General features: G+C 36.5%; 1 long non-coding RNA gene across 1 annotated transcript; it reads right to left on the minus strand.

The window, feature by feature from the left end:
- Positions 1-9,823: 9,823 nt before the first annotated feature.
- LOC144244147 (uncharacterized) lies at positions 9,824-57,346 on the minus strand. Its single transcript, XR_013338848.1, has 5 exons — positions 57,292-57,346; positions 56,359-56,447; positions 51,469-51,585; positions 37,503-37,583; positions 9,824-10,003 (listed from the first exon to the last, which is right to left on the minus strand). It is a non-coding gene; the product is annotated as an uncharacterized LOC144244147 (long non-coding RNA).
- Positions 57,347-66,553: the final 9,207 nt, after the last annotated feature.

The raw sequence follows: 66,553 nt of genomic DNA on the forward strand, positions 1-66,553 counted from the left end.
TAGATAATACCCAGGGAAGGAGAGAAGGTTTATTACTCAAAATCACATAGCTATTTAATAGTTTCGCTAGCATTCAAATCTAGTCGAACTCCAAGTCCAATGCTCTTTCCACTGTTCCAGGATGTTTATTTTCTTTTAATTTTTTAAATGTCTATTTATTTATTTTTGAGGGATACAGAGTGAGGGGAGGGAGGGAAGAGAGAGAGAGAGAGAGAGAGAGAGAATCCCAAGCAGTCTCTGTGCTGTCAGCACAGAGCCTCACATGGGGCTCCATCCCACAAATCTGAGCTGAAATCAAGTGTCAGACGCTTAACTGACTAAGCCACCCAGGTGCCCCTCTTTTCATTTTATTCAAAAAAATTGTTTAATGTTTATTTAGTTTTAAAAGAGACAGACAGACAGAGCAGGGGAGGGGTAGTGAGAGAGAAGGAGATACAGAATCTGAAGCAGATTCCAGGATCCTAGCTGTCAGCACAGAGCCCATTACATAGCGCCCAATGCAAGGCTCAAACTCATGAGCTGTAAGACCATGACCTGAGCCCAAGTTGAATGCTTAACCAACTGAACCACCCAGGTGCCCCTCTACTTATTTTAAACGAAGTATAGTTGATATATAATATCCTATTAGTTTCAGACACATACCCTTAATACTAATATTATATATATCGCATTAATATAGCACTTTGTATATAACAATTCTCAATAAATGTTAGTGATTATTAATATTAATCCTGCCCAACTGAGAAAGAATATTCACAGTGTTAGTGAGAATAGAATCTGTGATTACAAATCACTCTTTATATATAGACCCATTATTCAAGTATAAGTTTTATGAGAAGGAAAAAATATTAATACATTAATCTTATTAGTAGTGTTTTCTCAATGTGGTGATATAAGATACACATTAGGCTTTAAAATTATGTCAATGGGTTTTGAAATTATAAACTATTTTTTATTTCTTCTTCATGCTGTTATATTTCCAAATTGTCTACAATGATTAAATATTTTTAAAGCAAAAAAAAAAAGGAAAGAATATGCAATATGAGGGGCGCCTGGGTGGCTTAGTCGGTTAAGCGTCCGACTTTCGCTTGGGTCATGATCTCACGGTTCGTGGGTTCGAGCCCCGCGTCGGGCTCTGTGCTGACTGCCAGTTCAGAGCCTGGAGCCTGTTTCAGTCTGTGACTCCCTCTCTCTCTGACCCTCCCCTGCTCACGCTGTCTCTCTCTCTCTCTCCTAAAAATAAATAAAACATTTAAAAAAAAAAAAAGAATATGCAATATGAATTAGCCAGTGGTCAATAACTATCTATTGATCATCTACTTTGTATCAGGCACTGGGTTAAATGACATTCATTTCAATAGGACTCTCTTCCTGGAACCAGTATAAATGGTTATGGGAAATGCATTTTTACAACAACATAAAAACAACAGGCTGCTGATATTTTATTCATAATTATGAAGACTGCCTCTTTTCTCTCATTTTTGAGGTTTTCTTACTCAAGAATATAGCCACAGCCAACATTTTCGATTGTTTATGAATGGATATATACCTCAAAATAGGAACTTTCACAAAATAATCAAACGCGTTATTTATTAAGCATCTACAAGATCTGAGGGGCTTTGAGCATAATTTATTGACATTATCTCTAATCTTCACAACAGAGCTGTACAACAGAATAATGTAGGCATCATTATTACATTTTGTGAAGAAGGCAACTGAGGTCCAGAGAGGTTCTGACTCTCCCAGGATTCTTTGAATATCAAGCACCGCAGGTGTACTGTGAGGTGTATTTCCATCCACACAAACAAATATTAAGACACCCATCTATTTCATAAAGCAAGGTATACCTATTAAAACCATACATGCTGTTTGGTAGACCACAAGGTTTTTTAACAGCATCCCATATTTCTGTTTTGAGTCTCTTGCCACTTGGGTAAACATTGTACTTTTCATTGGATATACTGTAAGTCATTAAAGTCAGTAAATAGCAGAAATGAATAAAACAGCAACTTAGATATTTTTAACACCTCTGAGTTAAAACCACTTTGCAGTGGGGAAGAAGAACAGATGCCCGATTCTAAATGTGAGAGCCACCAACTGGGAATTTGCTAGTTGTAACTGCTGCCATCTGTTTTCCACTGTTCTTTTTACCTGCCTCTCTTAGATTTAGTATTTGAATTCTGGGCCATGGATTCTTAGTGTAAGCAGGGCAGGAGTGGGAGGGACTCCAATTTGAAATTTTCCCAGGTGCTCTCTCCTGCATTAAATCAAAGGTAACTTCTGGGGGAAAAAAAATATCATGAGGGCGATTATTTAACAACTGCATTTTTATTCTTCTATGCATACTTTGTACTCCTATTTCCATGTGCATTTTTTCTATTTAATCAACTTCCTGCTTTTCCTAAGGGCATTACGGAAATGCCTCTCTGATGCCAATTAGGGCACTGCTGTGTGAATTAGTTTCTTCCCTGACTGAATAAATAATTTTAGTCAAGCCATACATACATTCAGAACTCACTTAATCAGCACTTAACTAGCATTCGACACTAGCATAGTGGGCTTTTCTCCCTAAAGTCAACATGTTGAGGGAGATACTCTCTGTGCCAAAGGAAAGCAGATGAAATAGATGGGTTAATAGGACTATAAAGGATAATAAGAGATTGTTCCAGTCCATCCTGCTGCCTTCAAGTAGAATTGCTTCTAAACCATACTAGAAAGAGAAAATTTGCTCTTTTCTTTTAGGAACATCTTTAGGGGAGGTTTCTCAACATTTGATTGTAATTCTGAATGACATATGTGCATGTGCATATAACTTCTGGCTACCAGCCAACAAAGAACAAGAAATCATCCAACTTGTAAATGAGCTTTCTCTTTAAACCTGCACAATAAAGGTGTACTTCCCATTTTTACAAAAGAGAAATATGTTCAGAGAAGTTATGTATATTGGCTGGAGTAACACATCTAGTTAGTGACACAATTGATTTAGTGCCAACTCTGCCTAATTCTTTCACCCGAAATAAGAGAAGAATGCTCCAGAAGGCGGGGCCATAACTTCAGTTAGGATTTTCTTCTGCTGCTTTCTTTTCACACCCTGACTTAATTCGGAATTATGTAGGAAACAGAGAAGATGCAAGGATCTCTCAAGCTATATGCTCACAGAAATAACACATCAAAGGTCAGGCCTAACCAAGTCTCTCCAAACCAAAACAGGATACTAATCCCCATACTCCATTATTACAGACAGAGAAACCTATTTAGGATAAGCCACTCCTACTAAACAGCAAACAGTCAAAAACACAACTTTGGTTTATTTGGAACATTCTTTAACAACTGTATAATATACATACCATAATATCTCTAGAAAAATAAGGGAGGACAACAATGATAAAAAGGTCAGGGATTACCTGCTTGAGATAGTCTGAGGTTTACAGGGATGGGTCACCTGATTCCCAAAACAGACCAGGGAAGTTCATGTCTTACCACACACGGCTCACTGAGAGACTTCGGTGGGTGGTGCAGAGTATTTGTTTTCAACAAATATTCATTGTTTTACATGTTTGTGCTAATGTGATCCATCAGGCCCCATGGTGGCTGGGCTAGCATTCAGGATTGGATGGTCAAATCAGGTTCATACAAATCAGAGATTTCACTTTGAATCAAGTTTTACTGATGATTTCAAGGATACAGATAGTCAAGGGGAGACAAAGTAGTGAAAGGTCTGTGATTTTAAGGATGGTTCCTAGGCCCTCCCTCTTTCCTCCAGGTGGACCTCTGCTGAGAAACAACGGTTGAGTTCTCTCAGTGAGTCTTGCTGATTTACCCCACACCACAGGGAGCACATAAGTTTGGAAGCTTCTCTGCTTTATACCCTAGATCAAAGGTTGGCAAACTACAGCCCACAAGTTGGCCATCTGTTTTAGAAACAGAGTTTCTCTAAGACACTGCCAGGCCTACTTGTCCCACATTGTCTATAGCTGCTTTCCCACCGCAAAGCAAAAGTCAGAAGCTGTGACAAAGACCATGTGACCTACATGACTAAAGTATTTACCATCTGACCCTTTAAGAAAAAGTTCATCAACTCAACCCCTGCCCTAGATTATCACATAGCCCATGTGCCATTCTTCAGGGAGCCAAGCCTCATATTTCCTGGGTCCTAATTAATGTAAGTAATCCTTGGCCAGGAACACTCTACTGCAGGCATTCTGAAATAATGTCTCTTCCTCCCAGAAAGTACTATTATCCTGTTTACCTGGAGATCAAGTTAACATGGAGACTAGACCAAGATAACTGCCTTCTCTTCTTTCCCCTGAAGGCGTATCTTACCCCACCCTCATGCCCAGGTAAAGGGAATGAATGAATGGATCTCAAGCCAGATGCTAGAACTTCTTCCCCTACCCCAAACCCCCAGTGCTAAAATGTCAATAAAACCTGGTGTGCCCTCAAGAAACAATAAAAACAGGCAAATTATACATGATAGTAACATGGAGTAAATACTACACATGAGCACTAAGTATATGAAAACAAAGAAGGAATTTATCATTCTAGGCTGGGAGAGAGAAAATAATAGGGAAAGGGGATGTAGGGATTTGGAGAGTAAAAGTAAGCTTAAAGAATAAGTAAAATTTGACAAGTAAAGCTAAAAAAGGAATAGCAGAGGAAGGGCATGAGTTTTTTAAAAATTTGGTTTTTGTTTGTTTGTTTGTTTTTTCAGGGAATGCATTTGATGGGTAAGGAGGAGAAAGTGAATCTGAAAAGCTATTTGCAGAACACAAAGTCCCTGGGCTCTGGAGTTTTGTCTTTGTCAAGAAGGCAAAGATAAAGAGGCAGCTGAGGTCATGAGTTCTAAGTGAAGAAGAAAATTTCCTGACTGTAAACTTAGTTTGAGGAGTTTTTGCCTTAAAAAAAAAATACTTTTCTTGTCTTACATTTACTTACTGTTGGTCGCTGCATGACTCCAGCGAAAACTGATATCATACTTAAAGGTTAAGCGCCACAAACAAATTTGCCTCATGATGGGAGAAATGTCAGGAAAAGGAATTAATTAAAAGAGAAAACGATGTCCCTCAGTAACCAAAGTTCCCATCTGCAGTTAAATCAAGATCTTACCATTCTAAAATGTCAAATTTATCTCTTTTGACTCAGTCCATGTCTTTAAAGAAAGAATTATTACCTCAACATAAATTAATAACAAAATTTCTGTGAAAAATGATCTTTACTTTTTAAGGGAAGAAAAGAATTTCTATCACAAGCTGAATATCACAGAGAATAGTTGGATTCACTTATTTAAACATATATATTTATACAGATATAAAGCAAAAAATTAAATGTCCAGAGCTTGCGTCTACGAACAGAAACCAAACAACATTCATTTATTTTTCTTTCTCTTTAGGTCTATAGCAACTTTCAAGAAAAAAGATTTTTTTTTTAAGTCTAAATTTGAAAAAAGATTTTCTTAAGTCTAAATTGAGTCAGCATTTCTGGTTTAAAAATGACCTGCTTCATGTCACTGAGTTCTAAAAGAACTTTTTTCTTAATCCAACATCATCTTTGGCTCTAAGGTAGCAAAAAGTACAGTAGTTCAATCAGCAACGAGAATGTATTCCAAGGACACAGACTCTATTGTCAGAAATAGCTCACCAGAGGGAGATATAACAGAGAGTTGAGAATACTTTAGGGATTCCCTTTCTAACAAACATCATGTCCCTCTAATGATGGCCCCATGGAGTCCAGGTGTCTGGTCTCCTCTCTGTCCATCATGACTACTCAGATGCCTCAGGGAGTCTCTCCTTCTTCTCTACTTCCAAGAGGATCTCTGTTAGGAGAAAAGCTTTTTATCACAAAGAGTTTGTTAATCCAGTCTCCTGGATCCTTATGTCAATGAGAATAGGTTGTCAAAGGCCAAAAACAAACTAAAATCTCCCTGAAGATTTTAGGTCAACCATTTGGATACACAGTGAACAGATACCACATTTAAGGGGAAACATGTGTTAATAAAAGCAAACTAGAGGACATATTTTTCTTTTACAGTGCATGTTGTTTGAAGCTTTGTGACCTAAATGAAAAATGCTTCTACCCTGTCCATGAAAATGCCAGCTGGGATGCAAAGGACAGAGATGACCGCTTCAGAAGCAGTTGAATTTCTGTGATGTTATATATGATGGCCAGAAAACCATGGAGAAGCCATGGATAAATTCCTCCTAAACTTACAGAAAAATGAATTTCCAAACCTTCATACTGAATAACTGTAGGAGAAAGGATAGCATAGAGCTTCTGCAAATGGTTTTTCTCCATCCAAAAGGGAACTAAAGCAAACTTTATTTATAATAAAAGATAGTTTAGCAATAAGAACAAAGTCAGTAAATATAGGGTCTCCAGATATATCATTTAGGGCCCAATAAATGCTATCTTTGGCATAAATATTACAGGTCTGTCATTTCTTTCGTTGGCAGCAAGATTTTCTGTAGGTGGCAGGAAGTTGTTCTTGCTCACTGATTTGGAAGGTCTCTGTTTTAATCTTTTCAAGGCAAAAGACTCTTATATAACCCCAAAAGGCTTTAATAAATTGATAGAGATATTTTTTAAGAAACACAGAAAATCGATATTTAATAGAATAACTCTGGAAAAAATATTACATCAATGTAACATGACATCTTTTTTTTTTTTTTTTGTGAGTCTTTCTCATCAACTTGCTCTTTTGTTCTTACTGTTATTACCATTTGCTGGGTGGGGGGCAGGGGGAGAGTTGTTTGTGTGTTTTACCTTGTATAGTTTTTTTACCCAGAAACAGTCATGATAAATATTTCAGCCCCACTTCTGCCACATTCCCTTTATGAACAAATCTTTAAAAGGGGAGTTCCAATGGGGCACCTGGGTGGCTCAGTCGGTTAAGTGTCCAACTCTTGATTTCAGCTCAGGTTATGATCTCAGTTTGTAGATGGAGCCCGGTGTTAGGCTTTGCACTGACAGAATAGAGCCTGCTTGAGATTTTCTCCCTCCTTCTCTCTCTGCCCCTCCTCCACTCACACTCATGCTCAATCTCTCTCTCTCTCTCTCAAAATAAATAAACTTTAAAATAAAATAAAATAAAATAAAATAAAATAAAATAAAATGGGATCTCCAAGACTTTAAGGTAAGTGGGTGAGAAGACATTGGAGGAGCCCTAATTTCATATCTCAGACTATACCTTCTGGCACTAAACTTGCTCATCACGCTAGTGATGGCTTCATTTTCAAGACCAAGTGTGCAACTCAATCCCCAGTAAGATCCAATTAGGACTCTTTTTTTTTTTCTTTTTATATATTTAATTAATTATTTATTCACTCATCAAATATTGGGATCCTCCTGTCTGCCAAGTAATATGTTAAATAATGGGAGTCATGGTGATAAAAGAGAAAGATTCTGCCACCCAGAAGTTTATGGATAACTAGCCCCTGAGATGATCAGCTTCCCTCTCATGACTCCCACTCCATGACATCTTAATAGACCATTCTAATTTCTCTTTGAATTGCTACCAAGATGAGATTTGATCCAGAAGCTGGAAAAGAGCTGAGCTTCTTGGACATCAAGTGGTCTCATTAAAGACAGAGCAGAGGTACAAACTGCAGCACCAGATGGATCATTGTATGTGGAACCCACCCAGTTGCTGTCCCACTGTGACCCTAGGTCCCCAAGTCACCCAGGCTCCTTCTGATTTTCCTTCCTATATGAACTCAGGTCTCTGACAGCATGAAACATTTCTAAAACGTAAAACCAGTAAAAGGAGGTAGAGGATTATGTTTTCAAAAGTCCTATTTGCTAATTCCTAGGTAGAAGCAGCTTACTTATAAAACCCAGATAACTGGTACAATCCTGACCAGCTCCCAACAGTACTTGGGTGGCATAGAAGTCAAGGAGAATCTGGGAAATGAAATAAGTTGAGTGCTAGAAGGAACTTATAGGAATTTAGGAGATGTGATTCTTTTTTGTATTTAGCGGGGAAAATCAAGTCAGAAAGATCAACTCATTTTAGTAAATCAGTTTCAAATGACAAAAGCTTTTTTTAATTGAAAAAATTTGAATGTATGGGTATGTATATTATATGAAATAATTATATAAAGAAAAGGTTCAGGGTGCCTGGGCAGCTCAGTCGGTTAAGCATCTAACTTTGGCTCAGGTTATGATCTCACAGTTCACAAGTTCGAGCCCCGCATCAGGCTCTGTGCTGACAATTCAGATCGTGGAGCCTGCTTCACATTCTGTGTGTCTGTCTCTCTCTGCCCCTCCCCCATTCTCACTCTGTCTCTCTCTATCCCTTTCAAAAATAATCATTAAAAAAAATTTTAAAGGAAAAAAAGAAAGAAAGGAAAGGTGTGACCAGGATCTAAAACAATTAAAATCACAGCTCATTTGTGATTCATTAGAAAGTTTTCTCTGAAATACTATTGTTTAAATGACTTACCCTCTATAATATAAGAGGTGCTGACTTCTGATCTGTGAACTGAAGGGGTCCAAGAGAAAAAAGGCTTTCCCATGTTAATCCTCCTGCCTCCTCTACCCCTACTACGAGACCCATTTCCAAAGGTGATTTTGACCTGGTTCCTTATTTTCCATTCATCAGTGGTTTCTTCAATATACGACTATTTATAATAAAAAGAAATGTATCATGTTTGCACTATCTCCCTAACTCTAGAAGCAACCTTTGTTCTTATCATCTGGAGACCCTCACTCCAGGAATAACCCCCATGCAAATGCACAGACAGACACACAGACAGGCTGAGAGAGAGAGTGAGACAGAAAGAAGAGCAGTCCACATGAGATTGTACTTTCTAATTTCTGAATTAGTTAAGTCTACTTGAATGTAACACGAGAATAAAGTAAAACTAAAGAAGTTGTTGTTTAGATGCCTATTCATTTGTCAGCATATAATATTGGTTCTTAAAAGATTCCTTTGAAGTTATGAAAAAAATCTTAAAGTATTAAGAGATAGATATCATTATTTCAGGGAGAAAAACAAAACCTCATAATTTAAATTTAGGCCATAATCTTGAACCTTTACTATGAAAAATGAGAAAAATTAGCATAAACATACTAGAAGAGATAGGAATTATATCTCTTCTCTCCTCACCATGTAATATCTACTTGTTAATTACAAGGCTTATGGCACTTGTATTATGTTCAGATGAAAAGATTCTCAGTTATTTAATATTATGTAATTATAATATACTTCAGTATAAATATATTTCAGTATATTCAATACATAAATAATTACATTTCAGTATATTCAATGCCAAGCATGGGTCTGCCATCCTGAGTATTTTAATTTGCTCCATATCATTTTCAGCTGGATATCATTGTCCAGTTTTAGATTTTTCCCAGCCAAGATTCATGGGTATATTATTGCTTGACTTCTAACTTACTTGAGAATGTCCACTGCTTTGATACTTGAAGGAAATTTTGGTTGGGTGTCAAAATTACCAGGATGTAATATCTTCCCTCAGAGTTTTGTAGACAGTGATCCTTTGTCTTCTCACTAAGACTTAGGCAGAAATCTGAGGCCAAAATTACTTTTATCCCCTATAGGTAACTTGCATTCTTTGCTTAGAGATACATAAATTTTTTAAAAAAAATTTTAAATGTTTTTTTTATTTATTCTTAAGACAGAGAGAGACAGAGCATGAGATGGGGAAGGGCAGAGAGAGAGAGGGAGACACAGAATCCAAAGCAAGCTTCAGGCCCTGAGCTGTCAGCACAGAGCTGGACACAGGGCTCGAACCCACGAATGTGAGATCATGACCTGAGCCGAAGTCAGATACTTAACCGATTGAGCCAGGCAGGCACCCTGAGATACATAAAATTTGTTATCTTGATGCTTGGTAACTTCATGACACTATATCTTATTGGTGTTTTATATAAATTTCCTCTGGAACTTGATGTGTATTTTAGTGGCTGTAGAACACTCACTCCATGAAAACAGTCACCTTTTCTCACTTTTCCAATACTTTATTCTCAGTGCCTAGAATGGTACCTGGAAAAAAAATAGTTTTTCAATGAATACTTTTTTTAATAAAAATATAATACTAGTATTTATTTCGAAAAACTTTTCTTCTAATATATCTTTGGTTATTTTTAATGCTTCATTTACCTTTGTTTTTCTTCAGGACCACCAATTATAAATACATATACTCCCTAATATGTCTTCCATATTTATCCTTATTATTATAAGGATATCCTTCATTTTAACCTTTGCACTTATATTTTATATATCCTTATCTACCACAACTCTGATTGTGTATATTTTTCAGTTGTATTATGCTTTCTGTATTGCTTTTAATGTAGTTCTCAACTTAAAATATTTCAGGGATTTTTTTTTCTTCTATATCTTTATTGAGTTCTGGAAGCTATCTGTTTAACTACTTATTCAATGGTTTCCCCTATAGATCTGAAAGGAACTTAAAACTCCACATGCCCCAAACCTAATTTATAATCTTCCCCAGAATCCTAGTTTTCTCCCCTTTCTTAGTAAATAAATAAACACCAGCTACCCAATTTTATGAAGTTTAAACTTTCAAGCTATATTAGGATAATCTTCTTTCTTCGCCCCATCTCAATCACCCTGTTCACATAAAATCCTTCCTGTAAAACATGTCTTCAATATATCTACTTCTCTCCATCTGTTTTGCCATCAAATAATCTTCACCATCAATATCTCCTGCCTAATGCAGGAATCAGCCAGATGGTACAGAGTCTTGTGGACACTATGATATATGGTTTACATTTTATTAAAATAAAAAAGTGGTAATATCAGTGGCTAAGCATTTTACATACTTTATCTCTTTAGTCCTTCCAACTCTCTGAGGTAAGCAGAATAAACCCACTTTGCACACAGATAAACTGAGAAGTTTCTCAAAGTCACAGAGCTAATAAATGATGGAGCTTGGATTCAAACAGAATTGTGTTTGAAGCTAAGGTTTTAATTCCTACATTTTATTGCCTCTCATGTAGGTGGAGTTGATCAATGAAACCATAAATACTCATGATGAATTCAGTATGCAGAAAGAAGAGGTGCAAGTCAAGGATATTCCTCTGGTAAACAACTGTATTTGAAGGATAGGAAAAGGATTCAATGAAGGTAACAAAGAGGAGAAAAGAATCACTTTCAGTGTTCAGAGACAAAGACAAGAATGTTTTTGGGAACACATAATACGCTTAGAAATGATGCCTCAAAGACATCTGAAACTTGTGATCTATGATGATGCCACCGGATGTTATATGAGGAAGATTTCTGGTGACCTGTGATACTGTCATTCTTTCATAGTGATTAGGACACACTCCAGATGGCAAAGCATTCAGGAATGGTGGCTGCAAAATACAAAAGTGAATGTAGCACATGTATGTTCTTTTTTTCAAGAAATTTGCCCATGAAAGGAAGAACAAAACATTATATCTCAGAGGGTGGCAACAGAGAAGGAATGGCTAAGAGAGGAGAGACATTTATATGTTCAGGTCAGTGTAAAAACATTGTAGGTCAAGGGTGCCTGGGTGGCTCAGTCGGTTAAGCGTCCAGCTTCAGCTCAGGTCATAAACTCGTGGTCCGTGGGTTCAAGCCCTGCATCAGGTTCTGTGCTGACAGCTCAGAGCCTGGAGCCTGTTTCAGATTCCTTGTTTCCCTCTCTCTCTGACCGTCCCCCACTCGTCTCTTCTCAAAAATAAATAAACTATTAGTAAAAAAAAGAGACTGTAGGTCAGATGAACTCCTATTTCATCCATCTGAACAAATCGCTTAGTCTATGCTCTGTTTACCTGTCTAGAAAGTGATATTTAAGACATCCACCCCATCTCACAATTATGAGAAGAATTATGTGAATAGTATTTGTGAAAACCCAGCAGTGCTATACAACTATAAATTTTGTATTTTTATCACAAAGTGTATATAAATATATATATTTCACATACATAAATACACAATATTATTTCACATACATAAAAGAAGCAACATAATGACAGTCTTCTACTCTGTGCAAGTTCACTAATAAGACTAAGATCTATATGTGTCTGTTGAAAAGGGGGGTCTTCAGTTGAATTTTGAAAGTAAACAAAGTCAATTTCTACATAGGAGACTAGATCAGTTGTGACATGTAGCTAGTTTAATTTGGTTGGAAATACATTTAAAACCAGCAAGCAATTTGTATTTTGGTCATGTATTTTTTTGTCACAGTTATTGATGGGATGCCAGTTCATGTCTACAATAGGGACAAACAATTGACAAATTCATTAATCAGAATTCCATTAGCACATCAGTAGTTGATTCCAACCAAAAAAAATCAGCGTTTATTAGTATCAGTCAGCAAGTAGCCTTGAATTTCCTCGCGTGTAATTAATTTTAACATTCTTTAATTTTGCATCAGAGATGAAAAGTCAGTTGTACCCAACATCTAAATGTAGTATTGAGCTTTAACTTAAAAATGATGAATTTTACCTAGAAAAAAAATCATTTTACCAAAAATTATGTGTCCTTATAATAAAAATATGGAGCAGAATCTGATTTTCAGAATATAGTCATAGTCTTCACAGCCATAATCCTCAAATAGTTCTCTCTCCAGATATGCCCTTTTAGATATTCAATATACATCCTGAAGATTCAGGAAGTTAAATAACTGAATTATTAAAAGTATAATCTCTGACTGCAGTGTTCATAGTTTCAAATCCTGGCTCTACCACCTGGTAGCTGTAGGACTTGGGAAAATTATGTAATTCCTCTAAAGTGAGTTTCCTCATTTGTAAATAAAGATGATAATGATGCTGATGATAATCACAGCTTCATATCGTTGTGAGGATTAGGTGATTTGATGAATCTGAAGTTCTTAGCATAATGCCTAGGAAGTAGTAAGATTTGTTTAAATATTAACCATTTTTTCTGTTTTTCACAATTATGTAGTAAGATGGAAATGTGGCGGTAAGGACTCTAGGTCAAGATTAAGTACGCAGTAAATTTATCAAGGGGTCTCTTGGGAACCATGCGATGTGGGGAGCAAATGAAGCAGGTAGCAGAGGGAGAAGTCAAGCTACAATGCCGCTGTCATAACAAAAGCCTCCACCAGTCTTAGGGTGAGCTCTACAGGTGGCACGGCCCATTAGAATTGGCCCAAATTAGGGCAGGAGGACCAAGATTTTATACATCCACCAGAGCAGGTGATGGGCTCAGGCAGCCCACAAAGCTGGGATGTGATCTTGGTCACGATGAGTCTCTTTAGTTGAGGGCAATTCTTAGAGAGGGATTCACCTAAGATCCTCCAGTCACCAATGTTTCTAACAGCTTTGGTCTTGGTCCTAAAGAGAAACCTGGGAGGTGCAAGAAAGGATCCGCAATTACAAGTTACCTAAACTTTTCACTAGTAAATAAGATATAGTTTAGTAAAGCTCTATTAAGATCAAGGGAAAATCATTTTAAATTATAGAACATATGCTGAAATAGTCTTTCTTTTTTTATTTTTTTAACGTTTATTTATTTTTGGGACATAGACAGAGTACAAGCTGGGGAGGGGCAGAGAGAGAGGGAGATACAGAATCCGAAACAGGCTCCAGGCTCTGAGCTGCCAGCACAGAGCCCAACGTGGGGCTTGAACCCACAGACCGCGAGATCATGACCTGAGCCGAAGTTGGATGCTTAACCGACTGAGCCACCCAGGCATCCCATGAAATATTCTTAAATATATTTGATTATTTTAACAGATTCTCATTTAAGGTAGAAATAAGATTTTACAATCTGAAAGATTTTTCAAAATTTAGGAGGTATGTTGTGTGTGCGTGTGTGTGTGTGTGTGTGTGTGTATGTATCTGAGTCTATGTATCTCCTACAATCTTAATTACTCTTATTTTCCTCGTAGATTGCCTTTTAGAGATAGCATTTTCAAACTTCAGCCCGGTTTAGGTAAAACTATTAAAAACTCAGCCTTACTGGAGACTATTTCAGTTAAGTTTCATTGTTTTCTCACTATAGACAAAGTACAAGTACTTTGCCTGCAATGAGAGAAAAAGAACATTTCCTCCCTAGTTAGTAGGGGAAAACTTCCTGGAAAAGGTTACGTTTTAGCAGTAGGAAAAGTGGAACTTGCAAAGGTGCAGAAGTCCTTAACGTAGACGTAAATTGAGTGAATTTCAAAAATTCTGAGATGGATAATCAAGCACATGGGAGAATGAGTCAGTTTGCCTCAGTGGCTATTTTGGGAAAGCCTGATTAAGAGATTTAAACCAAGAGGTTTGTTCTTATGCCTAAGGTAATTAGAGTTTTTCACAGAAATGTAAAACAATGTTATGGGGAAAGCAGTGTTCAGACAAAAGAAATGTGACTATAGCATTCAACACTGATGGTAGGAGAGTACGTTTGGAACTTAGTGAGGGTGAGGATAGAAGGACTCCATTAAAAATGACCAATACACAGGCTACAGAAATACTCTACAGAAAATCAAGAAAGACAAGATATAAGAAATGGTGTTCTATATTTAAATTCAGGCTCACCATGAAGGATCTTAAATTAAGAGAAGTCAAAATTGTTTAACTTTCTTCTGAAAAAGAAAATGTAGTTGAGACCGAAACATTCCCAATTCAAAAGTGAATAAAGCTGAGAGAAAAGAGTAGAAGAAAACCTCTCATTTTTTTTGTCTAAATAACTGCATTTATTTTTGCATTGAATGGAGAAGCAAAAGACTAGGAGCCATAATTGGAATTCGAATACTAGAAAATCCAGCAATTCAGAAGAATATACAGAATCATGAGGGGCGCCCGGGTGGCTTAGTCGGTTAAGCATCCGACTTTCGCTTAGGTCACGATCTCGCGGTTTGTGGGTTCGAGCCCCGCGTCGGGCTCTGTGCTGACTGCCAGCTCAGAGCCTGGAGCCTGTTTCAGACTCTGTGTCTCCCTCTCTCTCTGACCCTCCCCTGCTCACGCTGTCTCTCTCTCTCTCCTAGAAATAAATAAATAAAAAAAAAACATTAAAAAAAAACTATTAAAAAAAAAAGAATATACAGAATCATGAGTCATAAAACTTTTAAATGAGAAGTGACTTTAAATCCATATAGGCAAAAGGATTCTACTGCTTTTAATCACATAACTTTTTTTTTGGAAAATGAATGGACTTTTTCAGCATATATACATTTATACTTCTATAATATAATATTTGATAAATACATATCCATGTGATAAATGCACCGTTATCTTGCTTAAAGGGATTCCAAAGTGTTGGCAATCAGGCTTATCTTCTCACCCTAGGAATAAAATTTAATAACCTCTGTTCTAGTTCAATGGTCTACAGTTTATGTATAGAGAACTAAAAAGATCAACTAGCTTATCCAAAGTCAAAAAGAAAATTTATGACAGAGCCAAGACTAGGACCCAGGTACTAAACTCCTTCATATAAAATGTTCTTACTTTCATACAACTTGCCTTCATACAGAAGTGTTTCATATAGACAAGATTTTACTCTCACTGAAGGGGCAATATTGATGATATAGGGGGAAATAACACAATTTTTCAAATGGTAAATATGAGTACAATACAAAAGTCTAGAAACACTGTTTATATTTTCTAACAACATTTAAGTTTGCGAGAACATTTCTACCCAAACCTTTCAAAGTGCCTTTCAGGGCACCTGGGTGGCTCAGTTAGTTGAGTGGCAGACTTTGAGGCCCACGTTGGACTATCAGCTGTTAGTATAGAGTCTGCTTCAGATCCTCTGTTCCCCATTCTCTCTGTCCCTCCCCTGCTTGCTTGCTCTCTCTGTGTCAAAAAAAATGTTTTAATGCCTTTCACTCAGCAATTCCACCTTTAGAAATGTATCCTACAACTATATACGCATAAAAGTTTATGGAAATCCAGGCACAATGATGCTCATGCATGCCATGTGAAATAGCTAATGACTAGGAATAGTCTTTATGCCTCTAAGTAAGGGTATGAATTTAAAACATGTCACATCCTTAAAGTCAAATACTATGCAAACTTCAGAAAAATGGAGGCATTATCTATGTGAGTGAATATAGGAAGATTTTTCAAATATATTATTGAGGACTTCTGCTCTTTGAGATTTGATTGACTAAATATCCTAAAAGATCCCTATGTTACCAAACCACTAGATACTGCATAAAACATATTGTATTGATAGACTCTCAAGAAGTAAGACATTTCTGAGGAGAAGAAATAATCCTATGAGCTGAAACCTGATAAGTGATTGGTAAACACACAAAAAGATAGGCATACCAGATGAATATATGCTATTAATATGACAATCATTTCTTGCACTACAAGAAATATTAAAGGAAGTTCCCCAGTTAAAAGGAATAGAACAGCAGACAGAAACATGGATCTACACAAAGGAATGAATAGCTCTGAAAATAACATGAATGAAAGTAAATAAACTTTTAATTGATCTAAAAGATAGTGGACTATCAAAGCAAAACATAACAGCTACTTATGATGTGTGTGCTTACAGCATATATGAAATTAAAATTATAATAACATCCCAAAGGATAGAAGGGAAGAATTTGAAATAAAAATTATAAGGTCTTTGTACTAGATGTGAAACAGTTTAATATGTGAACATATGATTAGTGAATTAATATGATTAATTAAAGATGTAAACTCCAGGACAACTATGAAAAAATATTTTAAGAGGTAAAATATAATAAGCCAATAGTATCGAAAAAATGAAATCATCATACAAATAAATAAATAAATACAAAAGAAACCAAGAGGAGGGTCAAAAGCAAATGGAACAATAAAAATAACTAGCAAGATGGTATGTTAACCTAACCAGCCAATGCTACATAAAACAGAAAATAAATCACACACCTGTCCAAAGACTAAGTTTGTCAGAGGTGCCTGTGTGACTCAGTCGGTTAATCATCCGACTCTTGACTTTGGCTCAGGTTATGATCACACTGTTCATGAGTTCAAGCCCACATCAGGCTCTGCACTGACAGTGGGGGACCCGTCTGGGATTCTCTCTGTCTGCTCCTCACCCACTCATGGTTGCCTGTGTACCCTCTCTCCCCCACCTCTAAATAAATAAATAAACTTTTAAAAAAACACTAAAATTATCAGATTAATTTAAAAAGCAATGCTCAACTCTACTGTCTATAAGAAACTTACATTAAACATAAAGACAAAGTTAAGGTAAGTTAAAAATAATTGATTGAAAAACTAATGGATGTATATACTATGCAAACACTATTTTAAAAAGTTGTAGTGGCTATATAAACAGCAGAACAGTAGATTATAGAAAAATAAATACTATTGAAATGAAGAGGAATAATTCACTAGGAAAGATTAAGCGTAGATGTTAATTTTATATGCATTTAATAATCATGAAAATGTATGAATTAAAAACTTACGGAAGTGAAAGGACAAATGGACAAATCCAATTGTTGTTAGAGACTTTACTCTCAGTAATCAATAAAACAAGTGAACAGAAACTCAGAAGGAGTATAGAAGACTTTAACAATACAATTAATTAATTAGCCTAAATGACCTTTATAAAACACTCCATCCAGTAACAACAGACTCCACATTCTTTTCAAGTACAGGTGGAACATACACTAAGATTGTATCAGATCATAAAACAACACATTAACAAATCTAAAACAACTGAAACCATACAACATATATTCTCTGGCTATAACAGATATCAACTAGAAATCAGTAACAGAAAGATATATGGAAATTCCAAAATATTTCAGTAACAACAATGCATTTCTCAATAACCCAAAGATAGAAGAGGAAGTCACAAAAGAAATTAGAAAATATTTTTAATTTAAGGAAATTGAAAAACACTCCATCAAAATTTGTGAGATGCAGTTAAGGCAACATTTAAAGGGATACTTATAGTATTAAAATGCTTAAATTGGAAAAGAAGCTTCAAATAAATGACTTAAGAATACCTCTTAAGAAAGTAAAAATGGATGACGAAAGCATACCCAAAGTAGGCAGAAGGAATAAAATAATAAAGAGCAGAAATCAATTAAACAGAGAAGAGAAAAACAAAAATCAATAGCTCTTTCTTTGAAAAAAAGTAAAAGATAAGCTTTTAGCCAAACTGACCAGTATAGTAAAAGACACAAATTACAAATTTTAATACTTCAAAAGAGATGTCACTACAGATACTACAGACATTTAAATTCACAAACTATGAAAACTCACTCAAGTAACAGATACTCTGAATAATCCTAAATAATCCTATATCTATTAAGTAAGGTGTAATACTAGTTTAAAAGTTTCTGACAAAGAACAGTCCAGACTCATATGGATAAATGGACAAATTCTCCCAAACATTTAAGAAATAATACACATTTGACACACTCTCTCCCAGAATAGAAAATAAAAGAGAATAGTTCCCAACTCATTTTGTGAGGTTAGAAATACCCTAATACCATATCCAGAAAAAGACAGCCAAAGGATTGGGGCAGAGACTACAGGCCAACACTCCCATGTACAAATGAAATACTAGCAAATTGAATCAAGCAATGTGTAAAATAATAATAATAATAATAATAATAATAATAATAATGCATCATGACCACATGCAGTTTATTCAAAGAATGCTGGGCTTGTTCATCATTTAAAAAATAATCAATGCATTCACCATATCAATGGAATAATGGGAAAAAAACACTTGCACATTCAAATGGATACATAAAAATCCAGTAGAATTCAATACTGACTCATAATTCTTAAAACCTTTCATCAAAATAGAAATAGAAGGGCATGTACAAAAAATCGATAGCTAACATCATACTTACTAATGAAAAATTGAAAGCTTTATTTCCTAAGCTCAGAATAAGGCAAAAATGTCAGCTTTCCTATTCATCATACGAGAGACAGTGCAATAATGCAATTATAATAAATAAAATGAATACAGATTGGAATGGAAGAAATAGAACTGTCCTTATTCATGAAAAACAAGGTTGTGCAGATTTTTTAAAAACCCAAAAGTCCAAAAAGCTGCTAAAATTAATAAGTGACCTAAGATTTCAGATACAAAGTCTAAACACAAAGTCAATAGTATTTCCATATACTAGCAATGAACAATTGGATATTTAAATTTCAAAAATACCAATTATAATAGCATTGAATATTATTAAATACTTACTATTAAGTCTAACAAAATATGTGAAAGATCTGTATGCTAAAAACTACATAATACTGATAAAAGAAATTTTAAAAGATGTAAATGAATAGATAAGCCACTTTTTAAACAATCTTTTTTAATGTTTATTCATTTTTGAGAGACAGAGACAGATAGAGCATGAGTGGGGGAGGGGCAGAGAGGGAGGGAGACACAGAATCTGAAGCAGGTTCCAGGATCCGAGCTGTCAGCACAGAGCCTGATGCAAAGCTTGAACTCATGATGTGAGATCATGACCTGAACTGTAGTTGGACGCCCAACTAACTGAGCCACCCAGGCACCCTTAGATAAGCCACTTTTAATGGACTGAATGGAAGACTCAACATGGTTAACATGTCATTTCTCACCATATTGATCTATAGATTCCATTTAATTTAAATCAGCATCCCACTAAGTTTCTTGCAGAAACAGACAAGCTAAGTCTATAATTTATATAGAAAGACAAAGAACTGAATAAGCAAAATACATTTTTAAATGAACTACTCAATGGCACATTACTTGATGTCAAGACTTATTTTAAAGCTACAGCATCAAGACAATACAGTGTTAGTAAAAGGGTAGACATATAAATTATTTTTTAATAAGAGTCCAGAAGTAGATCTACTTCTCAAGAAAGATGCAACTCAACAAATCTCAACAAAGATGCAAAGGCAATTCAATTGAAAAAAACAATAGTCTTTCAACAAATGTTGCTGAAACAATTAGTTATCCATCTGCAAAAAATGTGATTTTTGATCCCTACCTCACACAATATGCTAAAGTTAACTGAAAATGGATGACTGACCTAATTTTAAAACTTGCAACTATAAAACTCCTAGAAGAAAAAATGAGGAAGAATCTTTGTGACTCTGAGTTAGACAATAAAGGAAGGAAGGATGAAAGAAAGAGACAGAGAGAGGAAGGAAGGGTGACAGAAGGAAGAAAAGAAAGAAAGAAAGGAAGAAAGGAGGGAAGAAAGGAGGGAGGGAAGGAAGGAAGGAAGGAAGGAAGGAACAAAGATCTCGGGTACAACACCAAAAGCATGTACCATAAAAGAAAAAGTTGATAAATTGGGCACTAGCAAAGTTAAGAACTTCTACTTTTCAAAAAACACTATTAAAAGAATGAAATGATAAGTCATGGAGTGCCTGGGTGGCCCAGTTGGTTAAGCATCTGACTTCAGCTCAGGTCATGATCTTGTGGTTTGTGAGTTCAAGCCCTTTGTCTGGAGCCACCTTTGGATTCTGTGTCTCCCTATCTCTCTACCCCTCCCCCATTCACACTCTGCCTCTCTCTCTCTCTCTCTCTCTCTCTCTCTCTCTCTCTCAAAAATAAGCATAAAAAATTGGTTAAAAGAAAAGTCACAGACCAAAAGAAAATATTTGCAAATCATAAATTAAAGGACCTGTATCTATATATAAAAGTTTTCAAATCTCAAAAGAAAATAACTCATTTATTATTTTTTATTTATTTTATTTTTTAGGCTAATACATTTTCTTTTTTTTAATGTTTTATTTATTTCTCAGAGAGAGACAAACAGACAATGTGAGCAGGGGAGTGTCAGAGAGAGAGAGAGACACAGAATTTAAAGCAGGCTCCAGACTCTGAGCTAGCTGTCAGCACAGAGCCCGACATGGGGCTCAAGCCCATGAATCATGAGATCATGACCTGAGCCGAAGCCAGATGCTTAACCAACTGAGCCACCCAGCCACCTCAACAACTCATTTTTTAAAAGTGCAAAAAATTTGGACTCTTCACCAAAGATCGATCGATCTATCTATCATCTATCTATCTATCTATCATCTATCTTTCTGTCATTATCTATCTATCAACCTGGCCAATAAGCACATGAAAGATGCTTAACATCATTCATCATTCAGGAAATGCAAAATAAAACCCAATATAGTACCACTAAGAAAGAATGGCTTAATTTGAAAAAAAAAAAAAAGTAAAAATGAAAATGACAATATTTAAAATTTTTTTAATGTTTATTTTTGAGAAAGACAGAGAGTGTGAGCTAGGGATGGGCAGAGAGAAGGAGACACAGAAGCTGAAGCAGGCTCCAAGCTCCAAGCTGTCAGCACAGAATCTAATGTGGTGCTTGAACTCATGAACGGTGAGATCATGACCTGAGTCAAAGTTGGATGCTTAACCTACTGAGCCACCCAGGGCCCCATAAAATGACCATATTAAGTGCTGATGAAGATGCAGAGCAACTGAAACTTTGATAAATTCCTTGTGAAAATGCAAAAGGATACAGCCCCTTTGGAAATGCTGGCTATATCTTACAAAGTTTCTTATGAAGCTAAACATACCCTTGCTATATGATCCTGAAAACTCACTTTTACATATTTACTTAGGTGAAATAAAAATGTATGTTCATGTATGTACAAAGGTTTATAGCTGATACATTTGTACTTGCCACAAACTGGAACCAACCCAAAATGTTCTTCTGCTGGTGAATCAATAAACTATAGTAAGTACATACCTATAATAGAATACTATTTAATCACACAAAATGAACTACTGATCCATACAAAAACACGTATGAATTTCAAATGCATGATGCAGAACGAAAGGAAGGCTGAAGTGACCACATAAGGTATGATTCCACTTATGTGACATTCTGGAAAGGGCAAAACTATTGAGACAGAAAACAGATCAGTGGTTGCCAAGGGCTGGGTGTGGGAGAAGGACTGGGGCAAGTCAGAGGTGACAGAACTTTTCGTATCTTGTTAGTGATGGTGCAAACATTCGTCAAATCCCACAGAATTGTCTACTACAATGGATGAAATTTATTGTATGCAAATTATACTCAATTTTGAAAGACAAACTAAGAAGAATATACACTTAGGTGATGAAAACATTTTAGAAAAGGAAATGATAAAATTCAGGTTACTGGGTGTCTACAGGGAGGAGAAAATGAGACAAGGTAAGAAGGAAACGCAGTCATATAAGCAATGGTTTAGGTTTAATTGGATGGTGAATTCACTAGTGTTTAGTTACTATTATGCTGCATTACTTACATTTTGTATTTGTCAAACATATAATTTTTAAAATTTTTTAATGTTTATTAATTTTTGAGAGAGAGATACAGACAGATGCAAGCAGAGGAGGGGCAGGGAGAGAGGGAGACACAGAATCCAAAACAGGTTCTAGGCTCTGAGCTGTCAGCATAAGCCCAACATGGGGCATGAACCCACAAACCTCAAGATCATGACCTGAGCTGAAGTTGGACATTCAACCAACTGAGCCACCCAGGCTCCCCAAATACTATATAATTTTAATAGAGAACAAAAGGAAGTACCTTTTAACTGAAACAATCAATTAAAAAGATATATTATTAGACAAAATGAGGTGGACATCACCTATTCCTTGATGTTACAATATTAGGTTGAGGGGTGTGCACATTTTAAATGTGGAATATGCATTAGCAGATTTATTTATCTAATCAGTTTCTTTTCTATAAAAATTAATACATTTATGCATTTTATAAATATATAAATATATTATTATTTTATAAATAATAATACTTTATTCTAACTCGCTGATTCAGAAAGCTTTAATTTCTGAAAACAAAATATTCTTTCCCATATACTTTCTGTTCCATCGCTTTCATTTTGAATTTCAACAAATCCAGTGCAATTTCAATATCATGTACTATGACAGCATTCCTAATACTTGACAGTCTTCCTCTGAGGTATGTATGCGAATTGCATATGTAATATCGGGTATCTTTACACAGCCACACCAACTCAAGAATTATGATCATTCACTGATCACATACATTTTTAAAAAGAAGAACCCTGCTCAATCATGCAAGAATTCACAGTGGGATCTCTAAACCCTCCAAGTCTTTGACTAAATATTTCATATTCTCTTTAGTAAGGGTAATACAAATGTGAATCACTTTCTCCTTAATGGTCAATATATGACTGCTAAAGATAGACATGCAATTGACATACTGTTCTGCCCCTTGCCGCTCAGAGGGTTGGAAATGCAGCTGTCACCCTGCTACTAGGGATCAGATCAGGGGAGCAATCGGGCCAGGCATGCACAGATTCCATTATCCTCTCAGCTTTCCCCTAATCCTGCTACCCCACTGAGAAGGGCTGTTTGAGGAGGATCCTGCAAGCACCCCAGCTGCAAGTTCTCAGTTAGTTCTCGGTAGCTGCCATCAGCGATGCTCCACCATGGAGTCTCACGGGAAGTGCTGGTCCACAGCTTTCATCTACAGACCTTAAATCAAGCTGTTGTGCTTAGTTGTTTTTTTAAGTCTTTGCAAATCTTCCCTCCCTCTCCTTCCCACCCTTCTATCCCTAATGTGACTTATTTATATTTTTAAAAGCTTTGCAGGCAGACTTTCCAGTTTTTATCATGGACTAAAATCCATCTGAGTTAAAATCGTTCAAGACTTTATGCATGATGGGGGGAAAGGGGCTGTGCAAATTAATGTATTCATTCCAGATTGTATTTAGCTAACATCTTTCTTCACTTGAGCCTAACAGCTCGAGGGATTGCAAAATTATTGCATCAGCTTGACTGTGATGCTTTGTTCATTTAAAAAAAATAAATCTTCAGGCTCTGGTATCACCCTACTTTAAAATACTATTACAGTTTCCTAGTGGCTTCATAGTCAAAGGGACTGTGTAGTTTCATTTAATCTCTTTGACTCTTCAGAGATCTGCATACCCTACCCGTCTCCATTACCTCAGGAATTATGATTGGATTTAACCTTCTGCTCATTGAATTAGTGTCAGCTATCATTCTTAGTGTACATTTGTTAAATTCAATCTCTCCTATAGGGGAATGCCAGGCAGAGAAACGATAAGTGTATTAAATAGTCAGAGAGGGAAGACTGCAGAAATTGGGACTCAGAATCACTGTGCAGATAAAGAGAACTAAGTTCATGTTGCTGCTTCGTGTCTTTCAAGGAGGATACAATCGCAGCAGGAAGTGTAAGCCTTTATAGTCAGCCTTCCAGAGTGTAAGGAATACTAAGTGACTCGGGACTGTCTTTTCCCTAAAGTGAAGAGGTGGGTTTTTTTTCAAGTCAATGTTAGTGCAATGGGGAAAGCAACCATATGGAAAACCCTAAAAATTCAGGTCTTCTGTTAATCCTCAAAAAAAAATTACAACACAGGCAGTCACTGTGAACACTTCCCTCCAGCAAAGCACAGCATCTTCGACTGCTGGGTCAGAAATGAGGCAATTATATCCTGCTTAGCCACATGGCTCACAATATGGAACCACCCCTGATCTGCAAAGGTCCACGACACAGGTTAGAGTGTGTATTCAGTGTGCTTTCATAGGAAATCTCCATGTCTGTTCCAGGGCCGCGTGAAAAATAAATTAAAAAACCAAACACTGAGAAAATATGGCAAAACAGTCCAAGTACACATAAATGATCAAAACTTTAAAAAGTGACCAACAGAAGTAAGCTATCATATTAGTAAATCAAAAAGGAGAAAGCTAAATAGGTTTAATGTGAAAAAATCTAAACCAATAACACCTGTTAAAGAAACATCCCACTCGACCTATCAACCCTCCCAACCTTCCGACTTAAGGCCCAAAGATAGGGTGAAGTATGAAGAAGTGGCCCCACACTCATAAACGTTATCCTGCATGCCTGGGGCCCAAAAGAAATCAAGAGGCCCAGGACATAAATTAAACAATAGGCCTAAATGAAATTTAATGTAGGCTGCCTTTCATTTCATTTCCCTTTTAGCTTGGTTTTCTAAAGAATGCGTTCCTCAGGGTAAAACTGTATGTGTTTTAGCTTCAGGGAGAAAAGGAGACCTTGGCATCCTAATACAATGTTTCTCTAACGTTTTCTCCCCAGCTTTTCTTAATACAGTTAAAGAGCCTGAATCATTTTAAAAATAATAATAAAATAAATTAAATTTTAAAAAGCCAAAACCCTGCCAAGAGTTTTGAGATCAGACTGCTAGAGAAATGTAAAACCATATCGTCAACATGTAAATGCAGGAAACAGCGCTCTGGAGACCACGAGGAGAGCGAGGAGAGCAGGAAGGCAAGAAACCTCAGAGGCTTTATGAGGTGGAATGAGCAAAGGACAGAAGCAAGAATAAGCCAGTTCTGCTCATACCACTATATGGCAAGAAGTCAGGTTTTTTTCTGACTAATTTTTATGAAGGGAAGGGTAGCTAGAAAAATTAGGACATCACAAATAATACCTTTTTCTCCTACTCTCCTGCTAGGAGGTCATGATTATAAGAAAGAGTGGTCTAACAAAGGTTCCTGAAGGAGACACTGTATTTCATAATGCTTCAAGAGTTAGAGTTAGAAAAAATACATAAATAATATATATTAAACTATATAAAAATATATATTAAACTATATAAAATATAAAATGTAAAATATATGTAAATATATTAAAAACAAAAAATATATACCCTAATTCTATTTATTGATTATATGTAATTATAGGAATATACTTATGAAATTATATATTAATTATATAGCCATCATCACTAATAAAAACAGTCTACATTTAACAAATTGCCATCACTTTCCATTTATCAAAATAGCAAAGATTACTACAACGACAGAAAGGGGCATTGTGATAAAACCCTGGATGGAATGAAACTTGGTACGACCCCTTTGGAAGCAATTTGTCAACAAGTATGAGAACACTTAAAATGTGTGCCAGGATTTAACCCAGTAATGTTCTTCTGCAGCTCCACCCTAAGGGCATAACTTTGAAAAACGGAAAAAGCCTTATTCAAAAAGATGTTCAGCACAGTATTACTATGAATGAAATTGTGCCAGAATATAGAGAAAGCATGAAATAAATCCATATATACTCTGCAGTCATGAAAATGTTCAAGTGCTCATGCAGACTGTAATATAAAAAAAGTTTACAATATAATATTATGTTAAAAAACAGGATATAATCAACAGATGAATGGATCAAGAAGATGTGATTTATCTATACCATGAAATACTACATGGCAATGAGAAAGAATGAAATCTGGCCATGTNATAGTAATATCCCAACAGTATTTTTACAATTATACATTAAGGAAAGACCAAAAGAGGGGGGAAAAAATAACCTGTCACTTGCCTTCAATATGCACAATCCTTTCTTTGTTCTCTTTCTGTATTTTAAATTTTCTCTAAGAAATACAAATTTTATAATAAAAAGCACTGAGCTCCAAAGCAAGCTTTTAAGGGTAAAAGCTTAATTAAGATGCAAAATAAGCAGTGGTTATAAATATGAGCCACACCAATTATATTCTTCTGCCTGATTTTTTAAAATTTGCACAGCTGACACATAAAATTTGATGGCAGATAAAGGTAAAGCTGTTTTTTTTAATCTTAGCATATTACTATGAAGCGCAGTCGGGCATCTACGTTTCTGCACAAAAGCCACTAGCACACCCATAGTGGAAACATTTAGGCTGGGTAAGAACACAGTAAGTTAAGGAAATAGGATTAAATAATAATTATGGGAAAACTAATTGAACTTTTGGGGCACCTGGGTGGTGCAATCAGTTAAGCATCCAACTGCTGACCTCGGCTCAGGTCATGATCTCAGAGTTTGTGAGTTCAAGCCCCACACTGGGCTCTGTGCTGATGGTGTGGAGCCTGCTTGGGATTCTCGCTCCCTCTCTCTCTCTGCCCCTCCCCCATTCATGTGTGCTCTCCCTATCTCTAAATAAATAAATAAATAAACTTTTAAAAACATTTTATTTTAATAAACTTTCTAAACTCACATAAAAATTGAGTGCCAACTGTGGTGCATATAGGGGCTTATTTCCTACATTAACTTACTTTCAGAAAAGATTTAGTAGAGCAGGTGTACCAGAACTACTATCTGCTAGGCACTTGTATTATCTTATTAAATCATTAAATGATACCCACAAGATAGGCATTATTCCCTTTTCACAAATGAGAAAACTAAGGGTCAGACAGATTCAAGAATTTGCCAAAGGTTGCAATAAATTCATGGATTAAAGAACTCATCATTTTTCTCTGACAACTAAAGCCCCAAAGACAAGGGTAGAGGAGTTGGGCCTGAATCCTGTCTCCGGTACCTAAATGCAAACAGTTGAAAACAGGATGATAAACCTTGGCAACTCCTCAAGCCTCAGATTTGCTGAAAATATTTTTGTAAGTCTTGCATGCAAGAGGCAAAACCTAAAAATACATGTAAAGGATATCCTGTATCTTAAAAACATAAAATGAAAAAACAAAAGAACCATGAAATTCAGTGTGTATTTTATGTGTGAACCTGAGAATTCTGCCATGTAGCTGTATATTTAAATACTGGAGTTTTAGAAGGGGTCCTTAGGGGTGCCCAGGTGGCTCAGTCAGTTAAGTGTCCCACTCAGGTCATGATCTCATGGTCTGTGAGTTCAAGCCCCACATCAGGCTCTATGCTGACAGCTCAGAGCCTGGAGTCTACCTCAGATTCTGTGTCTCCCTTTCTCTCTGCCCCTCCCCTGTTCATTCTCTCTCTCTCTCTCTCAAAAATAAATATTAAAAAAAGAAGGGGTCTTTTATCTTGGGAATTCCTTTCCCAACCTAGTCAAGGAAGTTCTTGCTTCTTGGCTATAGAGGTAAAACGGATCCAGAATCTTGCAGGAACATGTGATCAACTATCTTTTGTGCACAAGATCAAGCAGAGAGGACCACAAGTATGGGTATGACAGCCACAGAAAGTGTGTGATGAACCTCCCCACGCCCAGCTTCATGGGTGACAGCCTGGGCAGTAGCACTGGCCCCTGAGCTTCATTTAATGCTTTTCTGTCACCATCTTAAAATTCTTCAGAATTTTATCTTTCAAGTTGTGTATGGTAAGTGAAGTCCACTGGGACAATCAAGCATTTGCCTGAAGAGAAAGAGACAAGTGCCATATGGGTATCTGCCATTCCTTGCCACTCCCTTCATGGAATTCAGATACCCCATGAGCACAGAACTCTGGGGGATCCACAGTGCACGAGTTCATCAAGACTCCAAGTGACTATTAAGAGTGTTATAACGTCTGTGAGTGAGTAAGCAGAGGCACTGACAGCCTCCAAAGAGAGGTGTTGTTTTCCATTCAAATCAGAACTTGATTGATGTGCAGAGATAAGGCAATAGTGTTCTAAAAAACACAAATGGCCAAGGTACCCTATTTATCTTTTCTTGCTAATGCTACTTCCCTCTGTTAGCCAACTTCTAACTTTGAAAATTATGATGTAGAAGGAAAGGAAAAGGTAGGGCAACCCACAATTCCATTTCCTTTCAGTCCTTCTTGACTCATCTGTAAGCCAAAGATTGAAATTGCTGGCAGAATGTGTGTATATCAAGGAGTGAAATACAAATAGTAGAAATTTGCTTCATACAGGGTTTCCACTCTTCTGGTAATTACATATGCATGTATGAGCTACAAAATACAAATTGCGCAATTTTTGTTATTTCATGTATGAGGTAAATGTTCTCAAATCTCATTTAAAACTGACATTATGCAACATAAAGATGTATGATGCAATTTATGCCAATAATTCAAATTTTTAATTTTTCTTTTCTTAGAATGACATTAAATAGCAAGTAAAAAACCACTGTGACAAGTCAAGAGAGAGGCCATCGAAGAATGAAAAAAGCTTTACATCTTAGTACCTTTAATGGCATTTTTGTTCCTCTTTAATGAATAAAGGGCCCCACATTTTCTCATTGCATTTGGCCCTGAAAATTATGTGGCTGACCCTCCCTTACACCGATATAGTTTTGTCTTCAAATCCCAGGAAAGAGACACATGTAAGAAAAGAAAAAAGCCATTTGGGGGTGCATCTGTAAGAAATGGATGGTTCTATTTAAAACAAAACTATTCCAGTCCTGATATTCTGTGCAGTAGCAAACAGGATATGCAGATTCATAGTAGCACGAGTTCACTGATTTGTTTTCTTAGCCATGCCTGTACAAATAGCTTTTGAGATTTTGAATGCAAAGGACGAGTGCTTTATCATGGCAAAGGTCATTTAAAATTCATACCCTGCACTACAATGTGCAAGCCACCCCTTGCAGTCTAATGTCTTTTCTAAAGTTAATTAACGGGCCTGCTACTTCTCCTCCATTATCTTGGCCATTGATGAAGATGTTAAATGGATTGGTTCTTGGAATGACCCCTTGAAGATGAGTACCAGTGATGTCAACCCAAGCTAATGCAGCCTAGAAGTCCTTTTTAAGCACAACACTTTAATAATCTGAGCAATTACTTAACAGGAGTGTCTCTCCATTTGTAGACAGCAAGTCATACAGAAAGGAAAAGTCTTCCTAAGTCAAGATAAATTACAACCGATGTCTTCCCTCAGTTACCATTCCTCCTCTTCACCCACCCCCACTCTATCTATTAAGCCCACCTGCCTTGTCTCAGAATGAAATTAGATCCATTTGCCTTAGCTCAGAAAGCAAACAAATGAGTCTCAATGGTCTGACTTGTTTCTCTTGATTATAATTTGAAAAATAGAGCTGAGGCAAGATGATATTTACCTTTGCAGAAGGGAGAGTGCTGAGGAAGAGAGAGAAAGCCATATCACCTACTTCTGCACTTTTAATCCATGCTCCTGCCCTTTGGATTCTTTATGGTTTCCCTACAGGGTTCCTCTGTTCTTATTCCTCATTCACATGTCCTCACCCGTGGGAAGTTGGAACATTTGCACTGGCACCTAGGATAAAGGGATTCCATTTCCAAATTAGTTTGGAATATGATTATCTTTTATTCATATAAGAAAATACTCATTCTCTGACATGGCTTAAAGTATCAGGCACCTAGAACAAGGGAAATAATATATTCAGTTTCCTACAGCTCACTTTGGCTTGTTTTTTTATGGAAAATTAATTTTTTCAGGAAAACATGTATTTATTGTAAAAAATTCTTGTGTTCTCTCCTTAGGAGATGAGTAGCATAAGACAGAATTCTCTAGGAGAAAGGAAAAGAATTCCTTTGTCCATATGCCTATAAATATGGTTGCTAATATTTATACAGCAATACCATCCTTTAAAATTTTGCAAAATTTGGGTGGCTCAGTTGGTTAAGCGTCTGACCAGCTCAGGTCATGATCTCACGGTTCATGGGTTCAATCCCCGCATCCAGCTCTGTGCTGAACGCTAGCTCAGAGCCTGGAGTCTGCTTCAGATTCTGTGTATCCCTCTCTTTCTGACCCTCCCCTGCTCACATTGCCTTTCTCTCTTTCTCTCTTTCTCAGAAATAAATAAAACAAAAAAAATAAATTTTTGCAAAATTTTACCTGCTCCCCTAACCCACCCTTCCCTCCCAGCATTCTACTTTAAATAGATCTGACTTGCATTGGAAAAATAAATAAATAAAAAATAAAATGAGGAAATAAAACAAGGAAATTTGTTTAATTTTTAAATTGACAGGCAAGAACAACATGGACCCACGGCTTGTTGAATTATTTTTTAATGTTTTATCATATCAGTCATAGATGATCTTGGGCATATGGTAACAATAACTAGTCATTTCTAGACCTGACAGGCGAACTACTGGACAAAAATTTAATAAAAAACCTGCTTTCTGCCTTCCAAAGATTTTCACTATAAACATAGAGATACGATCTTTCCTTTGACTGTTATGAATAAGCTGAGAAAATGGCGATTACTAAGATAGTTTCCACATATCCCCTGTAATAATGGCTCAAAATGAAATTAAACCTGTCAACAGTTGCATCATATAGCAGCCCTTTTCCCATCCACCAAAACCCCTAAATTTTCTCTTTAGTTAGGTCATCATTAATAGAACAGTGTACAGGACAATATTTCAAACTGACAAATTACCTGATATGAATATCCTCTCTCTGTTCTAATATTCTGATGTATCAGTGGATTTCCCTTCTGAGATATTAAAGAATTATTTGTATGTCCTCATCTTCTAAATAGTGTTATGGGTTTTGTGCTTGTGCAGACATGTACAATTGCTAATTTTTAAAAAAAGGCTGAGGTAATTGATATTTATGCCTCTTCCTATAAACTAGAATTTATGATATAAAAAACAATACCAAAATATGAATATTATTTGTCTTGCAAAAAAAAAGCCATAAGTTTTTTAATTCTTGAAAATCCAAATTCTTCAAGTGTCTTCAAGTATAGAAATGTGAAATGGATGGATTGAATACAGTGACTAATGGGAGGTTCTGTGGCTCAGGCCTTATAATAAACTCTAATGCATTTGATTTTTTTCTTTTTCTTTAGAGTGCACTATTACTTCCTAATTATTTCTTCTGATTTTTAGTATCATAGAAAAATATATCATATTAAAGACTAAAAATATTACAGTTAGGTATGAAAATGTGGTCTAGACCAGCACCATCTAACAGAGCTTTCTGTATTGATAGAGATGTTCTGTATAAGTGCTGCCTAATGAGACAGTCACTGTCTACTTGTGGCTATTGAGCAATTGAAATGTGGCTGGTATAGCTCAGGAACTGAGTTTCTAATTTTATTTAGTTTTAATTAGTTTGTATTTAAATAGCCTTCTGTGGCTAGAGGCTATGTCATGAGATAGCACAAATCTAGACCAATCAACTTTTGAATGGTTGGGACCCCTCTGCAAAATCCCTCCTGAGCTTCTGTCTCCAAATAATCACTAATAACTATTCTGAATTTTATTTTCAACTTTATTATATAATTCTAAAACAAAACAAAGCTCAGATTTAATTATGCTAAAATGTCAATGGTGTATGTGTATGTGTTGAAAGTTTTCTATTTGCTCATATTTATATTTCACTTAATGGGAGCTATAGGAAGAATAAACAATGCCTAATCCTTGCCAAACAGCTTGAGAGACAAAAACATTAAAAAAAAAAAAAAAGACAAAGCAATATGTGACTGTGTATCTCTGTCTGTAAGTGTTACAAGACTTAGGAGAAAGATCAGGAAGACGGGTCTCATTAACTCTAACCAATATGGCTCCTAAAGAGGATAAGAAGACACTTAAGTTTACACGATGGGCAAAATTAGTCATCTAATCTCTGAATAGGGGGCTGGTTTTCATTAAAAGAATAATTGCATGGCCATTTTAACAGCAATATATTATCAAGAAAGATTACACCAATAACCAGGCGGTTAATTAACAGCAAATCATTAACTTCTGAATATAGCATTTTAAATGTTTATTGGTTAAACGATGATAACAGCATCATCTTTTGAATTTCACTTCAAGAATTACCATAAAGGTAAAAACATCCGAAAATGCTTTTGAAAGTAAACGTGTAATGTAAGTACAAGGCACTGCTTTAGAGATTCAAAGCCAGCAAGGAAACAGAAAAACACACAACAAAGTAAACATGTTTGGCTACTGGCTACATTTTCAGAATTCTAGAGGAAAATAAATATAACTCAAAATAAAAAATGTTCAGAGTTATCCTAGGCAACAAAGAACACAGCACTTTATATGATCCACCAGACAAACACCACTTCCTCTAAACAATAAAAAAGCAGCCCAGGTATTAATGAAGATCTGGCAGCTTTTCTGTACAGGCTACTCAACAAGGCAGACAACCTTCAGAAAGAAGATACAAGCTGTCAGGTTCATCCAGTTATAATTGGAGTATATATTGACTTTGGTCGGTTAGCAAAGAGAGTATCAACTTACAAAGTGCTAGCTCTGATGGAGATGTGATAACTGAAGATCATTGTTAAGATGTCTGCCACTTTCCAAAAGATTTGTCTTCAGAAGTTAATAAGAATTTTAAAGTGTTGCAACAATTGCATGTCAACATGAGCTATTTCTTAACTATTACACATAAATTTATAATATATTAATTTGTTTGAGCATATTCTTTCTGTCATTGAATTCAATTAAAGTTGAATAATTGTAAACATATAAATCACCAGAGCCTAAAATAACTAATTTTCAAGTAAAAATAAACTAAGAACATAAGAAATTATTCACATTCAATCACATTTTGTCATCAAGCTTATTTTTCTGATGAAATATTTTCAATAAATAAAAATTTAAACTGGGGTGCTGTATATAGAATCATTAATAGATCCTTAACTCCATATAAAATGATAAATGCTTCTATTATGTATTTATATATTGTTTGGATTAGATATATCACTGTATTCAGTTGATCTGCTTTCCCTTAAATTAAAGCTAATTGTTTCACAAAGAAATATATATTTGAGAAGTATACAGGACCATAAATAATGGATATATTTGGAAGCATGAAATTGATATCTTGGTTTGATAGACCCCCAAACTGAAACCAATTATAGTCAGTCTGGATCACCCACCTATTGTCATATAGAGTTTTGTTTCAAGCTTAAGCATTAAGAGAAAGAAAAAAACTAATAAAATTATTTTCACTGAAGCAGCAAGACTTTGCACCATAATCTGAAACTCAACCTGAAGTCTTGATCAGACTTAGTTAGCTGAAAGAGCATTCTAAAACCACAAATTTGGTAACAGGAAAACTGGGTTTTGAGACTGTGTTCTTTATGCTCATTTAAATTCAAATATGATCTTTTTAAGGTAATTCAGGAAAAAGTACAGAAGACTCAGCTGTCCTGATCACATAAGCAAAACTATCTTCAGTCCAGGACTGAAAACCAACCCGTTCCTCTCAATCTATTTCCTAGTTTACAAAATGACATTTTATATACCAGTAAATGAGAAAATCCATTTCTGCCCCACTGAGTTGAACCATTGTCCTCACTAAGATTTCATGAAACAAGTTCAATGACATAATGCAATTACAATAAAATTTTTGGATTCATATTAACATGATCACCTTAGCTTCACATAGAAAATATTAAGAATGTTTACAGTTGTTTCTAATTTCACGCATTTTAACTTGGTAAATCCTATCATGTTTGCCATTAAAATACTCCTAATGTGAAAAGGTGCACAATACTTCTTCATTTTAGACTCCATGTGACTAGAGACTTGGTACTTGATGGCTCCGGGGGAATCACTAATGAGCTACAAAGCCTTTACACCTCTGGGTCAGGAGTTTGGATTAGACCTAGGTTGGGAATGACAGAAAGTCGTTACCATCTCATGATAGTTCAATGGTTTATGTGAAGGGAATTCATTGTTTCAGGCCACTTTCTAATGAACAAGCATCCGCCTCACCAAAAGTCACCACTGCTTTTGACAGTAATTGGCAGAGACCTGGAGAATGAAAAATTCAACTAAGAATTGTGTTCCTTCCATGTTATGATGACCATATCCAAGTTAGGAATCCTTTTAATGGAAAAAGATACAATGCTCTCTGCAGGTCTGTCTATGAAAAGTGTGGTTGGGAGAGATAGAGGGAAGAAGAAAAATTGAAGGGAAAGAGAGAGCCATTCAGAAGAAGAGAGTAAATCAAAATGCAGTAAGACTATTCATCAAAAGCTTTACTAATGCAGCAAAGGTATTTAATTCAGAAGAGGCATTCATCTGTTAATCTGTTTCTCTCCTGGTAAGAAGGCAATAAAATGTAAAAATGCTTCCTGAGGCCTCTCGACTGGGGAATCAAAAAGATGATAAAAGCCTTGAAATAGTGTTGCCTTAACAGAACGTTGTCACTACACAGTACTACTATCCTCTTCAGGAAGCCATATTGATTACAGTTAGTGAAAGAAACTGTGCCAATCTTTCTTCTTCTCAGTCTTTTAGCACTCACAGACATAAATACACTATCATATATTGCTCTTTACTGTTCAGAAATGTTCTTGTAAGCATTTGTCTCAAGTTGTGTGGCAAGGAATAGGCATTGTTTATTCTTCGTATAGCCCCCATTATGTGAAATATAAACATAAGCAAATGAAAATTTTCCATAAACACACACACACATGCATGCACATATACACGTATGCCACTGACATTTTAGTGTAATCGAATCTGGATTTTATTTTGTTTTAGAATTATATAATAAAATTCAAAATCAAATTCAGAATAGCTATTAGTGATCATTTGGAAACAGAAGCTTAGGAAGGATTTTGCAGAGTGGTCCCAACCATCTGAAGATCGATTGGTCTAGATCTGTGCTATCTCCTATGGTAGCTCCTAGCCACAGGAGGCCATCTAAATACAAATCAATTAAAACTAAATAAAACTAGAAATCCAGTTCTAATTCTACAATGGTTGTACCAGCCGCATTTCAATGGTTCAATAGCCACACGTGAACAGTGGCTGCCTCATTAGGCAGCATTTATATAGAACATTTCTATCAACGAAGAAAGCTCTATTGGACAATGTTGGTCTAGATCACATTTTCATCCTTAGGGAAAACATTACTTTTAAAATAGCATATCATTTTAAGATGCTTTCAGATGTATGTAACACAAAACTTTACTCAGACAAACTTACAGGATAAGGTTTGACTCTCATAAGTGCAAATTGAGAGGTAGGCTAGACCTCAGGATAGCTTTAATCTAGTATGCAAGATCTATTTCTCTGGGATCCCCTTAAATTTCCTTCCAGTGAACTGATTTCATGTTCCACCTACCTTCCTTCCTGTCAGAAAAATGGCTGTGGCGATTTCCATTTTCATTTTCACACATCCTGAAATCTAAAGGAAGAGAGTGGTATCTTCTAGGTCAGAAAACTTTGTTCTTTGAATCTCCATAAAACCCTATCCTCTTTCATTTCATTGACCAAATTGGCTTCCATGTGCCTTCCTCAACAAGAGATACTGACTGAGGCTACTGGCTTAGGCCTAATTCCTGAACAGTGACTGTGAAAAAAGTTAGGAAAATGAATTTTAGACCAACCAGGACCTACTCCTTGGAGTCAAGGAATGGCCACCACTTGGACAACATGGCAGAAAATTGGGGGGTATCCTTCTGAAAAAGGGACGATGAAAATAAATGCTGGGTAGGCAAACAATAGTGGCTACTAAAGGCAGACAAAAATGTTTATCCTGTATTACAATTTTTGTACATTTCCTAAGACTCCTTTGAAATGTGACATTTTAGGAGTCAGTATTCCCACCCACTTGCCCCAAAACACCCAAGCATAAAAATAAACAGCAGAAACATCTCTAGTTTTGAGTTGTATGAGGCTCTGACATATGAGTGGGTAGAAAAAAGTGAAGCAAGTGACAAGGGTTGTGCTTCCATAGAAGATAATTAAACTATAATATAAAAAGAAAGATCTTCTAATGTGGGGGAGAGGGTAGAGAGAAAAATCCAAATTAACATATCTAAGAAAAGTGTTCTGTCCTAAGGCAGATCTTTATCAATTCTCCCAACCATTATCCAAATTTCGTGCTCTACAGTTAAAAAAGAGAAAGAGCGACTAAGTAAATCCTAGAGATGGTCAGTGGCAGAGCCAGAACTCAAACCAGATCTGTCTAACCGAAAGCTCATTCTACATCCCTTCACCCAAAGCCAGTATATCTGAACCAAAGCCTATTTGCCACATAGTTTCCATTAAGCCCTGATGTCAACATACACTGAGGAGCAAGTCATGGCAAGCCCAGCACTGTGCTAGTGCCCGATGGCGAGACAAGATACAAGTTAAAATACATAGATCAATGCATGAAAGCAGATGCTAAGAGCTCAATCAGTAATTCAGACAAGGAGCTCCACAAGATTGCCAAGATGGGGAGAAAGGAAAAGGAGAAACCAGTAACTATAGTCCCAAAACTAAACTGAAGGAAAGGACATTAGACATGGGGACCCTGGTGAAAGCTTCATAGTGAAAGCTTCAGCTGTCTGAATCTGAGGAGAAGCAACATGAAAAGTTTTCCAAAGAAGAATCCCACTATTGTATTTATTAAATGCCTTATAAATTTTAAAATACTTTCACAACCATAAATTCCAATGACACTACCATATAACGTATCAGATGTTCTACATGTACTATCTCGATCTTAACTGTAGCTGGTATAGACAGGTCATATGATTTGAAGGAGCAGAAAGGGAGCTCAAACCCAGATCTGACAGTAAACACTGAAAACACTGTGCTTTTCTCATCTTTGTTATTTCTCTATTATTTTATTTTACTTTCAAATTGATATTTAAAGATAGGCTGTGAAATTTTATAATATTTCAATTGAGTTGGATTAAGAGTCATACAGGAGACAGGAGCCTAGGTGGCTCAGACTGTTAAGCATCTGACTAGGGCTCAGGTCATGATCTCGCAGTTCGTGGGTTCCAGCCCCACATTGGGCTCTGTGCTGACAGCTCAGAGCCTGGAGTCTGCTTGGGATTCAGTGTCTCCCTCCCTCTCTGCCCCTATTAACTAAGTGTCTCTGCACATGCATGCGCTCTCTCTCATACTCAAAAATAAAATTAAAAAATTAAAAAATTGTTTTAAAGTCATACAGGAGAGAGATGGATAATTGGAGAGAACATATTTTAAAAATGTATATGTAGGAAATGAAAAAAAATAATTTTTATTTTTGTAACTTACAGGCAGTCAAGGTACTGTAGATTCCTGGGTGATGAAGATGACAAAAAACAACGCCAAACCCCAATGGGAATTCCAGAATCCCTAGGGAGAGGATGGAGAACATACATTTACAATTGCTTATGATTGATCTTCCTCCAACCAAAGTGGGATTCATCCAAATAGTAGATACATTATCCCATAAGAAAATGTAGAATAACAAGTATGGAATCTTACTAGGATTCAAGAGGCATAGGATTAAATCTTAAGATAGAAGAAAGAATAAATATATTCAGAAATATGTAGCGCATCTATAAGTCAGGTCACCTAACATAGTCTATCAATTCTAGTAATGGACAGAAAGCAAAGGGCTGAGCAGAGACCAAGACTTGCAGTAAACACCAGAACTTTCTCCACTGAGATGTAGTAGCATCCATCAGCCTGAATATTGTGGCTTGTATTTCACCTGTATACATGTCCTGGAGCAATCAGATTCTTGCAAATAAAAATAAAACTGAAGGAAGACACTAATAGCAAACCCCTTTTGAACAGTATTTTGTTGGTTATACTATCACAGTTGATAGTTCTCACACTTAAAACCAAAACTTTGTAAGTCTTTGCATATGAGAAGGGGAAAGATAGCAAGAAACATAAAGAAGAGAGGCTCAACCTAGAATTGCCACTTCAAAAACAAGAGCAAACAAAATAAAAATCTCCATAAGTAAACATGCTAATATCAAAGTCCAGCAGAATATTGTTTTAAATATTACTTTAGATACCTTTATTGTTTGTTAATAAAATTATTTTGTTCATAAAAAAATCAGAAAATACATAAAGATACATGCATCTTATGTACATATACATAAACATATATATAAATACATAATACATGCTACATGTATAATATATATGTTTATAAAATATATATAAAGATAACCATTGTAAATATTTTTATTGCATCCTCTTCTAGAATATTTGGAATATTCTGACCATATATATATATGTAAAATTATAGATTTGTATCATAATTTATAATGAGTGATCAAAAAGAGTTCCCCTCCTTGAATATGTTTGGGAATCATTAGAATAAATTGTCTTAACTAGAATGAAAGTTGGGTACAAGTTCCATTTGTCATAAATGTTAAAAATATACTATATGAATCTTAGGAAAATGTAAAGGAACACATGAATGACAGGAAGGGCAAAAATCAAAGATCTACAAGAAAAAAGAATGTAGTGAAAATGTCTTTGTATTTACAAACTAAACTGTAAAATTTTATCACTAATCTGATTAATATATTTTTAATCTGATGACAAATATAAAGACTCTTAAGGTCCTATTTTCATTTTTAAGATTTTGTATTTAAGAACACTAATATAATCAATTTTCTTTTAAAATGGAAAGTATAGTCCTATCCTAGTGCTATGAGGTCAAACATAAATGCTAAAGTAATACTTTCTCTCCTCAAGAATCCTATATGCTTACTTTTATTTTCTATCTGGCTAGTTTTCACTTAATCACTGCCAAAGGATATATCTTCAAGGTCTGAATTTTGAAATTTTAATAAAAATTAATCACATTGTATTGAAAACATAAAACAGTACTGGTTTCTCCAAAATCCTTGTTTCATCTCTTCAATATATTTGCAGAGTTCTTAAAGACATGGACATTTCTTACCGTATGTGCCCAAAAAAGTTTAGTTTAAAAATGTCCAGAATGGACAGATACTCTATAGCATGTACACAAACCCATATCATATATATTTTCCATCTTTCTTGTCAATTTTAATCAAAGATTTTTTTAGGGGCCTAGATAAGCATTCCTTAGCAAGATTTTTTAAATGTATTTACATCATTTAAAGTCCAGTGAAAAAAAATCACATGTAAAACTTTTAAAACAGGAAAGTTTCCCTAGAATCCTGAGCATAAGAGGTTTTACACTCTGCACTGGGATTTTTAGCAGAAAGGTTTGAGGAGGGGCGCCTGAGTGGCGCAGTCAGTTGAGCATCCGGCTTCGGCTCAGGTCAAGATCTCGGGGTTCATGGGTTTGAGCCTCTCATCAGGTTCTGTGCTAACAGCTCAGAGCCTGAGGCCTGCTTCAGATTCTGTGTCTCCCTCTCTCTCTGCCCCTCCCTTGCTCATGCTCTATATCTCTCTGTCTCAAAGGTAAAACAAATGAAAGAAAGAAAGAAAGAAAGAAAGAAAGAAAGAAGGAAAGAAGGAAGGAAGGAAGGAAGGAAGGAAGGAAGGAAGGAAGGAAGGAAAGGAAAGGAAAGGAAAGAAAGAAGGAAGGAAGGAAGAAAGGAGGGAAGGAGGGAAGGAGGGAGGGAGGGAGGGAGGAAGGGAGGAAAGGAAGAAAGAAGAAAGTTTTGAGGAGCAGTATCTCACAATTGACAAAAAGTGCTTTGCACATAATGGAGGTTTAGCAAATAATTACGTTGATTTGAGTTGCCATCAGATGTAACTTGGAAATATTAGAAAGTTTACTTTTGACACATTATAACATATCAGAGGGAAGAGAGAAGTGAAATTAGAAAAATTAATAATAAATTTCTGTTAAATGACTTCTAAACACCTCTTACAAGGCAATTGGAATTCTTTGAAAATCTGAATTCTCCAATGGCTGCATTCCTGCTGATTTCTCAACTGCCTGTGGAAAAAAAATCCAAATTCCTTAGCTCGTCATGCATCTAGAGTCCCACTTTGTTTCCACTTTACTCTGTTTCAGGCCAAATTGCATTACTCCCAGTTCTCTATACACATCCAAAATTTTCCTGCCTTCAGCCAATCTATTCCCTCTAACTTGAATGCCTTTCCCTATCCTGCCATTATTGTTTTCTAAGTATGGACTAAATGCCACCTTTTCCAGAAAGCCTTTCATGATCTTTTACCCTGGGAAGCTATGGCTCCTTCTGATCTGAATAAGAAATTTATATAGTCCTCTTTCATTTAATGTATTTTCTACTTTGTTAGATGTACATATATGTCTTACTTTCCCTGCTAAATTTATCAACTTTTTGAGGGAAGGTAAAAATATTGGTGTAAATCCTAATAAGTAATGAATTAATACATTTAAATTGTTCCAAAAAGCCAGAGATATCATTAACATAACTAGTTTTAATTTATCCTTCAAACATATTTAAGGATCAATCCCCATTATCTCCTATAACAACAGTTTCATTGACTGGAGAAAGCAGAAAGGGAGGGAAACACCCTTTAATAAAATCTGCAAAGATCCGGTCTGTTCAAAGTCTGTACTAGGAATGCACTGCCAAGTTCCTTTCGGATTCTGTCAGCAGGCTTTCAACCATTTTAATTTAAATGAATCATCCAAAAAATCTCTGGCATTTAATACACCCACTTCTCAGAGATATGAAATTCAGTTTTTCTTTATGTCATTTCATTGATGGTGACAGATAATGTCAAAAACTTACTGATTAATAGCTGTTTCTGATTTAGTGGAAATAACCAAAACAAAAGTTGGATAAATTTTTTTTTTTTTTACAGAGATGTTTTAGTCCAAGTGCAGAAGTAGACACAGTGGGTTATAATTACATACCCTTCTCAGGACTACCTATAACTATCACGGACTGTAAAATGCACCTTGAACTGGTTTAAGTGAGGGAATGATTACAACAAAACATGTATTTGTCATTCTCTCAATCATACACAGACATGAAATCATATTTGTTGTTTCAGAAGAGATTGGAGGCATCTGAGACAAAAACATAAAGATAAAAAATCGCAATAGCACCACCAGGACATCTTTTTGAACACAGAGATTGACAACAGGAACATCTTACTTATAGGAAAAAGGTCGTTCAGCCTAAGCTTTGGAAACTAATTGAATACTAAGAAATCCATAGAACTTATTTTGTGAAATCTTATTTCTTCCATCCATTGAAGTGGATATAATGTACTTCAAAAACAGATGGACTTGAATATGTATCATTTTAATAGCTTTCTTTTTATTCCCCGCTTTACTGAGATACAACTTAGGGGCGCCTTTTGGAGTTAACTTCCTGAACTCTTCCAGGTAACTCTAAAAGTAACATCGTAGTCTGACTGGTTTAGATTTACACAAAACTGGTTTCTGTTGGATACAACTCTTTGAATTGCTGGGTTTTCCTTAATTGGAAATTACCATTTTCAAGCACCCTTGACTCTAGTCTTTCCTCCTCTCTCAGAATTTTTCAGCTACTTCATCCTTATCATCCTTATCTATCATTCATAATATGCAAAAGTATTTCTGTTGCACAAGAGCAAATAATTGAGATTATTTAGCTAATAATAATAATAATAATAATAATAAATTCCATGAGCTTACTCCACTTCCAATAACATCCAATTAAGAATTATAAGTAATTATATATCTTTTAGAGCTAGAAATTCCAAGTAAGGTGAATTACACTGAAATACGCCCAATAGCAAAATATGTTATTAACAATTTCAGAGGGTAACTGAATATCCATCTGTTATCAAGAAGTAGATTTTGCTAAATGCTTTTTTTCTTGTTTCTCAAAGTCAACTTTATTTGAGATATAATGATATACAATAAAACTCACTCTTTTTAAATGTAGCTTGATGAATTTTGACAAATGCACACAGTCATGTAAACACCACCACAATTAAGAATCAGAATATTTCCATCATCTAGAAAAGTTCCTTTATTTCTCTTCAGAGATGATCAATTCCATGACCCCCAGCTCTAGCCAACCACTGATTTGTTTTCTGTCCCTATAGGTCTGCCCTTTCTAGTGTATTTTATACATAGGGTCTTACAGCATTTACTCACGTAGCATAATACTTTTGAGATTCATCCACAAGGACCCAGCTATTTGTAGCCTATTCCTTTTTACTCCTAAATAGCATTCCATTGTATGACTATAACATTATTTATTTATAAATTCACCATTTGAAGCAAACTAGGCTTATTTTCATTTTGAGGTTACAATGAATAAAGCTTCTATGTGCATTTGAGTACAGATAGGCCTTTGTGTGGACTTGTTTGTATTTTTTATTGTTGTTAAATAATTAGAAGTGGGATTGCTAAATCATATGATGTCTGTTTATTTTTTAAAAATGCCTATTTTCCATTGTGGCTCTATTATTTTGTATTCCCATCAACAATGTGTAAGGATTCCCAGTTATACCATGAACCCATTATCACTGGTTATTTGTTGACCTTTTTATTTATTTTATTTTTTATTTTTTAATGTTTTATTTATTTCTGAGAGAGAGACAGACAGACAGCATGAGCAGGGGAGGGTCAGAGAAAGAGGGAGATACAGAATCTGAAACAGGCTCCAGGCTCTGAGTTGGCTGTCAGCACAGAGCCCAACGCAGGGCTCAAACCCACGAACCATGAGGTCATGACCTGAGCTGAAGTCGGATGCTTAACCGACTGAGCCACCCAGGTGCCCCTTATTGACCTTTTTAACTTTTGTCACAATAGTGGGTCTACAGTAGTATCTCAATATGATTTTAACTTGTATTTCCCTACTAACTATATGATGTTGAGCATTTTTTCATATGTCACTCTACGAATTGTCTATTTAAAAGCTCTGTCCACTTGAAATGCTGATGCATAGGAGGACATGTACCCCAATGTTCATAGCAGCACTCTCCACAATAGCTAAAACATGGAAAGAGCCTAAGTGTCCATCAACAGATGAATGGATCAAGAAGATGTGGTTTATCTATACCATGGAATACTACATGGCAATGAGAAACAATGAAATCTGGCCATGTGTAGCAACATGGATGGACCTTGAGGGTGTTATGCTGAGCAAAATAAGTCAGGCAGAGAAGGACAAATATCATATGTTAGCACGTAGAGGAGGATTAGGAGGAACTTGATGGAGGAACAAGGAGGAGAAGGAGGGGGGAAATGGTGGGGGAAAGGGAGAGAGGCAAACCATGAGAGACTCTTGAACACTGACAAAAACTGAGGACTGATGGATGTGGGGGGGAGGAGGGATGGGCATGGAGGAGGGCATTTGTGGGGATGAGCACTGAGTGTTACGTGGAAACTAATTTGACAAAAAACTATTTGTAAAAAAAAAAAAAAAAGCTCTGTCCACTTTAAAAATTGGACTGTTTGTCTTATTACTATAAAAGTTTTTATAAACTCTGGCACAAGTCCTTTATGAGATATGAGTTACAACTTCACTGAATATTGTAGCACATATCCCATTGAACACTTATCCAATGACTATAGAGGTCAAATTAGATAAGGACTATATCACTCCAGATCAAATTCTCTAGGAACTGTACCACCCAAAGGTCAATTTCCTCTAAGCCTGTATCACCCAGTGATCAACTTCCAAAAGACTGTACCATGCAAAAGTCAAATTCCATGAAGACATACCATGAGAACGATACCATTCAATATCTTCAAGGGAGAGGAGCTCGCATTTATCATATTCTGAAATCAATTGCTTTGTGTTTATATCCAAGATGATCCAATTCTGTCATTCTCATCAAGTCATGTCTTGAGACATGAACTTGAGAACAAAAATGCTTCGAATTTACACTGATGGCAACTCTAAAAAATACTTTGCTTTACACTACCAAACTTATATTTTAAAGATTGGATAAACCTCATTAACTCCAGTGTCTCTTTTCCATGCCGCATTCATTATGGGCCACTTGGCAATATTAATTTGTATTTGTATATTTCATTGCATATGTTCTGATGTCATTTTTTTTTCTGCTTGTTAGTAGTGTCTCTCCCCTAAATTAGGAATCACTCTTCTGTTCTGTCTAGAGTACATTGCTCAGTGTTTAGCTGGGTTTAATTCAGGCTCCAAGGAGGAAACAGATTTCACACTCAAAGGTTATAATAAAGGGTCTATTTACAAAACTGTAGGCAGGCATAAGGGAAACCAGCAAGCCATAGGTGTTATTACTCCTAGGTCTGAAGAAAAATGGAAAGGGAGAAGTTGCTGAAACCTGAATAGAGGAACTCTAGCTACGGGAGCAGTGGTCTGTTGTGGACAGATTCCAACAACCTTATGGCAATATGGCAGGAAACATATCAGGAAGAAAAAATATCCCGATCTTATTCTCCTTCAGCCCTCCAATCCCCTGATGGTGACTACAACAGGTAACCGAACAGGCAGCCAGAAAGCAGGCGATCCTGTTGATGCACTTCATAAAGGTCAGTCTCCCAGAACACGGAACAAGAGATAGAAGTGGGGAGGGTGGATCTGGATGGGTCACAGAAATTATTAAACATAGAAGGTACTAAATGTCCTTGACTCATTGAATAGACTCCAGAAAGAACTCTGGATCTATACAGGAAATAAAGTATAAAATAATGAGAATTATTAGTGTCCCCATGAAAAAATGACTCTTATTAAGTCAGATGGTCAACAGGTTCTTTATGGGTGGATATATAGCCATTCTGTATTGTAGAAATAGGACATATATTTAGGGTTTTTGTTTTGTTTTATAATCAACTGAAATATTAAATTAAGTTAATAAATTGGTGGGGGGAGGGTGGGTAAGGGAAAAAGGATGAGGAAAAGTAACTTGGCCTGATTTTTATTTCCCTGCCTATCAACATCTGGGAAAGATACTACTGCTGTCATTCTTGAACCACTTAGCTATTCTAAAAATTGCATAACTGTTCTCTAATATTTTTTATTTCATAAAAGTGGTAGGTTACTTCCTTAATATGAGCACGATTCTTTATGTGGCTCTAAGAAAAGTATTTCAAAAATGGAGTAGAATTAGGTATTTGGTAGACCTAGGTTTCTATCATGGTACCATCTCTACTTGTGGTATGACCTATCACAAAATATTAACATTCTTTAAGCAAAAAATGTCCTCATCTGGAAAAAAAAAAAGGAAATAAAATGTAATTACTATTCATCAGGACTCAGGTAGAGTTTAAGTAATGTGTGAAGAATTTCTCATCACTATATCTGAACACTGCAGCCCTCTATAAATATTACCCTTTCTCTAATTTTTACGTGGGGAAAAAAATCTCTTTGCATCCTAAAAAAAAAGCACTACGGATGGCACTTATCAAGTAATTCTAGATTCACTCTTACCAATAAAGAAACTGCCAGCCCAATGTCATAGATGACTATGGTAACACTGTGGTCTATGAAGTTTGAATTTGGGACTCAATTTCAATTACCTTTTCTCTACACATATTCTGGGCTCACTCTCTAACTTCCATCAGCCTTGGAAAAAAAAATAACATGTTGCATTTCACAAAACTCTTCAAATCACCTATAACATGTGAGAAAATAACTATTTTCTAAATCTCTAGCTAAATGAAGGAGAGAAAAAATCAAAGAGCACAGAGAAATTGATTATCTCTGGAAATGGTCACTGAACTCAGTGAGTAAATCACACACATGGATAGCATAGACGATCATCACCAAAACCCAGTGAGAAAGTAGAACGGGACTAGACTAAGGAGGTGCCCTGATGCTTGAGAAGAACGATCACATTTGGACTGACAAAATTCACACACTTTCTAAACCAACTGATACTCTTGATGTAGTCTACTTCCAATAAACGTCATAAGCGGGAAACTCAAAGTCAAGCTTGGTAACAAAAATTATAATTTTATCATAAATTTCAGCTCATCAAGTACCTAAGATTTCAAGTATAGCTTAACAAAATAGTGTACAATTATTTATTGTGAGTCCCAAAAGCAAGATCATGTGGAATATTTTTGTTTTATTTGAGAAAACTATTTTTAAAAAGTTTGCATATACATTTACTTAAATTTGTTATTTGTGTGAGTGCTACAGAATTTAACTTTTGTCATTATTATTTGTGTAAGTAGTACTGAAAATTATAAAAGTGATATCCTTTTCATTTTATCTCTTAGTTATATTTAGTACCTACTACTGGATAACCATGATATCTAATATCAGAAAATACAAAAGCAAGTGATATTTTGACACATGGATGCTATTGCTCTCTAGGACTGGTTATATATACTTACCTAGTAAAGATATAGAACATTCTGTGAAACATCAGTGTTTATTATTAGCATGAAAGTTATGTATTTAAAATCATTATGGTACCTTAAGTGTTAAGCCTATGACTGTTCAATCTACTGCTCAGTCAGGATAGAAAGTAGCCTCTCCTACGTTTCCTGGCCCTAGGGAGGAAGTAGATGAGTGCAATTGGTGGGGATACTATTTGAGGAAGGACTCTGCTGTGCTTTAGAACTGAAATATATAAATAAATGATACCAAAAGAAATCACAGCAGAAAAATTACTATGGAAAATTTCAAAGTAACCAAATGAAAGAGGTGGGAGGACGTTACATTTCTGACAATGAATAAAACATCCCACCTGCTAATTTTCCCAAATGAAATTATATCTAAACCACCAGTTTCAATTTTAAACAGTAATAGGTGCCATTTATTGAGGAAAAAGCTTTATATACATTGTGTCATTCAATCTTCAACATAACCCTATGAGGTATGTATTATGATTTCTATTTTATAAATGAAATGATTGGAAGTCAGAGACATTAACAATATTTCTAAAGGCATACACTTATAAGATAAAAAGATTAAGCCCGTGTTTTTCATAAAACAAAGCCTGCACTCCTAGCCATGAATCCAGGTTGTCAATTTCTTTGAGCGCTTCTTAAGAAAGAAAACTTCACAGGACAGAAACAGCCAAATAATAAAACCATGGCAATTTTGTATTATTGATAAATTCCAAAAAGGTACAACAATGATAAAAAAAAAAAAGACTATGAGAGTGAGGTATATTGTTGTCCTTTATGCTTCTTTATGGCAATCTTTGTATTACTCTGTATTTTAAATTGTTTTCAAAATTAAGAGTATAACAAAACACCAAATTAGAAAATAGATCAACATTCAATACATTAGAGCACTTCAAGAATGGCAGTTAGAACTTCTGAAAATCTGCCTCTCTGTAAAAGCAATGAGAAAGAACAGTAGCAAAAATTATGAAAACCAACTTTTTTCAGAACTCTGATATTAAGACTTGCCATAGTCCATTGAGTGTCTGTTTATTCAAGAAAAACAGCTGAAACTTGATTTTAAAAAAGCAAATTTTGTGGCATTGTAACTTGCTCTCAACCCATCTCCTCTTCCAGATCTTGCAGAACATGTGAAAACCAACAGCTTCACAATGATGGTAACTGTGAAACCCTTAAGCTTAGCAACCACGGGAGAGGGCAAAATGGGTTTGGAATTTCCCCCAAAGCCCAGAGAATGTTACTATTTGACCTGTTTAATAGCAACCTGAAAAGTACCATTCTCAAGATTTGTCTTTATTTAACCTGATGCGAGGGCACTCTGTGCAAATTGACCTATCCCCGAGGCATTTGTTGAAAATAATCAACAATGTTTAATGTCACTTAATGTGGCAATTGTTTAATGTAGTAGTTTCCTGAGGCAGTATTATCAGTTGGGGCTAGTAAGAGGATGACCAAAAGAGTTTAAAAGGAAAAACTGGGGAATGAAGTGTCCAAAGAGGGTGTTGAAAAACTCTGACATATTATTGGAAAGTACAATGTCACACGCATGTTCAGGATTGTGTGCATATCCAGGAAGAACTAAGAACATACTTATCTCTCACCACTGGCAGACCTTGAGGCTCTGGACCAACAGAAAGTTGAAGCTAAGGCAGAGTTATAAGCTGCCTGTAGGAACATTCAAGACAGGCCCAACACACAGAGAGACCCGAAGCAAAGGCTGGGAGACGTATCCATATAAGGCATTTAAGGAAATCTCTGTCCAGTCACAAGCTGACCAGTAGGCTAACCGAGAGGTGTCATCAGTGATCAGACATAACAAAGAACACAGACTTTACATAATTATTCCAGGAAAGTCACAAACAAAAAAAATGCCAAAAATAGCAACAACAAGAACCTCCAAATGTAAGGGGAAACTAATATCCAAAATTACCACATTATATTATTTTAAATGTCCACTTTCCAACAACAAAAAAAGTATAACATACTCAAAGAAACAGGGAAATATGGCCAATATACCGGAAGGAAAAGCATTTAATAGATACTGCTCTTGGGAAGCCCAGATTATAAACTTATTAGATAAAGAATTTAAATTAGCTATTATACTATGTTAAAAGAATTTTTTACCATATCCCAAGAATTAAAGAAAAATATTAGAAAAATGTCCCTACCTCATACCACATACAAAAATTAACTCAATATAGATCACAGGCCTAAATTTAAGAACTAAAACCATAAAACTCTTAGAAAAAAAGCAATGAGGAGTAACTCTTTGTGGTCTTGGATCAGGCAATGTTTTCTGAGATATAATACCAAAAGCATAAGAACCTGAAGACAAATAGATAAGTGGACTTCATGAATGCTCAAAATGTTTTGCTCAAATGAACACCTCGAGAAGGTGAAAACACAACCCACAGAATGGAAAATACACACAAATCATGTATATAACAAGGGATTTATATCTAGAATATATAAACTTCATGACTCAATGATAAAAAGACAAAAAAAAAAAACCCAATTTAAAAACTGGCAAGGATCTAGATATATAAAAACTTAACAGGCAGGTGCCTGGGCAGCTCAGTCGGCTAAGCGCCAACTTTAGCTCAGGTCATGATCTCACAGTCTGCGGGTTTTAGCCACGCGTCGGGCTCTGTGCTGACAGCTTGGAGCCTGGAGCCTGCTTCAGATTCTGTGTCTCCCTCTCTCTCTGCCCTTCCCCTGCTCATGCTCTGTCCTTCTCTGTCTCTCAACAATAAATAAATGTTAAAAAATTTTTTTAATTAAAAAAATATAATTAAAAAACCTAACAGGCACATTAAAAGATATTCAATAAAATCAGTTATCAGATAAATGCAAATTAAAACCATAATGAGGCAGCACTTCATAACCACTAGAACAGAATGGTTATAACCAAAAAGATGTATAATAACAAGCATTGGCAAGCATGGGTTGACACTGGAAGCCACATACATACCTGGTAGGAATGCAAAATTGTATAGCCAGTTTCTAAAACAGTTTGGTAGTTCCTCAAAAATTAAACATAGAGTTATCTATGGGGACCAACAATTCCTCTCCTAGGCATGTCACCAAGAGAACTGAAAACAGATATATGTCCACACAAAAACTTGTGTATGAGTATTTACAGCAGCATTATTCAAGAGAGTCAAAAGGTTGAAACACCTCAAATATCCATCATCTGATGAATGGATAAACAATGTGGTACACCCAGATAAGTGAATATTATTCAACCATAAAAGGAATAAAGTACTGATACATGGTACAACACAGATGAATCTTCAAAACATTATGGTGAGCATAAGAAGCCAGACTTAAAAGACTATATACTGTATGATTCCTTTTACATGAAATTTTCAAAATAGATTAATCTATCAAAACAGAAAGTAAATCCCTTGTTGCCAGAGACGGGGGTGGGGGGGCGGCGGGGGAGGAATAGAACGTGACTGCCAGTATATGGGGTTTCTTTATTAGGTGCTAAAATATGAAAACTCTCCTGGAATTAGTGATGACGGTTGCACAACTTTTTAAGTATATTTAAAAATCACTGATTGTATAGTTTAAATGGGTGAGTGGTGTGCTATATGAATATTTCCAAATCATTGCTATTTTTTTTTTTAAGTATAAAATGCATTCTGGTTGGCTGTGGCCTTGGACTTTGAGAGATGTCAGATTGGGGCCCCAGGGTTCCAAGCCAGGAGCCTGCCTGGCTGCTCTGGACCCTCTGGGCTCTAAGAAGGCTATAGTTTTGGGGTCCACCTATGTGCAGTTCACTCTGGTGCACAGAATTTGATACAGACCATGTTCCCCGCACCTGGCCAGGCTGCTCGGGTGAGACACCATTGCTCTGTGACTCTTGGCACAAGAGGAGTGCACAGAATTGGAGATTGTATGAATTGGGTGTGTGCCTTGTAGATCTCCCTAGATTCCCCTTGGGGCTTCCACTGGGAAGTATGGTTGTGGCTGCCTCCCGTTGGGCCAGATTCTGCTATTTTCTGAGCCACCCTTGACACTCATCTCAAGCCCACCCATCCTTTCCCTGCCCTACCTACCGTCAGAACCGGTACTTACTCCCCTACATACCGGAGGTCCCATACCACACCCTGTGGGCTTCAACTGCACCCTGTTTGCCTTCCTGGGAAACCTCAGACTCCACCCACGATGACTTGGCCCCAGCTCTGTCCCTGAGCAGCCTAGATGGTGCGCAAAGGAGAAAGCATTTCCTGACTGGAAAGGGTGGGACTGTACTGGGTTCAGGAGCCAGCTCCCCAGTCACAGGGTGCTGATGGATGGGCTGGTCAGAAACAGACAGTGGTGCCCTGAGGCTGCTCTCCAGGGCAAATGCTGGTGGACAGAGATGCTCTCCTGGGACGAAATGCAGACTCCTCGAACATCTAGCCCTAAGGATGTGCGTGAGCACCTAGGGGTTTTTTGCATTTTTCTATGAGTGTTTCTTATTTTTACTCCCCCTACTGCTATGAGGTGCACTAATTTGACTGGGCATTTTGTTCTTTCTCGAGAGCAGTGTCCAGATGGGGTGCCCAAGTGCCTTAGGGACCCACTGTAGACTGTGAACTTGTTAGTAGATCTTGGGAGTCAGGGCTGTTTTTTCCCTTGGGTTCAACTTGTGCCTCTGAAGGCTTCAGTGGGATTCCATCTCATTCACTGGGATAGTCGCCCCGGGGGGTAGTTGTGACAATGTCTAATCCGCTGTATTTCAGGCATCAAGCGTTTGTGTTGGGAGGTTGGTGTGTTTCAGTGAGAGGTTGGCACCTGGGTAATGCCAAGGCTGTGGTGAGCCTTTGTCTCAGGAGTGGGCGTGGAGTACTGCCAATCCCCTATGGCTCTAGATCTGGGCATGCAATATGATCCCAGCACTGAGGGACCCAGCTCCTTTAGCTGTCAGAGACCCTAGGCACGTGAAGGTGATGTGGTCTGTGATTTGCACAGAGGTAGAGGCAAGTGGTCTTTGGAAGGAACTGTACTCACATCTGCGGGAAAAGGAGAAACAGCAGCCAAAGCTGACAACACAGGCTATTATCAGGTGGGTTCTTATTCAGGTCCTCTGCTGGCCGGACACACCTTATTTTCCGGGGCTCTGAAAAACTAAAGATTTGTGATCAGCACATGCACAATTCATTCTCCCCACCTGGTTTGGGAAGGCCCCTCCTATGCACAGCATTTGGGCCAGAGCTGCTGAGTGTGTACGAGTGTGTGTGTTTATGAATGTTGGATAAAATGCAACAGAGCTAAGAAACCAAAAACTTCAAAAGGAACCAAAAATCATGTGAAAGAGTAGCCCCCCAAATGTGAGTTTTTCCCTAGAAATCCGAAAAAACATCACGATCAGTGATGAGCTCCCAGTGAGAGCTGGGAGGAAAAGTGGACCATGGGAAGGAGGCAGATTCATTCATTACCTAGTTCTATGCCAGAGAGAAAACAGAGTAAGTCCTGAGACAAGTGAAATAATAGCCATCACAAAGACAAAGAGCCTCCTTATAAAAAAAGAAAAATCCAACAAAAATGCCACCCAGTCATAAGATTCAATCCCTATTTCCACAAAACCATAAAAGCTCTAATGCCTGTGATAGAAACATGCAATGACGGTCCTAAGACTGTAGATCCCCAGACTCTGAAAAATATGATGATAGCTACTAATTAGGTCTTCTTATAGACCCTAATCTATAAATACACATGGGCAGTCAAAAATCACCAACAAATAAGATTGACAAACAATGTATAAGAAAGCAAAATAAGAGAGGAATAGAACTCAGATATGGAGAACTAATTGCCACAGATCAGAATTAATATAGGAAAGAGTAAAAATGCTTAACTTTCATTTAAAAATATTCTTGGAAAGTTTTCAGAATATTGCCTTTATTTAAAAAATAAAAGAAAATTTGGGGCACCTGGGTGGTTCAGCCAGTTGAGCTACCGACTCTTGATTTGGGCTCATGTCACGATCCCAGGGTCATGGGATGGAGCCCTGTGTGGAACTCCATGCTGAACCTGGAACCTGCTAAAGACTCTCTCACTCCCTCTGTCCCCTCCCCCACTCATTCTCCTCCCCCCATACAAAAAATTTTTAAGTAAAAAAATAAATGATGAGCAACAATAAAAAATAATTGAAACTTTCAAATTATACTTACTAAAATAAATATGTAATAAAATAGCTGAATAACAGAATATCAATGTAGTTAATTATACAAATTTAAAATATAAAAAGCCAAGTATTAGATATTCAAGAAGGTAGTTTCTAGGGAAGACGAAGCAACAGATATCTTGAAGGATGTCTCACTACAAAGCGTTTAGATCCAGGGTAATTTAAAAAAATTTTTTTTAATGTTTTGTTGATCTTTCAGGAAATTAAGGAAAACTCCAAGAGAAAAAGAAAAAGAAAGCTGTAACTAAGCAAGAAACAATATGTTTTAGGAAAATATGAAAGGTAGGGGTGCCTGAAGGATTAAGTTTCCAGCACTGCACTAGGGCTTGGTTCCCAAGTGTACCAAGGTGACTGCATTCCTGGTTTAAAGTCACTAGTACCCTCTAGTGACTAGTCTCCAGAAAAAGAAATAGCAAATATACTCTGGGAGAAAGCATCAGCAATTTTGGCCCTTGAGATTTCCACAAATTCAAATCAAACATAAATGAGCCTTTAGTCAAGGGAATGTAAACACGGAAAAAAACCGGTTTCTTTGAATGAAACTCAACAGTCAATAATAAACACAAACTTAAATACCTAAGAACTTCACATAATAAAATTATCAGGTATACACTATTAAAGAACTTGTATAAGATGGTTTTTTTTCCCCAATGGAAATAGCAAAATAAGCAAGCAAAAGACTATCCAGAGTGACTACATTTTTAAAAAGGCAAATAAAATTTTGGAAATGTAAAATAAAATTGTTGACATCAATATATCAATGGATAAAGGAGTATATTAGACACTGATAAACACAGTTAACGACAACACAGAAATTAAAGAGATTAGGAAATGTGGAAAGGAATGAAGATATCCAGAAGATAAAATGAGAAGGCCTAACACAAACCAAATCAAATTCCCAAGAAAGAATAAAGAAAATAGAAGATAAGAACTATTTGAAGAGACAATGACAGAATTTTCTAGAATGGATAAAAGATAATGAACCCACAAATACAAGAAACACAATGTAGTCCAAATTGGATCACAAGAAATTCAGACCTTGAAAGTTGTAATGCATCTGCAATATACCAAACACAAAGAAAAAAGAAACTGACTGACACGTAGATAAATCTAACTAAAATAATTTGTATTAAATAATATAACAAATATTATAATAATGATGATGCCTAATTTTCCACGTTAGACAAAGACACACTACTGAAGTGTTCCAGCATGTTATTCAGAAGGTCAAGGGTACTAAAATGTACAGGAAGGGTGTTAGTATATGAATGTTAGGTGTTTGCTTAAATATACATGGCAACAATATCAAGGATAAATATTGAAAGAATAGAAATAAAGACTATAAGTTAGAAGCACTAGAAAAAAAAACAAAATAAAAAAGAACTAGAGCAAACTCTGGGAAAAATAATGAAAAGAGAAAGACATAGGCATATGCAAAGCTGAATGAATGGAAAGCAAATAAGAAAAAAAAAAACAAGATATAAAGGATTGAATAACTATTTAAGTTTGATTTAATAAATCTGTATAGCAATATATCATTTTATTCCAAATAAACAGTGAATATGCATTATTTTCAGATAAAAATGGAACATTGACATATACCAGTGTATCAGGTAGGGTACAATCAGAGCACGTAATCCATCCTAGCACACTAGTCCTCAAAAGAAATATCAACACGATTTAAAAATAAGACCTTCAACCTAATCATGATTCACTAACACTATAAATTAAAAACAAAATGTTCCACCTTACTACTTATGTGGGAAGGAAAACTTAAGCATTAGCATATTCATTTTCCATTTCTGCTATAACAAATTATCACAACTTAGTAACTTAAAACAACACAAATTAATTATCTTACAGCTCCATAGGTCAGAAGGCCAACATGGATCTCAACAGGTTAAAATCAAGGTGATGGTAGGCAATCTTCTTTTCTGGAGGCTCTGTGGAGCTGTGCTTTCTGTTTATTCGGGTTATTTATAGAATTCACTTCTTTGTGGTGATAGGACTAAGGTCCTGGTTTCCTTGCTGGCTATGGAATGTCTTCCCCAGCTTCTAGAAGCTACCACATTCCCTAGATCATAGTTTCCTACTTCCACCTTTAAAGCCAGCAACAGTGGCTCAAGTCCTCATGTTGCATTTCTCTGATACCCTCTTCTACCTCCCTCTACCCCTCCCAAGATATTTTGTGATTATGTTGGCCCTAACCAAATAGGATAATCAGGATAATCTCCCCATCTCAAAGTCCATAACCTTAATCACATTTGCAAAGTAAAATTTGCCAGGTTGTCAGAACCAGGACATGGGCATCTTTGACAGCCATTATTCTTCTTTCTACAATCAGATTGGCACCGCCCCACACAAAAAACTGACTGCCATCTACTAATGGTTAGGATGAAGGAAAATAGCAGTATTGTGCATGTATATTAATAAAGCCTTTTAAAGCCTAATTGGATAATATCTATCTAATTTAAAATATAAGTTTTGGCCCTATGATTCCAATTCTAGGATGCTCTCCTGAAGAAGTACTTGCACATGAACATGGAAGTACAGGATATTTTGTGGTACTCTTTGCAAGAGCAAAAATTCTAAAGAATCTACATTTCTACCTGTATGGTAAGGGTTAAATAAATTATGATGCATCCATAAAACATAATACAATGCAACTTTCAGGAGAATGAGACAGAACTTACTGAATGTACTGACTTGGGGGAAAAAATGGAAATATATTATGAATCAAAAAACAATTTGCTTAATATGTGAGATGAAAAGCAGCTAAAATAATATCTGTGTCTTTGAAATTTAAAAATACCCACCTAAATTACTTATATTAAAAAGGAAATCAAAAATGAAAATAGAGACTATTAAGAAATTACTGACAAAATCTATGTGATGAGCAAAGAAGCACTTAGCAAAAAAATCATAGACTTAAATGCATCTATTAGCTGTCAAGAAAGAATTGAAAATAAATGAACTAAGCATTTAATACAAGAAGCCAAATTACAATAACAAAATCAACTTATAATAAGTAGTTGATATTTATAAAGATAATAGAATAATTAATGAGTTAAAAATGGGGGGGAGTGGAAAGAATTTAAAAACTAATTCTTTAGAAACCAAACTTTAGAAAATCTTTTTTAAGGAAAGATCAAAAGTATCAATAAATAAAATTAGGAACAAGGAGATATTTTTTTTAAGTAAGCCAGTAACAGAGATTGATTCCCATCCATTAGGGTTGGAGGGAATTAGATGAAATGGACAGTTACAGAAAATTTCCCAGAAAGGCTTAAGCTATAGGATTTGCATTTTAAAAGAGATAAGAAACTTAAACAATAATGAAAAAATATATTGAAAGCACAGTCAGTACATATCCGTCCCCAAAATGCACAAGACCCAGTTTTACTGGCCAATTATACCAAATGTAAAGAGAATAGATTCAGAACATAGGAATAAAGATGAAAAGCTTATCCAGCATTGTATCAAAATCATTATTATTTACAAAGACACTACAGATACCTCTTACTCATGAATAGAAATTTTTATGACAAACAAATATTGGCAAATCAGGCCTAGGATTCTAAGACAACAGGGTTTATCACAAGAAGGAAAAGTTCTACATTAAAATATCTATTAATATAATTCAAATCATTAACAGATTGTCTTAAAAAATATGACAATCTTGATAAATGCTACAACATTTTATATAATTTCCCCACCTGGTGGTTCCAGTCTGAGGCACCATCTGTACCCACAGAGTTCAGGATGAATTCCACAATGTCACACAACATGGGTGAAGGAATACTTTCTTGGGGAGAAAGGGAAACAGGTATTTTAGTGGTTAGCAAGAGAAGAGATGGCATAGACGGACCTGTCACTATTCCTCCCAGCCTGTCACAGGGAGGCCAACCAAGCCAGGGCACTGCTGACTCAGAGGATATGTAGACTGTTCTAGCAGAGGTAATGTAACCCCCTCCCCTCTACCACCTCTCCACATCCTCAACTTTTCCTTATAATTCAAGCACGAGAGTCAAACTTGTAGGGGGAGAGAACACTCAGGCTGCTGAGCACTGGGCTCTCTGGATTTGGAATAAAAGCAGTTTATAGGAATTACCTGAGAAGGTCAGTCATCTGTCTTACCGAAGACCCTGGGGTGGTCGGATTTGGCAGTTCCTCTTGTGAGGATGGGGTGGCTGCATTTCAGCAAAGCTTTCTCCTACTCAACTAGGAGAAGCATCCTTGTCCCAACTAGCCTGATGTCCAAGCAAGCCAGCCGAAACAACATCAGCTGTGGACAACGTCAGTGGACAATTCTGCCTGTTGCTTCACAAAAATTTAATTCCTGGGTATGTCTCTTCAAACGTTCATAAGTGTGGAATAGAAACAAATCCTTGGCTTTACTGAGAAGAAATCTACCAAGAACCTGAAGCCAACCTCATATTAAATAACAAAAGATCAAACGCTTTCCTTATTTAAAAGAGGAATAAGACAAGGAAGTCCTTGCTTTTAACATTTCTGGAGACCTTCCTAATACCGTAGGGACAAAAGAAAGATATATTTTTTACAAACATAGCTGTCAATATTTGACGACACGATTAACTACCTAGAAAACAGAGGTTTCTGAAATAGTGATAATTATATTTTTCACCTACCTCATGGTTATATGGTCTGTTTGCCTTATAAAAATCAACAAGGTTTTTACTTCCAATCTGTGCACTTTTGCATATATCTTATTCTTCAATTCTGCTTCAAAGAGAAAATTAAAAATCAAGAAATAACCATGCATATATATAAATATTTAGGATAAGATAAAATTAACATTTCAACTGGAAAATTGACTACTCAGGAAATAATGTTAAAATAGTTGGCTATCGGGGCGCCTGGGTGGCTTAGTCGGTTAAGCGTCCGACTTTCGCTTAGGTCATGATCTCGCGGTTTGTGGGTTCGAGCCCCGCGTCGGGCTCTGTGCTGACTGCCAGCTCAGAGCCTGGAGCCTATTTCGGAGTCTGTGTCTCCCTCTCTCTCTGACCCTCCCCTGCTCACGCTGTCTCTCTCTCTCCTAGAAATAAATACAAAATATTTAAAGAAAATAGTTGGCTATCTACTAAGGGAAAATTTAATTTACATCACTTAAAGTTAGATAAAAGAATAGATGGATGAATGATCTAAACATTAAAAATCTATAAAACTACTAGAAGAAACTATAGGGAAATATTTTTATAATTTTTGATTGAAGAAGTTCCTCATTGACAAGACAGAAAATCTAAGAGCCAGAAATAAAAAAAGTTAATAGATGCCTATCAGATACCAGAAGCAAAGTGAAAAGACAAATGACAAGTTGGAAATATTTACAACATACACAAGAGGAAAAGGAACACTTCAGAATTTTTTAAATAGCTCAGGGTGCCTGGGTGGCTCAGTTGGTTGAGCATCCGACTTCCACTCAGGTCATGATCTCACGGTTTGTGGGTTCGAGCCCCACGTCAGGGTCTGTGCTGACAGCTAGCTCAGAGCCTGGAGCCTGTTTCAGGTTCTGTGTCTCCTTCTCTCTCTGACCCTCCCCTGCTCACGTTGTCTCTCTCTCTCTCAGAAATAAATAAAACATTAAAAAAAATTTTTTTTAATTTTTTAAATAGCTCACAAAAATCAAAAAGAGAGTTCATTTTAAAAAAACAATGATATGAACTGGCAATTTACAGAAAAGCCAATATAAACGATTGATACATATAAGTAAATATGTTCAGTCTCATATATTGAATGAAGAAAAATAGAGTAATGTAATATCATGTTTCACATATAAGATTGACCCAAATGAAAAATTTGACAATATCCAGTGTTAGTTAAGATAAAGGGAAATAAGTGCTATTAAGACACGGTACTAAAGCAGCTATGAAAATAAGCATTATAAGCACAAGAACTCTCTATAATCCATTTTATAAGCACAAGAACACCTCTATAATCCATTTTATTTGTAAGAAGAAACTGGTTGACTTTACTATAAAGAGTTAAAAGAACTTTTGAGTTCCACAGAATTGTGTTAGATGAATTCATAGACATCCAGTAAAACAGATACATCAAGAAAAAAAAAAAAGAAATTTTATAGTATTGAACAAAAACTATTGGTTGACTTAAAAGATATCTCTAGAGGTAATTACCCCACCTCTTGATATCTTGTTGGTTATTAATTTCAGCTACCCTTTTATTTTTACTTTCTGAACCTCATCCCTTCAAGTCATGCTACTTTGATATAATTCTTAGACATATCCAGTTTTTCAGGGTTTAAGAATTTTTTATTTATCTAGCACTACCCCTCCAATCTCTCCTATGCAACTTCATATATTTGTATGTGTGAGTGATTTTCTAAATATTCCCAGAAAATCTTTTCCCCTCTATTACTTCCTATTTGCTGATCCTTATTTTATTAAAATTTGGTTTTATTAGTTTGCTATTCTTTCATTCCTTAGTCTTCTAAATTACATTTAATTATTATACCCATTAATATTTTCAAAAATTTTACATTTGTTGATGAAGACATTCATATTTTCTTGAGATAAAGATTATTAAAAATCCTAAAGGTGCTTTCTCTTAGTTTACTTTTTCCTTTCAATCATAACCCAGAGATTCATTATATAACAATTTCTACTTTAATGTACCTGGCAGAATTTGTTATTTGAGTGTATAAAATATATAACATAAATATATGAATGTGTACTTAGATTTCTGAGAACAGAACTCAATCTGTAAATGAATGCTGTCTAAAAGAGAAACTAAATAACAATAAATTTATCATTGTCTTGTTTGAAATTATTGAATGGGTAATGCTGTATTTTGAAACATTCTTTGAGAAGCTCTGCTCTATGAAAATAACCAAGAATTACATTCTGTGGAAATATTAACCAAGTTAGAACATTACTTAAAAACATAACATTCAAAATAAAAAATTCATGAAAAGCTATAACAGGGATAATAACTTTAAAAGAATCCTCTCTATGGAAATAAAGAGTAACAGAAGTGTAAATATAGCTCAGATTAATAATTTTTATTTTCCTAATATCCATTCCTTGAATATGTAAATCATCCCAAGCCATCTTGTGTGCCTCCATGTACACTTAGGCTTGTTTTAAAATGACAGCTACAAAATGGACAGATTCCAATAGCTTCACAATGAAAGTCATTTAGCAAATGTATTAATCTTAGCCCTATTTATAGAGTTATGTTGGGAAAAATAATAATTTATTGACTTTAGCAATGTCTTAAACCTGTTATCAAGATGGGACAAAAAAAGTGCACCTGGGTGGCTCACTAGGTTAGACATCTGCCTTCAGCTCAGGTCATGATCCCCTGGCTTGAGGGTTTGAGCCCTGCGTTGGGCTCTGTGCTGACAGCTCAGAGCCTGGAGCCTATTTCAAGTTCTCCCTCTCTCTCTCTGCCCCTCACCTGCTCATGCTCTGTCTCTCTCTCAAAACTGAATAAACATTTAAAAATTTTAAAAACAAACAGATGGGACCAACAAAAGAAAAAGATGGGACAATAATGACAAACAATGGACGCTTGCCCAAAATTCAACTTTTGTTATTTTAAGCACTTTATCATTTGCGTATAGGCTCAAACATGAGCAAAACAGACATGAATTGCAACAGCATGCTACAGGACATAGGCAGCCTAATATCTGTTCCCTGGCCACTTTGTGATGCTTCCAGGGAAAAGTGAAAACTTGTAGCTTCATTATACCTGTTTCTAGGTTGACCTTACTCAGTGAATTGGAACTACCATTAAACAATATCTACCCTAAAAAAGAAATAGAGAAAATTAGAGAATTCTGTTTGTTTCAGCAACAGCTCACATGTGTCAGTACTTACTGTCTTATGAGCTCAGATTTTAATTTTCAATTCTTGCATATGTAATTTTATGGCTGCTTTTTCTAATCCAATTAAAATTATTGATACATTCATATATTCATTCAGAAAACATTTATTGAGAGGGTACTTTTTACTAGGTTCTACAAATATATAAATGAATTTAGCTGTTTCTACCCACAAGAATAGTATAGTGAGAGTTACAAATTGTGTGTGTGTGTGTGTGTGTGTGTGTTAGAATGGCAGTACAGTGTGGCAAATGCCATAGCAGTGGTAAGGAACAGAAGATGTTTTTAGCTGTTTTTGATAGATTGGGGAAGGTCCTTCACATGGAAGGTCACATGTCATATTGCCAGACAAGTAATATTTTGGAAGTTGCAGGGGATGAAAGAAGTCCAGACAGGAGAAACAGCCTGGTCAGAGGCACAGAAATGTGTAGGCAACAAAAAGAAGTGCAATGGGTTCCATGTTTAGGGATGTCCAAAAATGTGACTGGTAACAAGGAAATTAAATGACCATACATGAATAAAATTCAAGAGGCACCTGGGTGGCTCAGTCAGTTAAGCATCCTACTTCAGCTCAGGTCATGATCTCACGGTTTGTGGCTTCAAGCCCCGCATCAGGGTTCTGTGCCAACAGCTCCAAGCCTGTAGCCTGCTTTGAATTCTGTGTCTCCCTCTCTCTGTGTCCCTCCCCTGCTTCTGCTCTGTTACTCTCTCTCTCTTTCTCTCTCAAAAAGAAATAATAAGCATTAAAAATTTAAAAAAAGAAAAAGTTCAATAAGGGATTCAAAATACGGATGAAGGTTGATTCTAAGATCGCTTCCTACTCTGTATTATCAGTCTATATTTATATTGTTCTTGCTTCTGTGAGATATTTATAAAGTGAATAATCAACATCTAATTTACTTGTTAGCAATTCATAAGATCATATAAAGTCTCCTAACACTTTAAGTGTCCTTATACTCACAATAATAATCGAAAATGTCATACTAGCTATTGACTAATCATTCTTGTAAACTGTTTAAAGCTATTTTGTTCATAAGATGTTCTTGGAAGGACCACAAACTTGGTTAACATTTGCCTTAACAAAATGTCTCATGGGTATTAAATGGGTTGCAAAGTTCTATAATGACTATACTGAATAGATAAAAATGACTGATATTATTGTTATAGTCAAACAAGTGACTCGAGATAATATTAATAGCAAATTTCTCTAGAAAAAAAGTGTAATCATGGTTACAAGAAGCCCACATATTTTATGTGGACACATTCAGTTTTAAATTATTTTATGCATAAAATCAAGTGTCCATGTGAAGTCTAAATATTCACAAACATATTGCATAATGGTATCACAGAATTCAACATCTCTAACTTTAGAATTATTGTTTGTATTGTTGTCTGATTTCTGATGCAATTTTAGCCCAAAATGCTATACAAAATTTTTAATCTTATAAAATGTTTGAGGCCTTCGGTGGGCTCTCACTTAAGGTCTAGTCCAGTGTTTGGTACAGCGTGGAATGGGGACTACCCGGTGTACTGGCTGAAATCCATATGGCTGTTTCTCCTACAAAGCTACCCAATTAGGATGATGGGGCCAGAATTATGCATTTTTATAATTAGTGATTAGTGAGCATTTCTGGCCTAGCCTAAAGGCAGTCTGAGAGGTCCCTCTGGCCCCCTTTCTTCTTGGATCATATCTTTCAGTATTATAGCTTCCAAACTGAGGACAGGAGGTACAAGCATTCTAGAAAAAGAAGGGACCCAGCCAAGTAAATAAAATATCAACTTTGAAAATAAGGGGCGCCTGGGTGGCTTAGTCGGTTAAGTGTCCGAAAATATATAAGAAGCATATATCAGACTAAAATGTAGCATGATTTGAACACCTGATGTTAAGACAAGAAGGAGCGCTATCCTGGCAGAGTAGGAAATACAATCCGATCACATTCTTTTCCCCAGGACTAAGCGACACTTTCTCAATACAGTTGATCAGTTTTCAACCGTTAGAGCCGACCTGTGGATAAAGCACAGAACACTTTGCTACAACTATATGGCAAAATATAAATGCTAACAGCACAAATAAAAGCAAGCACATATTCACAGAAGCTCATTTGTACGAGCGGAAAGGAAAGGCAGAGGGGCTCCAAAGCACAGCCTCATGCACTGAGAGAATCATGAGATTAAGGTGAAGTTAATAACACAAGGTCTAAATAATAATTGCTAATGTTTCTTGAGCTCTCCTGTGTATTAGACACTGAAGGCTACAAATGCATTCTTAGTTGCATTATCACAAGCAACCCCATAACGTAGTGAGGAATCCTTTTCCCTGGTTTATGGATGAAAAAACAATGGGCATGGGTAAGAACAAGGATTTTTTTAATGTTTTATTTATTTCTGAGAGAGAGAGATCAGGGGAGGGTCAGAGAAAGACAGAGACACAAAATGTGAAACAGGTTCCAGGCTCAGAACTAGCTGTCAGCACAGAGTCCGGACCCACAAACCTTGAGATCATGCCCTGAGCTGAAGTCAGACGCTTAACCGATTGAGCCACCCAGGTGCCCTGAAGAACAAGGATTCTAACTCAAGAGTCCATCTCCAGGACCATTGCTGTTAGGCCTCTGCTATCACTTCCCTCTCCAAGAGAGTCCACAAAATGACATGAAGTTGCAAGAGAAAAACAGCCAAATTAATTAAATATGACACATTGGAAAGGAAGAGGAGGGGAAAACAGGGGGAGTGGAGTTTTGTCTTCCTCCATCATGGCAGAGTGGCAAAAATATTGTTTAAAATGAGTGTGTCATGATGCACCAAGATAAGCATCATGTTTAGAATTAAGGGGATGACATCAAAGTAGCAAAAAACTGTCTCTGGAAGGGGGGAATTCAAGAGAAAAGGACTACATTTCAATATGATTCAAGTTGCTATTAAGCTTATGTATTATTTTCATACCAATAAAATGTTTGTTTAGAAAGTGCTTCATCAAGATTAAAAGCTTCTGCACAGCAAAGGAAACAACCCAGAAAATTAATAGGCAACCAATGGAANCTTGTCCTATCAGGATATTACTTGTAGCTTGAAACCTTTAAAAAAAGTCAGCAGGCACGAACGTTTAAAAGTTGTCTCTGGTAATATCACCAGGCATGGCTGAGAGAGGGTGCAGGACTATTAGAAGCAAACTGGATTTCAACCCTGCTTCTGAGAGGCAGCTCTGACTACAAAGGGCCGGCAATTCTCTGCAGTCACAGAGCAGGAACAATGCCGTGCATTTTTAGGCTCAGTTATTGTATTTTTACATGTGTGTACTTCATAAAAGTAGGCACTTTTATGCTCCTGTTAAAATGGGATCTCCTATTTGAATTGCTTGGTGAGGGCAACTAAAGCATTATTGCCTAAGGAACTCATTAAGTGTAGATATATAGCTCTCCTATCTCCATCCATGTCTGTAAGTATGTATGTATGCATGTATCTATCTACTATGTTTCTCTCCTTATTTACAGAACAAAACAACGATTTAAATTAATTCCCTACCCTATTTTATTTTAGCCTTTCCACAATCTTGCAAGGTAAATAGGCCATGGAAAAAGCATTGAGTTCACCGAGACACTTGAAAGATGGCTCTACTGTTTGTCATTGTGCAACCAATACATGGTGCAGGGAATTCCACCCCCATCTTCTCTGTCCTCCTCTCTTACCTCCCTTTGCGGATTCTATTCCAGCATATTAGTTTATAATTGCTCCCTGAGGATATCAGGTACCTTTCCTCTGAGCTTTTGCAGTGGTTATTCCCGTTACCTGGAATGCTCTTCCCTCAGACATTTGTTTCATTCACCTCCCTCTGGCCTGTTCACATCCCACCTTCCTAGTGAGGCTTATCCTGTCCACCATTTAAATTGAAGGCTGTGGTTCTGCCTGTAATGTCAATGCTCCATATGCTGGTTTATTCTCCATAACATTAGTCACTGGCTAACCTATTAGATAATTTGCATGTTTGTATCTCTGCTCCCCTGCGCCTAGAATGTAGGCTTCACACAGTCAAGAATTTTGCCTTTTTTAAGTCCAGTGGAGATCCAGCAACAAAAAGTCTAGGGACAACCAGAACCGGGCACAATTCTAACTTGTGTGATTTGATACTTTAGTGACTTAGATCAGAGCCAAGCCAGTTACTGAAGAGAATTTCTTCTACTGCATTTAAGCAGCACGATAAACTCAAAGAAACTGAAATTTCCAACAATTACAGAGCAGATATGAGCTGTTTCTCCATTTGTTCCTCCAGGCACAAATCTATCCTCCCTGGGTGATGAGGGAATGTGTAAGAATGACTGGCCTAAGTCTAAATTAAACATGAAGACATACAAGAAAATATTTAAACATTTCATTAAAAAAATTATTGAGTAGTTTCCTTTGACACATCAGGGGTTATCTAGCATCTAGTAAGGTCAGAGCGGGGTGAGAGAAGAGCAAAACACAGAGGGAAGAGGCAAGGGTGAGTCACCTCATCTGTCCCTCGTTTGTACCTTACTTCCTCCTGGACTGTCATCCCTTACATTCAAAATGCAGACTGCAGACGTCAGCGCATGCAGGTAGAACATGTAGCCACTTCCACATCCCAGTCTGTGACATGGGAAATTCTGCATCCTTAAGTGTGGCTCAACCCATCACCATTCACACAGGTTAATCCTTTCTCTACTGCTGAGTCAAAAAGAAACAAGAGTGAAGGCACATTAATAAGAACAAAGTTTTATACACATATGTGTATACGTACACAATGTGGGAAGGAGAAAAGCCCATCGAGGCAAATAGGTTGGGGAAACCACTACAGACAGCAGTGGTGTCCTGCTGGTTCCAAGACCAGAGAAAACTGGCCAGGAGCTTGGGTCAGCCATGTTCACAGTCACGCCAGGGATGGCACAGTTGATGACTGATGCAAGTTTCTTCTATTTTCCACCATTGGAACTTCTTGAATCTGGTGTTGTTCTGGAGTAGTTCTACACTGGGGTTCATGCGCCCCTCACCCTCCAAAACACACACGTGCACAGAACAACACAAAAATACACATGTGCACACAAGGTACACACTTGCTGTATGAAGAGATCAGGTTAAGTGTCACTTAAAGGGGTTGGTCCCTTTCTGGAGCAACAAAATCCATTTCCGGTTGTATTCAGTTTACAGAGGAATATTTGATCCTTATTTGTTGAGATTCATGACGAGGGGAAGGAATTGTTTGGTGGCTCTGATGAAGCCCTAGGCAGGTTATGAAGGTGTTCTAGTCATGCTCAGAGCACAGGCACAGGTGACCAGGATAAACACAGTGCTTGCTCCTCCAGAGGAGTACCTGACTAGGGCGAGCCCAAGTTCTGTTTAAAATTTCATGGTGGTATTCCCCATCGCACGACCTGCACTGTGCTTAGAAGGGGCACATGCGCTGTGTGCGGATGAGGGACCGCAAGTGTATCCGGTCATAGCAGGCGTGGGGTTCTTCCCCGGAGCACCACCTGTGTTAGGGGTAAGTGAGCTCCCCGTGTTCTTAGGGGGGGTGCTGACAGAGAGGCCTGCCATCATAGATGTGATAGTGTCTACATCTGCGACAGCTCCTGCTGGATCTGCCTTGGGTCCTCCACAGTTATTCTTCTGGGAAGCACGAGTACCAGGTCCTCCCATTGTGACAATGACCTTGTCCCCTCCGTGTTTACTGACTGTCTGCTGGGCAGGTGGACCGCTGTTACTGGGAGGGACCGTGGAACCACATGTGGATGTGGCTCCAAGTACAGACACAGTGCTGCCACTTGCCACTGCGACAGAGGCAGTGTGGGCCGGCAAGCTGCAGGGGCTCTGTGGGGGGTGAACGCACACGGCTCTTGACACACGTGTGGCTCTTCCACATGGAGCGATTGGATTTTGTGTAGATGAATCCTGGGAGCGATTACAGGTCCCAGGAACAGCTGAAGATCCGTGTCTGGGAGGACCGTGGCCGTCTCCCCCTGCTCCTCCCCCTGCTCCACCCCCTGCGTTGTTGGCAGTTGGCCTCTTGCTGCTTGGATTAAAGGGGGAGGCTGCCTGAT

Source organism: Crocuta crocuta, unplaced genomic scaffold (genome assembly GCF_008692635.1).
Source record: "Crocuta crocuta isolate KB4526 unplaced genomic scaffold, BGI_CrCroc_1.0 scaffold597, whole genome shotgun sequence".
Lineage (NCBI taxonomy): Eukaryota > Metazoa > Chordata > Mammalia > Carnivora > Hyaenidae > Crocuta > Crocuta crocuta.